Source organism: Suncus etruscus, chromosome 9, assembly GCF_024139225.1.
Source record: "Suncus etruscus isolate mSunEtr1 chromosome 9, mSunEtr1.pri.cur, whole genome shotgun sequence".
NCBI lineage: Eukaryota > Metazoa > Chordata > Mammalia > Eulipotyphla > Soricidae > Suncus > Suncus etruscus.
In genome coordinates, this window is record NC_064856.1 from 99689074 (window position 1) to 99761162 (window position 72089).

A 72089-nucleotide genomic window follows, 5' to 3' on the forward strand; every position below is an offset into this window, starting at 1 on the left:
GCATGCAGCTGACCTGAAATGAACCAGGGTTTCATTTTCAGCATTCAGTGTGGTACCCTGAGCCTGTCAGGAGTTATTTCTGAGCGCAGAAGCAGGAAGAACTTCTGAGCACTGATGGATATGGCTTCAAAACAAACAAATTTCTATATTTCCATAGAGAGACTCAAAATAAATATAAGTTAAAGTTATAGATTTTTATGTTAGTCATGGCAGGAAGTAAAGAAAATTAGTAAAACATTGAATCCAAGATTTTTTAGATGAGCAAATAAATAAATGTAACAACATAATTAGAAAACCTATGCACACAGCTAAACAGATTTAGATCTACTGTAACCCATATGTATTCCCAAATCCATCAGGAATAAACCTGCCTGAACACAGAGATAGGATTAAATAAATCAAGATCACTATTGCTCATGCTCCAAAAATTTAAACAAGAAATAAAAATTATATTATATAGTATGTTTTTACTTGCACATCAATGTGCATATGTGTATGTGTATATGTCTGTATGTAGAAATATACGTGTGTATTTTTCAAGAACATTCATACTTACAAAGTTGAATAAGAAAGCGAATTAAAGGTCTTTCCGTTGTCTGTCTGTCTGTCTGTCTCCTTCTCTATATAAAACGTATATACATATATATAAAGATGGTGTATTCTAAAGCTACCGAAGTGTAGATTATGCTTAAGTATGGTAAAGCAAAAGTGTTTTACCTACAGAAAGTCAAATTGAGCCAAAGAAATAACCAGAGGAACATCAGATGAGGCACCAGCCTTGCATGTAGTTGATGTAACTTTGATCTTCGCACCACATATGATCCCAAAGTCCTATCAGGAATAATCCTTGACCAAGGCCAGTTCTAAATAAAAGGTATGGACAAGCTAAGGGAAGAGTATCAAAAATGCAAAGAGAAGCTCTAATTGAATTTCAATATAAGTCATTATGTAGAGTATTAATTTGCTGCCGTTATATATTACAGCATAATTTCAGTTGAAACATTGTTTACCACATCACAAATTATAAAACAGTATTGCCTATATTACTTCAGCAACTATTACTACTTATTACAAGTTTGTGTTCTTTAACACTGCCAATTAGTATAAACTTTTGATGCTGTACTAAGCAATACAAATATTACAAATGACAACCCACTACAAAGAGTATCTACAAAGACACTATTTCAGATCTACAAAGATCACCCATTGACATCTCTAAGGAAAAATAATAGTGGGACTTCAAGTAGATAATATTTGGTGCTCTAATATATCAGTCTTCTTTCTGCTATTAAAGCTTCTCTTCAAGGTAGGCCTGGTTCAATTCTCACATGATAAATTGCATTATATAGACATAGGTTTCATACAACAGGAGATGAAGGAGATGGGGTATGTAGCATCTCTTAGAAACTTATATAGACCACAGAAATAAAGTTTATTATTCTTGTTCTTGGAGAGTAGCTAATAACTCAGAACTTTTGTCATAATTTCAATCCTCTTGAAAACCAGGCAAAATGATCTTCAATATTCTTCCAAGCATAAGGATATTCAGAATCTTGAGATTCGGACTTAACTGAAATGACTGTGAAATCTCTTTTACTATCAAAGTTCTGGGTTTATAAATTACTTTGGTGAGGCTGGCATTTACCACAGGCCACCACAAGGGCAATGAGACATATGCTGTGATTTGAAAATGATAGACATTTTAGGAAAATGCTATATTCACTCTCCAAAGCAGTTTTTTTTTTAAATTAATTTTATATAGCGGTTCATGTGTGGGTTGAGGAAAGGAAAGGAGGGAGGAATAAGTCTTATACAGTAAGCTGGGGGACTAGGTGATGAGGTTCCTTAGCAGGAATTATCGAGATGTAGTATGAAGAAAACACTTAGTATACAACCTAGAGATGTCTATAAGCATAACAGTGGGAAATCCATTGATATGCAAAAATGAATATCAGATAAAATTCTAAATGATTCTAGCACTGGCCCATTCACTCCTAGAAGAGAAGCTCCAACAACAGTGGCAGAAAAGCCTGTGATATGATCATAGACCACTAAATAGCTCAAGTTTTTCCTTGAGAATAACCTAGAAACACACTTAATCTACTTAGAAAGCCCTAAATGGTGAGGAAATATTATGGGAAAACTATATAAAAATAACTGCAAAGGCAAGTGGAGTGCATTTACTCTTTTGGGATTCACCCTTATCTCAGGTTCAAATCTTGTGATTTTTGCCCTCAAGCTCTCTTCCCTCTGAAGAAGCTAATATTCTTTATTAAACATTTTTTTCTATTTTGGGGTCACACTCAGCAGTGTCCAGGGTATACTCCTGATTTTTGTGCTCAGAAGTCACTCCTGGCAGGCTCAGGGAACCATATGGGATGCCTGCATTGGAACCTGGGTCAGTCCTATTTTGGCTGTGTGCAAGGAAAACACCTTTCCTCTGTGCTACCACTCCAGCCCTCTTAAAGATTCTTTTTCACTTCTTTCTCTTCAAGTTTTCTAAATAATTATATTTTTTGAGCCACCATCCAGCCTCATTTTTTTCAAACAACTATATTCTTTTTTAATTAATATCTTTATGTATACACCTTGATTACAAATATAATTGCAGTTGGGTTACAGTCATATAATGAACACCCCCCTTCACCAGCATTCTCATCACCAATGTCACAAATCTCCCCTCCTGCCCACCCTCACCCCCACTCACACCTGTACTCAAGACAGGCTTTCTACTTTCCTCATTCACTCACATATTTATAATAGTTCTCTGACTCTGCTGTGTCTCTGAAGCATGGCATTCATCTTGGGCCTTCTCTCTGCTGGCTTCGGCCTGGCCTGAAAATTTTGATCCTCTTATGCATTCTTCCCTGTGGGCTCGCTTTCTCCTAAGGTGAGTCTTCCCACCTACAAAGGGTGGAGACAGAGTAGCTCCACTTGCTTTGTGGCCGTGCACTCCACCTAGTTGATGAATACCACAAAACACATAGAGAAGTCCACAATACAAGTGTGACAATGAGGAAACAATGCATGATGACACCAGGCATAGAGAATAAATTAGCAGCTAAAAGAGACCCCCCGGAAAAGCACCCCAAGACATCCTAGCCACAATGATGAATGCCACAGATAGAGACAGAATACTGAAAGCAGCAAAATAAAAAAGAAAAATTATATTCAAGAAAGCATCCTTGAGATTTATAGAAAACCTGTCACAAGAAACACTCAAAACCAGAAGGCAGTGGTGGGACATAGTGACAAAACTCATTGAAATAAATGCTTCCCTAGAATACTGAACCCAGCAAAACTCATTTTCAGGTTTGAAGGAATTATACATAACTTCATGGATAAACAGCCACTCAGAAACTTTACAGACTCAAAACCAGCCTTAAAAGAAAAACTGAAAGGTCTTCTTTAAGACAAGAATAAGCAACAGACACACCAAACTTCTACACAAAGATGGCACTAAATCCCATAACAATTATTTCTCTAAATGTCAATGGACTAAATGCTCCAGTTAAGAGACACAGAGTGACTAAATGAATCAAATCTTCTGCTGCCTATAAGAAATACACCTGAGGGCCCGGAGAGATAGCACAGTTGCATTTGCCTTGCAAGCAGCCGATCCAGGACCAAAGGTGGTTGATTTGAATCCCGGTGTCCCATATGGTCCCCCCTGATTGCCAGGAGGTATTTCTGAGCAGACAACCAGGAGTAACCCCTGAGCACCACCGGGTGTGGCCCAAAAACCAAAAAAAAAAAAAAAAAGAAAGAAAGAAAGAAATACACCTGAATAGTCAGAACAAACAAAGACTCAAAATCAAAGGCTGGAGGAAAATCATTCAAACAAACAACACCCTTAAAAAAGCTGGAATGGCCATTCTAATATCAGATGACACAAACTTTACACTCAGAAAAGTTGTAAGAGACAAAGATGGACATTTTGTACTAATCAAAGTATATGTACAGCAGAAAAATCAGTTTCCTAAACATATATGCACCCAATGAAGGACCAACAATGTATTTAATATAATTGTTGACAAATCTGAAAATAGATATCAATAACGAAACAATATTGTGGGAGACTTTAACACTGCACTGTCACCACTTAATAGGTCAAACAGACTGACACCCAACAAAAATAAACTAGCTTTGAAAAGAGAAATGGAAGATAATAGGCTAGTAAATATATATAGGGCACTCCTCGCATTAAATCTGTACAATGCTTTGGAGAGTATTGCCATTTTAATGATGTTAATCCTGCCTCTTCAAGGTAGGCCTGGTTCAATTCTCACATGATAAATTGCAATATATAAACATAGGTTTCATACAACAGGAGATGAATGAGATGGCATATGTAGCATCTCTTAGAAAATTATATAGACCATAGAAATGAAGTTTATTATTCTTGTTCTTGGAGAGCACCTAATGTCTCAGAACCTTTGCCAGAATTTAAATCCTCTTGAAAACCAGGCACAATAATCTTCAATATTCTTCCAAAGCATAAAGATATTCAGATTCTAAAGATTCAGACATAACTGAAATGACTGTGAAATCTCCTTTACTATCGAGATGCAGGGTTTATAAACTTCTTTGGTGAGGCTGGCATTTACCACAAGGCCACCACAAGGCCAGTGGATTCAATGAGACATTTTTGTTACTATTTGAAAATAATAGATATTTTAAGCAAAGGGCTATATTCACTCTCCAAAGGATTTTTAAAAAATGAATTTTATGCAATGGTTCATGTGTGGGTTGAGAAAAGGAAAGGAGATAGGAAGAAGCTTATACAGTCATACAAGCTGGGGGGCTAGGTGATAAGTTTCTTTAGCAGGAATTATCAAGATGTGGAATAAACATCCAGACATATCTAAAAGTATGACAACCCAGACATATCTAAAAGTATGACAGTGGGAAAACTATTGATATTCAGAAATGAATGCCAGATAAAATTTTAACTGATTCTAGCACTGGCCCATTCACTCTGAGAAGAAAATTTCCAACAACAGGGGCGAAATAGCCTGTGATATTATTATAAACCACTAAAATAGCTCAGTTTTTTCCTTGGGAATATCCTAGAAACACATTTAATCTACTTAATAAGCCCTGAATGGTGAGGAGATATTATGGGAAAACTATATAAAAAAACTTCAAAGGCAAGTGGAGTGCATTTACACGTTTAGAATTCACCCACATCTCAGGTTCAAATCTTGTGACAGATGCCCTCAAGCTCTCTCCCCTCTGGAGAAGCTAATATTCTTTCTTAAAGTTTCATTTTATTATTATTATTTTTGGGTCACACTCAACAACACTCAGGGGTTATTCCTGGCTCTGTGCTCAGAAATCGCTCCTCACAGGCTCAGAGGATCATATGGGATGCCTGCATTAGAACTGGAGTCTGTCTTGTGTTGGCTGCATGCAAGGCAAACGTCTTACCTCTGTGCTACCATTCTAGCCCTTTTAGACATTCTTTTTCACCTCTTTTTCAAGTTTCTTTAATAATGATACTATTCTTCACTATTGTCTTTTTTTTAAAAAAATTTATTTCCCCATGAGGGCACGAGCCCATACAGAAGTCTAGTAACATCTTGGATGTCTGATTTTATTTTCCTCTTCCTTTCTAGCCTGACTCTATGGCTCCTTGAGAATTCCCTGTTATAGCTAGCTCCTTCATTATGGTGATCACATGAACTTCAGATTCAGTCAGATGAATGTCCAGACTGCTGGAATGTTGGCATCGACACTTGAAAGTTGATAATGGTAGCCTTTACCAGTATGAAACTTAAGCCTTATTTTTTATCCATATACAAGTCCCATAACCATTATTAGGGCATATCATACTGAACAAATGCTAATGAAAGATATTACTAGTATAAACACTGAGTCTATAATCCTCTGTCACACATAAACATATCTACAGGAAGATTAAGGTGGATTGAGCAGAAAAGCGATAGTGCTCTCTCTCTCTCTCTCTCTCTCTCTCTCTCTCTCTCTCTCTCTCTCTCTCTCTCTCTCTAACCAAGAGTCAGTTGACCTGTAACATTTTCTGATTCACCAGGAAACCATTAGTAGGTTATTTCATACAAAAACATCTTTGCAAAATGTTTTGGCATATCTCTAATGACAACACATATCTCTCTAGTGTGACAAAAACTGGGAAAAGTGATTTAATAAGTATAAAGTTCCAGCTTGCAAAATGTAGACCTTATAAAAATCAACAGTAAATAGTGCTTTCGTGGAGAACAATATTGCATTGAATATATAAACATTTTAGATGATGAGTTTTGTATTAAATGTTTCTACAAGAATATGCAAAAGGCAAAAAGAAAATTAGACATAATTAGACATACATATGGCCCTGTGGAAGATATTGGTAGGTTCACAGATATATGTATCAATGTGTTCTAAATTATTAAACTGAATATATCATTTTTGTATCTTCTGATATATCAACTATATCTCAATAAACTATTTATCATAATCTCTGATTAAATTTTGTTCTTTCTCAAGCCACATAAAATATAACTAGTTGGAAAGAAAATGTAGAGCATAAAATACATCATTTAATGACCTATGACTGAAAAAGTTCAGATGGTGCTAATAATTGGTTAATGAACTCATGTTTGTGCATTATATCATAGCAAAGTTAACTGGAATCATATAAATTATAAATCAAAGTGGAATTTAATATAAAAGATGTGACAATGAATAGTTTTATAAATTATAATTATTTAAATAAAAAATTAAAATGACAAAAATGTCAACTGACATATATATATAAAAAAAGTCAAATTATTAAATGAAGATTGTAATGTATACTTGTAATTAATAAAATGCAATTTATGGTTTACCTATAGTGATGTTAGGAGTCTTCATGCCCATTTTTGCAGTGCTGGAGTATCAGAGCAGGAGTTAAACTCTGAATTTTGTATATGTATGACATAACTCTACCACTTAGATCTATCTCACTGGCCCCCAATTAATAGCTATTATATTGTAAGGCAAAATATTTATCATTAATTTTATGGGTTTATATTAAATATATGCTTTAAAATAAGTTAGCATATTTTAAAGTAAAATATATTAATATAGTGTAAATATTCAATTTAGAAAATAAAATATAATTTGAATATATTTTGAACATTTTTATATAATATGAGAGATGTGGCTAAGTATCTGACTCAAGTGGTACAATTATATGTGCAAGAAACTAGGCTTGATTCCCAAAACTCTGTAATCCTTCAAGACCCCATTAAAGTTAAATAAAAAAATTGATAGGTAACCCATATAAATAAGTCCAAGAATGCTTGATGTTATAGAGAAAATAATAAATTTAATTATATTTATTTTGAAAATTTTGATTTAGAGTGAAAATATAATACAAAGTCTCTGAAAATATTTTATTTCTATATATCCATGTGTGTAAATGCAAAAATATAAAGCCACATTAAAATATACATCTTGTGAAATAATAAAGTCAGAACTAAACAGAAATAAGAAAAATTGGCATATAACAATAAATAACAAAATATTTCAAACCAAAGATTTAAAAAGTTAAAAGTTCATCAATTTCATCAATAATCAGGTAAAAGAAAATAAAGTCTACAAAACACCATTAAAATCTAATGAGAGATTAAATGGTAAAAACATTAAAATTAATCAAGTATAAGGTCCAAACCAATAGCAAAGCAGCAAGGGTATTTGCCTTGCATTGTATATGGTCCCCAAGCACTGTCAGGAATAAAACGTGAGTGGAGTGCCAGGAGTATTTCCTGAGCATAGTTAGGTATATCCCTCCCCACAAATAAAAGAAAAATATCATGTTCCATTGAAGTAGTTTTTACTCCTTGCTTTGTGTGTAGGGATCACTCTTGCCAGACATTGCATATCAGATATATGGAATATAGTAAATAAAATCAGTGTTAGCCATATGTAAGGCATGCACTGTATCCAATGAATATTTCTCTAATTCCAGAAATGATCTTTAGATAACCAGCATTGAACAGATATTGTCATAAACCGTTACAACTAAATATACAAAATATAGGTCTCTGTGGTGTCCTATATATTACAAGATATACAAAGGAATAAAACGATTTATCCTTAGGTGCATGAAAAAAAATCAGCCATCAGATACTCTCTGAGGGACTGGATTGAATAGCACAGTAGTAGGATATTTGCCTTGCTTATTGCCAACCAGGGATGGACCCAGGTTCCATCCCTGGCTTCCTATATGGTCTCCTGAGCCTGCCAGGTGCAATTTCTGAGATCAGAGTAGAGTAATCCCAAAGCACAGGTGGGTGTGACTCCAAACCTAAGTAAATAAATAAATAAAAATAAATAAATAAAAATAAGTAACCTCTGAGTAATATAAAATGCTGAGGAAAAGTTAAAAAAAAACTTTAAAAACACAGTATGAGAGAAGAGTATCAAATAACTAAAAATTAAATAAAATAAATAAATTAAATAAAAATAATAAATTAAATAAAATAATGGCAATAAATGCTAAAGAAACTTTAACTAGTTGAATAAAATAAATGATTAAAAATAACATATGGGGTGTGTCTTTCTGGCCAGAGTTGTGGATAAGACAGACTCTGCTGGGCCCCTTAAGCTCGGCAGACATTTTGGGCCTTCCCTGGACTTGCATCAACCTGGAAACTTCTCTGGCATTCATCCTGTGAAGGCTTGCCTCGGCTAAGGTGAGTGTTTCTGGGCTGGAGTTGCAGATAAAGCTGACTCTGCTGGTCCCCTTAAGCCCACCTATAAGGGATAGAAGCAGAGAAGCATGGCTGCTCCGCTTTGCTTCATGGCCACGCACTCTACCTAGCCAATGAATACCACCACAACATGTAGAAAAACCCAGAGCATAAGCGTGACGCAGACCAACTTCAGCTATAGAGAATGAAGATGGAAACTCTGATGACCCAACAATGGCCAACCACCTAAACAGTTTTTCAGAAATGGAGTTTAGAGAAGAAATATGGAGGTTGCTCACAAAACTCAAAGAAAGTATAAATCAGAACACTAATAAATATCGAGAATATAAATATAGAAATCAAAAAAACTCCAAACTGAAATATCAGGTCAAATACCAGGTCTGAAAAACTCAGTAGACGAATTGAAGAACATAATGGATGAGCTTTCCAATAGGTTAAAAGCAGCTGAGGATAGAATTAGTGCGCTGGAAGATGAGATGCAAAACAACTTTACACAGCAGAAGAGCTTGGAAAAAAAAGCCTTAAATCAAAGGATCAGACAATGGAAAAGTTACTCAAAGAATATGAGCAGATGAAAATAGAAGTCTATGATAAGCTCAACAGAAACAACTTTAGAATCGTTGGAGTCCCAGAGACCCAGGAAGAAAATCTCCAGGAAGAATCAATAGTCAAGAACATCATCACAGAGAAACTACCAGAGCTAAAGAAAACATGTAACCAAATCCTGCATGCCCGAAGAGTACCAGCTAAAAAAGACCCAGGAGAAACACCCCAAGACACATCCTAGTCACAATGATAAATCCCACAGACAGAGATAGAATACTGCAAGCAGCAAGATCGAAAAGGGAAATTACGGGGCCGGAGAGATAGCATGGAGGTAAGGCGTTTGCCTTTCATGCAGGAGGTCATCAGTTCGAATCCTGGCATCCCATATGGTCCCCTGTGCCTGCCAGGAGCAATTTCTGAGCCTGGAGCCAGGAATAACCCCTGAGCACTGCTGGGTGTGACCCACAAAAAAAAAAAAAAAAAAAAAAAGAAAAGGGAAATTACATTCCAGGGAGCATCCTTGAAATTTACAGCAGACATGTTACCAGAAACACTCATGGTGGGATATAGTGACAAAACTCAATGAAATAAATGTTTTGCCAAGAATACTGCACCCAGGAAAACTCACTTTCAGGTTTGAAGGAAGTATACATGGCTTCACAGATAAACAACAACTCAAAAACTTTATAGACTCAAAACCAGCCTTAAAAGAAAAACTGAAAGATCTATTCTAAAGATAAGACAGAACAAAAAACATGCCAAACTTGTACACAAAGATGGCAATAAATCCCATGACAATTATTTCCCTCAATGTCAATGGACTAAATGCACCTGTTAAGAGGCACAGAGTGGCGAAATGGATCAAAAAACTGAAGCCAACCTTCTGCTGCCTACAAGAAACACACCTGAATAGTCAGAATAAACATAGACTCAAAATAAAAGGCTGAAGAAAAATCATTCAAGCAAACAACACTCTTAAAAAAGTGGGGGTGGCCACACTAATATCAGATGACACAAACTTTATACTCAGAAAAGTTGTAAGGGACAAAGATGGATATTATGTACTAATCAAGGGATTTGTACAGCAGGAAGAAATCACTCTCCTAAACATATATGCACCCAATGAGGGACCAGCAAAGTATTTAATACAATTGTTGACAAATCTGAAGAAGGATATCAATAATAACACAATAAGTGTGGGAGACCTCAACACAGGTTTGTCAACACTTGATAGGTCAACCAAATGGAAACCCAACAAAAATATACTAGACCTGAAAAGAGAAATGAAGAAAGAGGCCTAGTAGATATATATAGGACAATCCAGCCTCAGAAACCTGAATATGTGGGGAGCCTAGCTAATGAAACCTAGAACATAGGACACCTCAGTAATTCCTAATCTGGTCACCCACGTGACCAAAGGCGCCCATGCCTTGAGAACAAAGGAAATAGACAAATAATAAAGTAATTCAAAGCAGCTCAATACATCCAGCCAGAAAGAAAAATATAGAGCCACTTGTCTTTGTGTTAGCAAAAGGTTACTAGGATTACAGCTGATGTTTTATTTGTGCTTGCTGAGTGGAATTTGTGGGACTCTGTTTGGATCTTGTGTTTTCTATATAAACTCTCTTAGTATAAACATGTGCTCAGGTCTACCTCTTTGCCCCTCCCTATTACCTGCCCCCAGCTTATGCTAATGAGTGCTCACAGTTGTAATTGGTGGAAAACTTGTAACACCCTCTGACGTATTTCAGCCCTTAAAAGCTGATTCTCCCCGACAATAAATCCTTTTTTCAACAGCATGCGTTGTCTTGAAGGCTTCTTTTACTAATTTCTCTAGTTCTTCTTTACAGGTCGGTTCTGCTCGAATGAACCCACTAATAACTAGCAACCTTCATTTTCACACCCCCGCGGGTCGGGGGGTCTCCCACAGGAGGTTGCATGGATACACATTTTTTTCCAATGTACATGGGTCATTCTCCAGGATAGACCACATACTGACACATAAAACATACCTCCATAAAATCAAAAAGATAGAAATTTTGCAGGCTACCTTTGCTGACCACAAGGCTCTGAAGTTAGATGTAAATTACAAAGGGACACAGAAAAAAAATTTAACACCTGGAAATTAAACAGCCTACTACTGAACAACCAGTGGGTCCTAGATGAAATCAAAAAAAAATCAAAAATTTCCTGGAAAAAAATGACAATGAAAACACAAACTATCAGAACTTATGGGATACAGCAAAAGCAGTACTGAGAGGAAAATTTATAGCTTTGCAAACACATCAGGAAGGAAGAAGGAGCATACATGAATAGCTTAATGACTCAGCTTATAGAATTAGAAAATGATCAACAAAAGAAACTAAAAATAGGGAGACAGAAGGAAATAACAAAGCTGAGAGCAGAAATCAATAAAATGGAAACCCAAAAAACAATCCGAAAGATCATCGAAAGCAGAAGTTGGTTCTTTGAAAAAAATAAACAAGATTGATAGACAATTGGCAAAATTCAAAGCAAAAGGGAGAGAGAAAATTGATAATGCGTATTAGAAATGAAAAGGGGGAGATCACTACAGATACTGCAGAGATTCAAAGGGTATTCAGAGAATACTTTGAGAAACTATGCCACTAAATATGAGAACCTGGAAGAAATGGATAAATTTTTGAATTCATATAAACTTCCATGGTTGAATAAAAAAGATATAGCATATCTAAACACCCCCATCACTACTGAGGAAATTAAAACCGTAATCAAAAATTTGCCCAAAAACAAAAGCCTAGGCCCTGGTGTATTCACGAATGAATTCTTTCAAACCTTTCAAGAGGAACTACTACCAATCCTGGCCAGGCTCTTTTATGAAATTGAAAAAACAGAAACACTTCCAAATAGCTTTTATGAAGCCAACATCACCTTAATACCAAAACCCGATAGAGATGCTGCCAAAAAAGCAAATTACAGACCAATATCCCTGATGAACACAGATGCAAATATCCTCAACAAAATCCTGGCGAACAGGATCCAGTGCCTCATCAAGAAGATCATTCACTTTGATCAAGTAGGTTTCATCCCAGGAATGCAAGGCTGGTTTAACATTTGTAAAACTATCAACATAATACACAACATCAACAACAAGAAAAATAAAAACCACATGGTCATATCAATAAATGCAGATAAAACATTTTATACGGTTCAACACCCATTCTTGATGAAAACTCTCAGCAAGATAGGAATAAAAGTAACCATTAGCAATATAGTTAAAGCCATCTACCAGAAGCCAGTGGCAAATATTATCCTCAATGGAGATAAACTAAAATCCTTCCCTCTAAATTCTGGTACAAGACAAGCTGTCCTCTCTCACTACTCCTATTCAACATAGTACTGGAATTACTGGCTATAGTGATTAGGCAAGAAAAAGATATCAAGGGAATACAGATAGGAAAGGAAGAAGTCAAGCTCTCACTGTTTTCAGATGACATGATACTCTGCTTAGAAACCCTAAAGACTCTACCAAAAAAGCTTCTAGAAATAATAGATTTATATAGCAAAGCTACAAAATTAACACACAAAAATCAATGGCCTTTTTATACACTAATAATAATAGGGAAGAAATGGACATTACGAGAACAATCTCATTCACATTAGTGCCACACAAACTCAAATATCTTGGAGTCAACCTGACTAAAGATGTGAATGATCTATACGAAAACAACTATAAAACACTGCTCCAAGAAATAAGAGAGGACACGCGAAAATGGAAACACATACCTTGCTCATGGATTGGCAGGATCAACATCATTATAATGGCAATACTTCCAAAAGCATTGTACAGATTTAACTCGATTCCTCTAAAGATACCCATGACATTCTTCAAAGAAGTGGATCAGGCACTTTTGAAATTCATTTGGAACAATAAACAACCTCAAATAGCTAAAGCACTCCTTGGGAAAAGGAATATGGGAAGCATTACTTTCCCCAAGTTTAAGCTGTATTACAAGGCAGTAGTTATAAAAACAGCATGGTATTGGAATAAACACAGACCCTCAGATCAGTGGAATAGGCTTGAGTACTCAGAGAAGGTTCCTCAGACATACAACCACCTAGTTTTTGATAAAGGAGCAATAAATCCTAAATGGAGCAAGGAAAGCCTATTCAACAAGTGGTGTTAGCACAACTGGTTAGCCACTTGCAAAAAAGCAAACTCAGACCCCCAGCTAACACCATGTACAAAGGTAAAATCCAAATGGATTAAAGACCTTGATATCAGATCTGAAACTATAAGGTATATAGAACAACATGTAGGTGAAACACTCCAGGACATTGAGACTAAAGGCATCTTTAAGGAGGAGATAGCATTTTCCAAACAAGTGGAAGCAGAGATAAACAGATGGGACTATATTCAGCTGAGAAGTTTCTGCATCTCAAAGGAAATAGTGCTCAGAATACAAAGGCCACCCACTGAGTGAGAGAAATTATTCACCCAATACTCATCAGATAAAAGACTAATATCCAAAATTTACAAGGTACTGTCAGAACTATACAAGAAAAAAACAACTAACCCCATCAAAAAATGGGGAGAAGAAATAAACAGATATTTTGAAAAAGAAGAAAGGCAAATGGCCAAAAGGCAAATGAAAAGATGCTCAACATCACTAATCATCAGTGATATGCAAATCAAAACTACTATGAGGTACCACCTCACGCCACTGAGATTGGCACACATCACAAAAAAGGAAAACAAGCAGTGCTGGCGGGGATGTGGAGAGAAAGAAACTCTTTTTCACTTCTGATGGGAATGCCGTCTAGTACAACCTTTATGGAAAGCGATATGGAGATTCCTTCACAAACTAGAAATTGAGCTTCCATACGATCCAGCTATACCACTCCTAGGAATATACCCTAAGAACACAAAAATACAATACAAAAATCCCTTCCTTACACCTATATTCATTGCAATGCTATTTACAATAGCCAGACTCTGGAAACAACCAAGATGCCCTTCAACAGATGAGTGGCTAAAGAAACTGTGGTACATATACACAATGGAATACTATGCAGCCGTCAGAAGAGATGAAGTCATGAAATTTTCCTATACATGGATGTACATGGAATCTATTATGCTGAGTGAAGTAAGTCAGAGGGAGAGAGAAAGACACAGAATGGTTTCACTCATCTATGCACTTTAAGAAAAATGAAGACATTTTTAACAGTATCTCAGAGACAAGAGAGATGTGGGCTGGTCGGTGCAGCTCATGACATGAAGCTCATCACATAGAGTGATGAGTGCAGTTGGAGAGATGACTACACTGAGAACTATCATAACAATGTTAATGAATGAGGGAAGTAGAAAGCCTGTCTCGAGTACAGGTGTGGGGGTGGGGAAGAGGAAGATCTGGGAAATTGGTGGTGGGAATGTTGCACTGGTGAAGAAGGGTGTTCTTTACATGACTGTAATCATACAACTATAATCATATTTGTAATCACAGTGTTTAAATAAAGATAATTATAAAAAAGAACAGAAATAAAAAAATAACATATGGATAATCTTGTAATTTAAAATGTTTAACAATTAGAAATAATCCCAAAACACACTTGGATGATGGAAGAAATAGTAAATTTGGGACAAGAAAGAAACAGTAGAGTGCTTGCCTTGCACTTAACAACTAGACTTTAATTCTTGATATCCAATATTGTCTCTTTAGCCCTCCAGAAATGATCCCCGAGCACATAGCCAGTTATATCTCTGAACACTATTATCTATGGCTCCAAAAATAATTTTAAAAAGGAAATTTAAGGATGACTACATAGAAATAATTCCACTGAACAAAAAAAGAAGTAATTTTTTTCAATAGCATCTCCATGAACACTATGATGAACAACATGAAGATATGAACAGATGCCCAGTAGAAGTTCAGAGAAAAGAATAAAAAGAAATAAAATAAAATAAAATACAACCCCAAATCCTAATGAATGAAATATTCTGAATTTGGTGAAAAAAAAAAACATTCTAGTCAGCATTTTATTGGCTATAGCTGTTTTATGATATACAATATACATGTATAAATTTTAGATGTGTAGGTCAAAAAGTAAAAGAAAAATTTGAAACTGAGTCAAAATCACATAATTTTATGCCTGACGATTGAAAGTACATAAAAATAGATTCTTACAATATCAGCTGTTTTCTCTATTTCAGTAGCAATTATGCTACTGAAAATAAAGAAATTAAAATATAAGATTCACTTAACTAAATATAAGAATTTAAAAATATTTAGAAATAACATCAGCAATGGAAGTCAATACACTTTTAAGAACTAAAAATTGTAATTCATTGCTGAAATAAATTAGACAAGATAAAAATAAAAAAAACAATAAAACAAAAAAAAAAGAGAGAGAAGGACTGGAAGTTACAGCTCACCTCATGAAGCTCACCACAAAGAGTGTTGAGTTTATTTAGAGAAATAACTACATTTTGAACTATCCTAATAATGAGAATGTACAAGGGAAATAGAAAGCCTGTCTAGAGTACATACAGGGGTTGGGTGGGGAGGAGGGAGATTTGGGACATTGGTGATGGGAATGTTGCACTGGTGATGGTGGTGTTCTTTACATGACTGAAACCCAAACTCAATCATGTATGTAATCAAGGTGTTTAAATAAAATATAAAAAAAAATAGGAGCTGAAGCAAAAGCACCCTGGATAGAGCATTTTGCCTTGCACATGACCAGCCCAGGTTCAATCCCTGGTATCCAATATAGTCCCCTGAGACTGACAGGAGTGATTTCTGACTGCAGAGCCATGAGTAATCCCTGAGTGCTATGAGGTGTGCCTTCCCAAAAAAAGAAAAATAACAATTAATTGAAATATATACTATATTAATGGATTAGACATTTCCACAAATAATCTAAGAGAACTAAAAATTATGTCCATAAATATTTGTTGTAATATTTATGGTTCAATTGAGTACTAAAACACCCCAACTTTTAATACACAAATAAATGTAATACTACCCAGAAATTTCAAATGAACAAACTAGTGGTTTATGTTACAATATTGGACTTTTCCAAAATATTATTCTGAAATTTAAGACAGTCCAAATAATTATCCATAAATATTGCCAATTGTATCAAATTCTTGTATAGAGATATAAACCTGAACAATTGAACTTATATGCAAGAATTAGGATTTCTTAAAAAGATAACACTAAGAACTTAGATGATTATGGGAAATTTTATATTTGGTTATATTTTGGTTACTCAAAATCCTTAAATAGACATTTAAAATGACTAGTTTATTTCATTCACAGTGAAGAATAAATATTCTTACTTTAGCATATCATAGAGGAAAGTATAAACTGATATTATAATAATCCATCCTAATTTATTTGAGGATGAAGGCAAAATTTCAATATTTTTTGTTATTGATTCATACCTGACAGGAGAAATTAGCATGAAAGGAAGGGAGATCAGGTTCATTTTAAGGACATTAAGAATCATCTTGTCTTAATAAAAATCTTTGACTCTTACAAATCAAGAAAGCAAAATAACAAAACCAGTTTTTTGTCACATCTTAAATTCCACTGATATTTCAATATCACTTGCATGTGCAAATGTGCATGTGCTTGTTGAATGTGTGTGTGTGTAAATTTCTGAAAATCGGGCTCAAGTTATGTATATATGAGAACATCTCTTACTAACTTACAAATAAGGTGCCTTTATCAGTTCTGTTGCCTTTTTTTCAATAAACACACACATACACACAAACATATATATATACATATATATATATATATATTTGTTTCTCCCAAATTGTCCTACATTTCCTCTATTTACTGTTGCATTGGGAAATAAATGCCCAAGGGAGCCATTAAGTTCCTGGGAGTTTCCTAATTTCCTCAAGGTACAGAGAAAAACTTTTAATATGTTTATTACATTTCTTATATTAGGAGGCTTACTCCGGGGACTCTATTTCTGTTTGAACTAAAGCAAATATATAATAAAACTTTTAATCTTCACCTGACTTCTAACCTGAGTGGTTTTTGTTCCTCTAGTTGTTTCTTTCACTTCATGAAGACGTCAGTTGATTCTCATAGATTAAAGGATAAGTTTGAATTTCGATTCTATTATTTCTTACTTTTATCATTGCTTAATTTAGGCCTTACTAGAAACATCAGTTAAAGTTAATTACCTTTTGTGGTGTGTTTACATTTTATTGGGGAATTGAAACATTTTGCAATTTCTAAATGAGCTGAAGAGTGAACATTTTTTTCCTTTGGTAAGTCAAATTTATTTATTTTAAGTAGTCCCTGTATATACAATTTGCAAGTCAGTTAAAATACAATAAATAACAATACAGAAGATAAAACGATTGTTCACCTCTTAATCTGATTTTCGCTTTCAATCACAAAAGTGGTTTTTTGGTAGTTTGAACATTTAGTCCCACCTCTTATCTCTACATATCAATCTCTTATTTCTAAAGTAACAGCAAAAGTGTTGCGTACTCTCAATGAACTAATGAAAACTTAGTAAAACAAAGTCCAAAATAAACACAGCACAACTAGATGTGGTCCCAAACACATGAACAAAAATGTCATGTGGAATTAATGAAACATTTGTGTTTCTTATATATATGTAGGTAGGTACATATATACATAGACTCAATTATGAATACATAAAGTAAATTATTCATTTCTTTATAGAAATGTGAGCGGAGAGTTCAACTCTTCAAGCACAATATAGTTATAACCAATGTAGATTGACTATAAGGAAATATACATATATTCCAAGCAATGTGCTTTTTAATCCTAAAAAATTACTATGGGTTTTATAGGCTTGCTTTAATTTATAGACTTTGTTTGTTTTACTCAGAATAAATGTATAAGGACTGTTTCTTCAACCTCCTGTTTGTTTATTTACACTGAAAATCAAAGGAGAATTAAAATTGGTGTTGACCATGATTCAAGCTGCAACTGAATGCCAACCCCAAACCCAAACCCCCACCCCAGTCTATGAGAACTTCTGAGCAGTCAATGCCTTTCTTTTCTAAGGAACATTCTAGAGGTTTTAGATGTTAGGGCTCACCTTTCACTTTCAAGTTTATTATTTTTTAATTAGAGTATGTCCAAGACACTAGAGATAAGAGTCAGGAGGACAGTTCATGGTAGGAAAGTTGCCACAAAGACAGTAAGGGGGGAATGCAGTTAAGGCACAGAAGGAACCACTAGGACAATAATATTTGTAAATAATCACCATGGACAAGTATTGAAAGGTACTGAAAGGGTATAAATTGATATGCACAATACACCTTCAGCAGCAATACTGCTAACCGCATTGCTTATAAATAAGGGAAGTGAGAGAGAGGGAAATAGAAAAAAGAAAAATCTGTCAGAGGCCAACTGAGGCAGCAAGATGGGAGGGAAACTGGGGACTTTAGTGGAGGAAAAGTGCACTTGTGAAGGTGTTGGAACATTACATGACTGAAACGCAATCATGAATAACTGTGCAACTGTGTATATCACAGTGACTCAATTAAAAAATAATAAACAGCATGTGCTGAACAGGAAGGTATATAATTGCAAAATGCCAGGCTTTTATATGCTACAGTATTGAACAGGAAAATAGTTCAATTCCCGGGCACATGTGTTAGCTCCTTAGATCAGTTCAGTTCCACAGTACTGAATGGCCTCTTTCACAGCCAGATATAGCCCTGAAGCACTCCATCACTGTTAATGTGGTCCTTGTCATCTGAAACACCCCGGAATCCAGCAGAAATGTATCATCAACCCGAGCATTGAATAGGACTCCTTTAGTACTACTTCCCAATTACCCAATATACAAATATGCTAAAGATGACAATTTTATGTTAATATATTAATCATAACCAACCATTAAATGCAGAATAAGACACTAAGAAGAAAACTATAAGGTCCACATGTCAAATTTTCAATGGCAGTTATTATACTGCAAAAAGCAAGATATTATTTTAGATTGGATTGAATTTTAATTACTTTTTCACATTAAGATGAGCACTGTTTTCTGAAGCTAAAACCCTAATATTTCATTTTTTATTTTTCTATTTTACTCATAGAATGGCTTAATGGAAGAGACAAATGATTAGTGTTTGAGGAGATGAGACTTTCTAGTTAATTTTTTCTGATTTAATAGCTGAGGATCTTGAAAGATATTTCAATAACTCAATCACCTCACTAATAAAAAGGCCAAACCATCCTAATTGTATAGCAGTGTTGTATTTAACTTATATTTTCTCATTTTTGCTAACAGGTTATCAAGAAAAATTTCATGGCTACTGATAATTTTACAGTGGTCACAGAGTTCATTCTTTTAGGACTCACGGACAATCCAGAACTGAAAGTTTTCCTCTTTGTGCTGTTCCTTCTCATCTATGCTGTTTCCTTGGTGGGGAATCTAGGAATGCTCTTTCTAATCCAAATAACTCCCAAACTCCAGACTCCTATGTACCATTTCCTTAGTTGTCTGTCCTTTGTTGATGCCTGCTATTCATCAGTCTTTGCACCCAAAATGCTACTCAACTTCTTCGTGGAACTAGAGACCATCTCATTCTCTGCTTGCATTGTGCAATACTTTTTCTTTGTAGCCCTTCTTACCACGGAAGGTTTCTTGCTGGCTGCAATGGCTTATGACCGCTACATGGCCATTGCCAACCCTTTACTTTACACAGTAGCTATGACGAAAATGGTTTGTGTGGTCTTGGTCATTGGCTCATGTGTAGGCGGCTTCATCAACTCATTGACACACACAATAGGTTTGGTGAAACTTTCTTTCTGTGGGCCAAATGTCATCAGTCATTTCTTCTGTGACCTCCCTCCTCTACTGAAGCTGTCATGTTCTGACACATCCTTGAATGAACTGTTGCTTTTGATCTTTTCTGGCGTCATTGCCATGATCACCTTTTTGACTGTGATGGTCTCCTATGTCTTCATTGTTGCTGCTATCCTGAGGATTCGCTCAGCTTCAGGGAGACATAAAGCCTTTTCCACCTGCGCATCTCATCTGACAGCTGTGACTTTATTCTATGGCTCTATAAGTTTTAGTTATATTCAACCCAGCTCCCAATATTCCTTAGAACAAGAAAAGGTTGTTTCGGTGTTTTATACCTTGGTGATCCCTATGTTAAACCCTTTGATTTACAGCCTGAGGAACAATGAAGTTAAGGAGGCTGTGAAACGGGCAATAGAAATGAAATATTTCCCTTGTTAATTTTCTGCACTACGTATTCGACAATAGTTTCCAAAAAGTGTTTTAGATAACGAAATTTATTTGCACTTACTAAAATTTTTACCCAGAAGGAGTCTTAAGAGTTTATTTAATTAAAAACGTATGCTTTTCAGTGAAAAAAAGAACAGAGGCTATTAATACAAGCTATAGGATGGATTCCTTATTATGTAAACGATTATGAAATAAATATGAAGAGCTAGCTAAAATTAGGGCAATGAGACTATTTATTCTCCTACATATGGTTAGAAATTAATAGATACATATTTGTAAATCTATGTTCAGAAACAAACATGCAAATGCAGAGATAAGATAAAATTCACACAAAAAATAATATACCCGTTGGGGCCAGAGTACAGAGTAAGTCCTGGCATGTGGTCCATTCAGATTTAATCTTTAGCATCCTATGTTGTCCTGTGAGCATCACCATGAGTGATTCCTGAGTGTAGAGCTAAAGAAAAAAATGTGAACATCACCGGTGTAGCCACAAATCAAACAAAACAAAAATAGATTACCTGTAACTAGGTCTCTTTACTGAATGCAATAAAAAGTAAAACATTTCAAAATAAAATAATTTAGTACTGGAATTTTCCATCGAAGAGCAAGGTATACGTTCCTGAAATTACTCAAGTCATCTATATTCATTCTTTATTTTTTTTATTGTTTTTGCTTGTTTGTCTGTTTTGGGGCCACACCTGGTGACGCTCAGGGGTTACTCCTGGCTATGCGCTCAGAAATCACTCCTGCCTTGGAGACCATCTGAGACCCTGGGGGATTGAACTGCAGTCAGTTCTACTCTAGCACTGGCAAGGCAGACACTTTACAGCTCCACACCACAACTCCAGCCCCTCATTCTTACAAATAAACAAAGAAATGGGGCCGGAGAGATGGCGCAGCAGTAGGGTATTTGCCATGCACAAGGCTGATCCAGAACAGACCACTGTTCAATGCCCCAGCATCCAATATGGTCCCCCAAGTTAAGAGCAATTTTTGAGCACAGAGCCAAGAGTACCCCCTTGAGCGTCACTGGGTTTGGCCCAAAAAAACTAAAACAAAAAAAAAATAGCATAAATAGCATATTTGTTGTACGTACATTCACTCAAGTTGATTGATTTCCAGACCTTCTTTATAGGTCCCTTTTCATAAAACAACAACATCAACAACAACAAAACCTAGCTACTTTTTTTAAGTAGCCAGAATGAGCCTGCCATTTGTATCTCAGGCTGCTGTATTTCCATTTGATCTTTATAATAAATGAAGGTAAATGGGATGGACACCACAATTTTAGTATTTTCTTTATGGAAAGAACCTTAAGATTCTGAACGTTTATTCCTCTGAAAAATTTCACCTTATGTTTGAAAAAGGAACCTCTACAATTATCTATGAGCCCTTAATGTTAAGACTCACTTCTTACCTTTAAGATGTAGAAGCTTTAGCTACCAAGTAGGGAAAAAAGTATCCTCCATAAGAATCCAAGGCAAAAGAAATATTTTGAATAAGAAAGTTTTTTTATGATTAAAATTTATATTTACATATAGTATATATCTACAAAATGATAAGACCATATCTCACAAATGTGGCATTTGCCATAGTGATACTATAACTATACATACATATATATAAAGTGCTATAAACTACCCTATCTGTAAATAGAAACAGTGTTTTAGAGAATAGCTTCCTTTAAAAAAATAATATCAAGATTAAGCTGTAATAGACAACATGATATACTATTTAAATCAATTCAGGTTTTATTTGGAAGACTAAATTAAGCTACCAGTTTTTTTTCATTCCAGTGACAGCTACATTCTTATAAGTAAAGAGTTCTACTAACTGAGACTATAACTGATTAAAAGATAAAAAAGAAAGTAATTAGATTGAAATACTTTTACATAAGACATTCCTATAAAGAAATTAAAGTGATTAATATTAATATTTTAATACAAATACCAATATCAGCAATATAACCGGGAACAGCATATTACTTTGTACAATAGTTTATGAATTGTCAAGAATATCTAATGTATTATTGAAAGTTGAATCCCATAATGCCACATATATGGGATATTTATTTTGAAGAGTCATTTATGTAAATGTATTTGTATGAGGATGAAAAATTAGAATACAATAAAATTAGTAATCATAATATTCTATACTTTACAATTACTTAAGAATCTCATTAGCTCATGTTGAACTACTAAGCACAAGACATTTTAGGCCAGACTTAGCCATGCTGGGGGCTACTCTTGATAATTATGTGACCATATGGGGTGAAAACCCAGGTCTCCTAATTGCAAATTATGTGCTCAATTTGTTGTGCTATCTTACTATTTTCTTTTTTTTTTAATTGCTTTACTTAAGCACTTTGGTTACAAAATTGTTAAGTTTCAGTCATACAATGAACACCACCCTTCACCAGTACACTCTCACTGTCATAGTCTTCTGTTTCACTTCAATATTCCAACCCCCCTCCCAATCACAAGTGTCTTTCTTTAGGACAGACAAATTGGTTCTCTCTCTCTCTCTCTCTCTCTCTCTCTCTCTCTCTCTCTCTCATTCTTTCTCTCTCTTTCTGTCTTTCTTTGTCTCTGTCTCTATCTTTTTTGACACTGTGATTTGCACTATTGTTAATGGAGAGGTGCCTTGCCTGTTAGTTTTACCATTTTAAGTGCCGAGTTCTTGTCCAGAACGATCAGTTCCAACTATCATTGTCCTAAAAGACTCTTCTCTACTCTGCCTAAACTCACCCCTCTTTGTGGTAAGCTTTCTACCCTGGACTGGACTTCCTGACCTTTGCCTCTATTAGCTCTGGGTATTTTAACCAAACTATCTCTTGTTTTTTTGTTTGTTTGTTTGTTTCTTTTTATATCCCACAAATGAGTGTTTTTCTATGGATACACTTAAATTATGCTATAAAAGGCAGTCACAAATAAAGACTGTTCTCTTGGATGCAGACAACATAAAAGATTTTTAGAAAATATTTATATGTAGTAATGAGTTATTTTATGGGATATTTAATTTTTGTCTCTTTTTAGTTATGCCCTTCATCACATATAGCTACTAAAATTTACATCAAAAAGAAAATAAATAGTTACTTTAAATTCTGTAGCAAGGCAATTGGTAGACAAATTGAAGACAGATTAAAAAGTGAGCAAAATATATATACAAATATATGTGATATTTATATACACATCTATATATAATGTTTCAAATATTCTTAAATGGAAGTCAATAGTAAAGAAATAGTAAAGAAGGAGCCGGAGAGATAGCATGGAGGTAAGGTGTTTGCCTTGCATTCAAAAGGACAGTGGTTCGAATCCCAACATTCCATATGATCCCCGAGCCTGCCAGGAGCAATTTCTGAGCGTAAAGCCAGGAGTAACCCCTGAGTGCTGCCTGGTATCATCCAAATACCAACAATAAAATAAAATAAAATAATAATAAAAGAAATAGTAAATAAATGAAAATTTGGTCAACAAAGAATTTAAGGGAGGGCCCCAGAACTGTAGTGGGTAGGGTGTTCATATTGAACAAAGCAGACCTAGGTTTGATCCCTGAGAATTACCATGCTCTCTCCCAATTTGCCATAAATTATCCTTTAACACAAAGTTACAAGTAAACCCTAAGTACTGTGGGATGTGGCCCATAAAATTACAAAATATATTGGGGTCTGAGCAGTGGCACAGCGGTAAATTGTTTGCTTTGTATTTGGCTGACCTAGGACAGACCTCAATTAGATCCCCCAATGCCCCATATGATCCCCTGAGCCAGGAGTGATTTCTGAGCACATAGCCAGGAATAACCTCTGAGCATCACTGGGTGTGGCACATAAAACAAATATATATATTTGGTATATATAGGAGAAAAATGCCATCCCACTCAGGGATTACTCCTGGCACTGCACTCAGAAATTGCTCCTGGCAGGCTCGAGGACCATATGGGATGCGAGGCTTCAAACCTAGGTCCGTCCCATCTCAGCAGCATGCAAGGCAAATGCCCTACCACTGTGCTATCTCCCCATGCCCAGAAAATGCCGTAAATTTTATGTAAAATATCAAAGGGAAAAAAAGAAGAATGGATTCTTATCACTAAAAGCCTTTCACTTTCCTGAAAATTTGCTTATTTTTCAATATCAACACTTGAAAAAAATAAGTGCTCAGTATATTTTACCTCATAAAATTTTATTTCTTAGAAAATATCTCTTAGATATGTCCTAACATTTTTTGCTACAATTTAACTTGACAACTAACTTACTTATTAACAACAGCTAACTAACACTTTTGATTTTGGTGTAGAGAATTATTTCATCTCAACAGCACTAAAGTATCTAAGAACCTCAACAACAAATTCATTATCCCCTGTACATCCTATGTCTGCTTCTGGCTCACACCTTCTCACTGTTTTAGTTTTGTCACTCAAATCCAAGTTATATTTTTAAGATTTTTGACACTTATTATTTTACTTGTTTTAAATTTAATGATAAAAAGGGCAAAACTTTAAAACTAGTATTTATTTTAGTATCTCAAATGGTTTCAGTTATTTTGCAGTACTCTGAAAAATTTGTTTTTGGCTAAAGAAACTGTGGTACATATTCACAATGGAATATTATGCAGCTGTCAGGAGAAATGAAGTCATGAAATTTTCCTATACATGGATGTACATGGAATCTATTATGCTGAGTGAAATAAGTCAGAGAGAGAGAGAGAAAGACACAGAATGGTAGAATGGTCTCACTCATCTATGAGTTTTAAGAAAAATGAAAGACATTCTTGCAATAATAACTTTCAGACACAAAAGAGAAAAGAGCTGGAAGTTAAGCTCACCTCATGAAGCTCACAGCAAACAGGGATGAGTTTAGTTAGAGAAATAACTACGTTTTGAACTATCCTAATAATGAGAATGTACGAAGGAAATAGAAAGCCTGTCTAGAGTACAGGCGGGGGTTGGGTGGGGAGGAAGGAGATTTGGGATATTGGTGATGGGAATGTTGCATTGGTAATGGGTGGTGTTCTTTACATGACTGAAACCCAAACACAATCATGTATGTAATAAAGTTGTTTAAATAATAAAAAAAAAAGATTCTTAAAAAAAGAAAATTTGTTTTACTCAAAGATACACATGCACATACAATAAATTCCATTTAGTAATTATTTTCATTTTTTTAATATCCTCACATTGAACCATGTATATTTTAAGTACTATGTTAGCATGTTACTATAACAACACATGGTTGTCAACGAATAAAACTCTCTGAAGTTAAAATTTCTGTATTTATGTAAAAATTATTTTATATTAACTACTAAATAATAATTATGAACCCCGGTATAGGTTATTTTTGAACTCATATATTTTTAAATCGTTTCCTATGTGCAAAAAAAAAACATTTTTCTACAAATAAAAATGAAAAATGAGCAAGTATTTGGAGAGTACTGGGACCTTGTTTTCCCCAAGACTCTCTTCAACCGGCTTAATGAAACTAGTGTTCAGAGAATCACTGGGGATTCCATCCTCCATAGACTTTAAGACAAATATAAACACCAGTCAGGAAAAGGAGAAAGGAACCAGTTTTTAATATCAGGTAGGTGTTATGCCTATGTCTCTAGCAAAGGAATTATATCCTTTCTCTAATTTTAAAATACAGCTATTCTCATTACATACTGTAAATGAACTTTTTTAAATCTGATTCAAATCTATTTCAATTACTCGGCAGTGTTACTATTAGTTCCTTATGAACTCTACTGGCTCTTCAGAAAATAAACAGTAAATCCATATTTCTTCAAATATCTTTACTTAAAACTTCAATAAAAATGTCCATATAGTTAGTTCAGTTGCCAGAAGTAATTTATTTCAGAAAACTCTTTAAAATAAAATATTTATTATAAGAAACTGCCTTTCTTGTTTATCCTAAGAAAAAGAGAATGGTATATTCAACCAGTTAGAGAAAACATTTAGATGAAACATTAGCTTCTACCATACAACTGACTTTATAGAAAAAACAAAAACAATTAAAATGAAAATGATTTCTTTAAATAGTAGAGAAAATAAAATCTATGAAAATTAAGAAATTCAAATTTACAAAGTAAACACTAGATTTTAAAAACAAAATCAATAAGGAAAGCTGAACTAAATAAAACTAAGCATAAAAAAGAAACAAATTTTACTGTCAAAGTTTGTTTTTCCATTTGTTAAGAAATACAGGATATGTATGCTCAATTTTATTTGAATTGACAGCAATCAGTAGAATATGTAAGATGTACTTGACAACTTTCCTTTGTTTTCAAATTTGACTTAGAACTATCTATAAAATCTCTCATAAATGATGCAAATAGTTTATTTTATTTTATTTTAGTTCTATCAGGGTATTCATTAAATCTAGTCTTTATAAAATGGGAAAAATAATAGCCAACATCTGGATCATAAAACAACGTAATAAAAAATTGTCAGTGAAAATAGATTTATTAGTCAAGTTAATGTGAAATTTTATCTCTGTGTCATCTCTTTTTAAAATTGTTCCCAATACATAATAAAACACTATGATAAACATTAGGAAAAAATTTTTCAGCAAAGTCATAATTTTTATTTATTATTTTTTTAATTTATTTATTTTAATTATCAAGTAACTCATAATATACATGAAAATATTGTTAAAAGTTGAATGATAAGCCTGAAAGATAATTTAGTTAGGAAGGTTGTTTTTCATGCAGTTGACATGGATTTAATCCACAGTAAAACATGTAGTTTCCCGATCCTTGTCAGAAGTGATCAAAAAGCACAATCAAGATTAAAAGCTAACAAAAGCTGATGTAAATTTTCTTAGGTTAACTTATACCTACCTATCATCTAATGTCTTTACAAAGCATTTATATTATCTTTAATTATGATTTGATAATTTTGACTGAAATAATTCAAGTTCTTAAAAACATTGTTAAATATTTATGAAAAAATGTAATTGGGACTAAGCCAAGCATTGGGCAAAATATACAATAGTAATAGTAATTGTTAAAGTATCAATAATAATCTATTGGAATATGTGAGTTTTAAAAATAAATTTATTTAAAAATAAATAACATTATGATATAAAATGTTACTTTTAGTCTTACTGCCTTACATCTATTTATAATTTTTATTTCATGAATGATCTATAAGTTGACCATTATTATTATACATGTATATATATGAAGTTTATAGGAATATTTGTGTTGAGTTAAAATATTTCATACTTAAAATAAGGGCTTTTCCTTCTGTGTGTTTTCATAATTTTTATCTTTGACTTTTTTTGTGAGAGCAATTATGCCTAAAAAGGATATGACTAAAATTCCATAATGCTTATACTTTTTTGTTGCTATATAGAGCCTCTACTGGAGCTAAAGCCTAGTTTCTGATACATTTCTAAATATCTACTTAGATATTGGAAGTTGTTAAATTTCTTAGCTTAAGTGTCATGTGTGCCAGTGGCTAGATTAAAGAGTTAAAACAGTCTCTGAGAATAATCTTCATAGCTGTTTCCAAATTTCCTTGTTAAATATTGAATTGATTTGCCTCTCGGCTAGAGTACATTCCTGAAAATATGAAATCCTTTGCCAGTATGTTTAAGCGAGGAATATGCTATTATCAACTATCAACTACCTGAATGCTCTTTGTTAAATAAACATTTTTAATAATTCTCTCTGAGGGGATTTTCATTTCTCCAGAGGATTTTTATGGGTGTATAATTCCAGTTTATGCACCATGGTGAGATGAGATATTGGCCAAACTAATGTTTTTACATCAGGAAAACATTTCCTATGTGTGAGAAATGAATTTACTGAGCATAGACAGTACCAAGAACTAAGCCAGGCAGTTTTTCTAAAGATGCAGTAGATTCCTATATTGGATTTTATTCTTTGGTTCTTTTCTTTCTCTTGTATTCCCTGCAGATGTCACCTAAATGGCTGACCGGAATGTCACTCTGATAACTGAATTCCTTCTCCTGGGGCTCACTGATAATCCTGAACTGAATGTTGTCCTTTTTGTATTGCTTCTCTTGATCTATTTTATTAATGTGGTGGGCAACGCGTGGATTATCACAATCATTCTGGTTAGTGTCCAGCTCCATTATCCCAAGTACTTTTTCCTGAGTCATTTAGCTTTCTTGGATTTCTGCTATTCTTCAGTCTTTATTCCTAAAATGCTGGCAAGCTATTTAACGGGACAGAAGGCCATCTCCTATCATGGCTGCCTCATTCAATATTCCTTTGTCAGCTTGTTCCTGACCACCGAGTGCTTCCTTCTGGCAGCCATGGCCTATGACCGCTATTTTGCTATCTGTCGGCCACTACACTACAGAGGTCTCATGACCCCCACAGTCTGCATTCACCTGGTAACAGCTTCTTACTTACTAGGGTGTGTCAACTCAGTCACCCACCTGAGCAGCCTGCTCAGTTTGTCTTTCTGTGGACCCAATGTCATCAACCACTATTTCTGTGATATCCCATTGCTCTTTCAGCTTTCCTGCTCTGATACCCGATATAGCAAAGCTTTATTTATTGTTCTCTCCACTACAACCACTGCGACTACCTTTCTGATAGTGCTTAGTTCCTATCTGGGAATCCTCTGCACAGTCGTAAAAATACACTCTACAAGGGGCAGATATAAAGCTTTCTCCACATGTGCTTCCCACCTAACAGTAGTGACTCTTTTCTATGGAACAGTGACATTTACGTATCTGGGAACCAGCTCTAGCTACCCTCAGGACAGAGCCAAAGTTCTGTCTGTGTTTTATACCCTTTTGCTACCAGTGCTAAACCTTCTGATATACAGTGTGAGGAACCAAGAGGCCAAAGAAGCAATGAAAAGGATTATTAGGAGAAAAGTATTTGCCCAGTAATCATGAATGTTAGAAATATAGTTGTTCATGATATACTGTTGTAAAGATTTCATCTTTATTGATTTCTGGAGACACCATGACACTTCATATATAATATACATATTAAATGCATTTATATACCTGTACATATGAATAACATTCTGTAGGGCACCTAAATCAAACTAACAAAAGATGAATTGACTGTACAAATGACCAAATTCTCTCTTATGTTTATGAGAATACAACAAAGTAGTTGGTCAAAGGTTAAAAAAGAATAGTTTTAAGTTTTTTTGTAATAAGCAATAATAGAAATAAATTGGTTGAAATAAATAGATTGGGGCCGGAAAGATAGCATAGAGGTAAGGTGTCTGCCTTGCCTGCAGAAGGTCAGTGGTTTAACTTAGGGAGACTGTGTTATAAAGAATTAAGTCTTACTTACAACTCTAGAAGATATAAATATTGTGTTGGTTAAAAAATAATAATTTTAAGGTTTATAGAGGGCCAAGAACATTCAAATTTCAAACACACATAGTTTATTATCTATAATCCAGTAAATATTTTTCTGTTTTCTCTCTATTGTATATTGTAGTTCATGAAGAACTGTTTTTAATTATATAATATTTTAATGTTCTTTATGTAAAGTATTAATTAATCTAACTTTTTGAAATGTTAGTGGATATGATTTTTATCAGGTATATAGCCAAGCTAAGAACATGCACTCATATTAAAAGATTGTATTGTTTGGCAATATTTATAATATTTATATTGCTTTCTCCTTCTATTTCTCTATATCAATTTTGTCTTTAACTCTCAATATATACCTTTTTCTACTATTTTATGAAAATATTAAGTAATGAATTCCACTTCAATTTATAATAGTTATGTCATAAATTAATATGAATAGTTTTGGAAATCACATACTTTGTAAGTTTCAAGTTATAGAATGATTTTCAAATCAAACCAAATCATTTCTTTAACAAGAAATTGCTTCATTAAACAGTTTTAAAAAACCTCTCTAACTTGTAGTGAGGTATTCACTTCAGAGTGTATGAAATAAAACTAAAACTAGTCCTTAGTACAAAATATTTAACTTATTGATAAAAACCAAAAGGATATATGACATAAATGACTTTAAAATGTTATAATAAAAATGTTTTGAGTAATGTGCTTTCAAAGAATTATGCTTATTTATATTATTGTAATATGACTCCATCCATCATATATCCAACCCCAGGTGAACGAGTTGGAATCAATCAGGGTTGTGGATGAAATAATCTAAACCAGGCTGATGATGAAACATGCGTAGTCTAGTAGTCATCTACCTCTAATGGAGAGCAAGTGCCTGCCAGAATTAGTTTTTATTAGGTACAGAGATCACCCGCAGGTAGGGCAGCTATCCTGAGCCTGTCCCACCCAGGTTTACATATAAGACAATCTTTGTTTTAGGTGAAACCAAGTTGTAAACAAACAGATTCAACAAAGAAAACAGGGATGATCTTTGTTTGGGGTAAAATAAAGTATAATGGAAAAAATGTCCCTTCTTTGTTCAAAAAATTGAGAGGAGTTCATAAATATTGTAGTATTGTTATGGTTAAGAGGCGGGAACCCCAGATCAGAATGTACAAACGTGGTAATTATTTTGCATAGGCACAGTAAAATTTGGCTGTAATAGCATCAAAGTTTAAACTGTATAGATCATTCTCAAAACAATCAGCTTTTTCATATCTCTGTCTTATATACAGCACAAATTTTTCCATAGATTTCTCTGAACATTAGAACCTTTCTGCAGATACACTTAATTTGAAAATTTTTAAACATTCTTATACAGAGCACTGTAATACAAGTCTAGAACCTCCAAGTTCCTTTTCATAAACTTCATTTAAAAATTACAAGAGCATTTCTGCAGATATATATGTGTGTATATATTATAATATATATACAGTTTGAAAATAAGTTTGCTAAAACATTCTGATAATGAGCACTGAAATAAGAGTCTATAGCAGAGGTGGTGAACAAGTTCGACACAAAGAGCCAAAATTTTAAACTGTGAGACTCAGAGAGCCACACCACGCAGTGACCTGCCAAAACAGACAAACACTCACACAAAAGCATATAATTTCAACAATAATATATTAAACACATATTGCATTTTGCCATTTTGAGTGAGGGTCAAAATCCTGCAGTGATGGTGAGGGTGTGCTGCGTCCTCCACACTAAGAACTAACTGCAAGATGTGACCCAACATGTACCACACGGGTCGCACCGGTTCGCTGGCCTGTGCAGTTGTTTCCGAGGGATGGGAGACGGACTATGCCCTCGGAGATCTCTTCTTAGAGGTCCCTCCTCAGAAGCAACATAGCAAAATACAAAATTGGCAAAGAGCCACAGTATAAAAAATAATGATAAGAGGCACAGCCGCATTCATTTTGGCAGGGAGCAGCATGCAGCATCCAAGTTCCTTTTCCATCGACATCTGTGAGCAAAGATATTAAAACATTTTTTGCAGACATAATTTGAGAGTAATTTGATAAATAATATACACAATAAACATTAGAGAAATTGAGAAACATTCACTAGGATAGCTGAGAACTTAAAAAAAAAAAATCTAACAAGGGCCCGGAGAGATAGCACAGCGGCGTTTGCCTTGCAAGCAGCTGATCCAGGACCAAAGGTGGTTGGTTCGAATCCCGGTGTCCCATATGGTCCCCCGTGCCTGCCAGGAGCTATTTCTGAGCAGACAGCCAGGAGTGACCCCTGATCACTGCCGGGTGTGGCCCAGAAACCAAAAAAAAAAAAAAAAATCTAACCAAAGTATGCATTTCCCTGGAATTTGGGTCACACAGAGCAGCGGTTATGCCTGGGGGTTACTCCTGGCTCTTCACTCAGAAATCGCTCCTGGCAGGTACGGGGGACCATATGGGATGCCAGGATTTGAACCACTGTTCTTCCTGAATCGGCTGCGTGCAAGCCAGATGACCTACTGCTGTGCTATCTCTGGCTCCTGTGCATACTAATATTGAACTATTAAAGTTGGATACAAAAATTTCTGTTTGCAGTGGGTCATAGAACAAAACAGTAGCTCTAAAATCTAATACAGGTAGAACACAAATTTACCCAGTAATATAGTGACCGATGCAAATAGGGTCAAGAGATTAGCCTAGAAGAGAGTTAATTTTTTGGAAGTAACCCAAGTGCAGAAAATTCTAAAAGCAGCTTCTCCTGGTCTTCAGCTGGTCTTGGATCCTCCATCTTCTCCATCTTTACCTTCTAAGTTAGGCTTTCGGGGTCTCCTCGATAAGCTCTTTCAGGTTAGGGGTCCAAGATCCTGGCACTTCTGGTAGAGGAAATATGGTAGACATCAGTGCCTGGGACACTTTAGCTCTCTCCTCTTTAATGCCTGCTTCTGTTCTGCCTGAAGGGCCTCTTACACCATAAGCGGTGGAGCATCTGAGTGAGACAGTGGGATGAATTTACAGAACTTACGTTGATTGGAAGCATATTTGTTATTTTTTACTGGTATGCCACCAGGTCCAGATACAATAATAACTTTTGAACCTCTCTCCTTTCATGACATTAAACTCCAGTTTCCCCATCGCCAATGCTACACAGAAAATTCCTGGGATGGTTTATCTTAATAGCTGTCCAGTGAACAAAACATCTTGGTGTCATTTCCGTTGATAAATTCATAACCATTCAGGACATTGAACCATTTGACAGTGCCCAGGACTTGAATTGCCTGAACCAGCTTGCCTACCTGACTCAGTGCTTAGAGTGCAAGGGTATCTCTGAGCCATTTTAAGTCACTGAGTCTGCAGAAACAATACCTGGCTCATCATTCTTGAGATGAAGGTCACTCTGATTTAGTAACAGCAGTAAACAATAAATTATCAGCCTTGGGAAGGCACATTACCACTGGGAAGGCATCCTTCTCCTCTTGGGTCATGTATGCAGGAGAATTTCTAGGGAGTCTGACACATACTGTCCAGAGTGAGACATTCAGGTAGATGGCAGAGTAACATGAAGCCATTCAGAACAGGGGTGCCACATTCACCAATGATCCAGTGAAAGACGCAGCACATTCAGTCCAGCCTTAGGGGGATGTCATGGTCAAATCACTCACCATTGTTCACCAGCAGGTCATATCACTCACCATTGGTGCAGTCTTCTCAGGTCCCTGGGTCCTAGGTCACTGCTCAGGCACCAGTTGTAATATAACCCCACATACCTTGTTTCCAACCCAGGTGAACAAGTCTGAATCATGGTCACAGATTAAATAATCCAGACCAGGCTGATGATGAAACATGTAGTATGGCAGTCTTCTACCTCATATGGAGAGTAAGTTGCCTACCAGAACTGCCATTTTTATTGAGTGCAGAGATGCCCTCCAGGTGGGGCAGCTATTCTAAACCTGTCCCACCCAGGTTTGCATATAAGACAATCTTTGTTTTAGGTGAAACCAAGTTGTAAACAAACAGATACAACAAAGAAACCAGGGATAATCTTTGTTTTGTATAAAATAAGGTGTAACCTAACACATTATATGGAACTTCTTATTAATTGCAAAATGTAAACTGCAAACAGTCCAAGGCAATAAGAGAGAATCTTGTATCAACTACTGCTATTTAAACCTGGGCAACTGAGACCAAGTGATAGTACAGAGGATGCCTTACATGCAACTAACCAGCATTAGATCCCCAGCATCTCATATGGTCTTGTGCACAGAATGACTATTGCATGAAGAGGCACAAGTAAGCTTTGTGCACAGATGGGTGTGGCCCCCAAATCAAAATATAAACAAAACAAAACAAAATTTTGGCAATTAATCATGGGAAAAATAGAAATGGATGAAATTGTAAAAAATTGTCCTTTGAATGTACTGTCTCTAATATACTTTATAAAATTAGAAATGCCGGTAATCATGTTCACAAATGCAGTTGGCATATTCAAGCTGGGCCAACCCTTTTCTAGAATGAGATGTAAACCGAGCCATGAAAGATTATGGATTTTCTAGTTCACACAGCACAAAGCTGGCCATCTCTGGAGGAGAAAGTGGGTCATGCACCCAACCTTCTGAAGCCATTTATGCTTGCTGCCTCTATCACCCAGAATCACAATTCCCTGATGGTCCTGACTCATCACTGACTTTCAATGATTCCCTGTGGGGACATTAATCTGAGCACACTTCAGATACACTAGCCCATTAGGACATTTTATGAAGCAAGTGTGGGTAATCTCCTTATATCTTCCTTCTCCTGGAAATCCTGGCAGCTGTAACCATGCCCACAAACATAGTCACCCTGTTTGAACTGGTTCTTCTTCCAGGAGGTCCTGCAACTGATTATATGCTTCTATAATTATAGTATTATAGTTTTGAATTTCTACATAACTTCATTTGTTTGATGTTGTCATCCCTAAAGGAATACCCAATCTAACAGACTGGATATATTGCAAGAGTTTAATAACACTTCTGCCATTGTATTAATGACTTCATTGATGTTATACTGATTTTCAAAAATGAGTTTGCTACTGTTATTTTTCTTTTTTCTTTATTCTCTTATAGTTTATTTTATTTTTTATTTCATTTTTTTCAATTGCTTTCACTTATCTGGAAAAAATGTTTTATGATCAACTATGTTAACTATGTAATACATTTTCTTTAATAAAAAACTAAAAATACAAATAAAATTAGTTATGCAATTATTACCAGGTTGGGGTTTTTTCCTTTTCTTTTTTTCTTCAGTTTTTGGGCCACACCTAGTGAAACTCAGGGGTTACTCCTGGCATGTGCTTAGAAATCACTCCTGGCTTGAGGGACCAGGATGCCAGGGACCCCAGGGATCAAACTGTGGTCTGTCTTAGGCTAGCATTTGCAATTCAGAAGCTTTACAGCTTGTGCCACTACTCTGGCCCCCTAGTTACCAGTTTTAAGGGTTTCTCAGGTTTTGCAATTCTTTTAAATGAGCAATTATTGTTACTAACTTGGAACAGTTGTTATTTTATATAAAGCATTCATATAGAAAGCATACACAAAAAATTATGCTTACTTGCCTTTTGGAATGGTACAAAGAGGGCAAGACATATATCCTAAAATAAATAATTTTTTGATAAAAATCAATGAAAGTTTGCAATGGAAAAAATTAAATGGTATCTGTATAGAAAGAAGTGGAGCAGCAATGGGAATATAGCGTTTTCAACAAAATTGGAAGCTGGTATCCAGAAGCATATTACTTTTACTCACTGTGGAATCCACTGGGAGTCACTACCAAATATACTTAGATATTCTACATCTCACCTCTAAAATTTCCCATTCGGGGCCAGAGCTATAGTACAGTGGTAGGGCCTTTGCCTAGTGCATGACTGACATAGGATGGACCTCGGTTCAATCCCAGGTGTCCCATATGGTCCCCCGGTCAAGAAGTGATTTCTGAGCACACAGTCAGGAGAAAACCCTGAGCAGCACCAGTTGTGGCCCAAAAAATGTAAACAAAAATAAAACAAATAAAATTTCCCATTCAGTTCTCTTCAAGTTCCTCAAACCAATCATTCTAGTCTCATCTCACTATTTCCTATGCACTGTATCTTTTTCTTTCTTTTCATGATTCATCCTAATAAAAATAGAAAAATAGAATGTACATCTTCATTCTTACATTTCAGTGTTTTTTTACATTCAGAATTTTGAGTTATTCACATGATAGTGTTATGAATGATTAAAATAAACTTAAGAACAAAATAAAATGTTATCTTATTCAAAGGGTTTTGAGTGATAGTATAAAAGATGTGCACAGAGCCTACCCAGGCTTAATCCCTAGAATCTCATATATTCGCTCAAACAATATCAAGAGTAATTCATAAACTTAGAGCTATGAGTAACCCTGACCACAAATGTATACGGCTCAAAACAGAACAACAATACTAATGGTAATAAATGACACTTTATTAAAAATAATTTTTAAAAATAAATTATTATTTGTAGAGACACAGGATGCTACCTGAGAGGCCTCAGGGTGAGGTGGATGGAGGGTAGAAGGAAGAGAGAGAGAGAAGGAGAGAGTGAGAGAGAGAGAGAGAGAGAGAGAGAGAGAGAGATAAAGGCAGAGAGGGAGGGAGAGAGAGGAAGAGAGGAAGAGGGAGGGGAGGAGGGAGGGAGGGAAAAAGGAGCCAGAGAGTGGGGTAGAAACAAGAAACCCAATAACTGCCTGATAACTGCCTGACTCTCCTTTTTATACGTCTCAGGCAACTGTCAGTTACAGGTGTGTGTCCCAGTCCAACTGTCATTACAGGGGTCCCAGTCCAATTGCCATTACCTGGGGGAGTGTCATTACCACTTAAAGGTACATTAACTAATTGCTTTAAATACATAAATTACCCTTAAATAATACAATTATCATGAACAAGTTTAGATGATGAAAAATGATATCTAAATACAAAGGTAACTGAGTTATGTTGAAATAAATCTTAATGCACTTTTTCTTTTTTTTTTTTTTTTTTTTTTGGTTTTTTTGGGTCACACCCGGCAGTGCTCAGGGGTTATTCCTGGCTCCAGGCTCAGAAATTGCTCCTGGCAGGCACGGGGGACCATATGGGGCGCCGGGATTTGAACCGATGACCTCCTGCATGAAAGGCAAACGCCTTACCTCCATGCTATCTCTCCGGCCCCAATGCACTTTTTCTTATTTTACATAATGATTAATAGAAGTAACATTGGTAAATGACAGAAAATAAAAATTAAATGTACTAAATATGTATAATCCTGTCTACCATTATATACATTTTTCATGTTATAATAGATGAATATATATTATACATTTGAATTATAACTATATAGTGAAGAAATCTGGCAAAATTTTGTAATTCTTTCCCTTCTTTCATTATGTTGAAATAAGATAAGAAAGAAGCTCTGGAAAGCCCTGTTCATTATTTCATTGCTGTGGTCATTCTAAATGGGAAAATATAGTGGGCAAATAAATATTTAAGGGCTTATATATCTATGATGAGAAATGGAACCAATTCACTCTATTGATCTATACATAAAATCCACCTAACTGTAAAAGAGTTGAAGAATAATCTTGATAAAATTCAAATTAAAAGGAAAACTTTTTAACATGTATATGACTATTATTTTTTATTTTGGATGTAACACCAAAAACACAACTCTCAAAAGTGAGGTTCTAAAAGTAAGACTACATTGAGTGAAGTAAAACAATGAATAAATGTTAAAACAATCCTTGGAATACAATGAAAGAGTTGCCATTTGTACTTTCAATAAGAACTCAAAACAATAGTGTTAGGCTTAGGGTTAGTTTAGGGTTAAGGTTAGGGTTAGTAAACAACAGATTAACACATTGTGAATACAAGATGCAAAAATGAGTTAAGTATAGATATGCCTAAATAACATGACACTAACTGAAAGTATATATATTTCTGCTCTAAAATTTAAAAGTTCCTTCTTCCTTCCTATTGTTTGTTCATATTGTTGATCATTTTCTAACTATTTAAGCTGTGCAATTTAGATATGTATGGGGCCCCTTTCTTTCCCCCAGCTTTTTTTTTTTTTTTATGGTTTGTCATTATACTTAATTTTGTACCAAGTGAGAAAGGGAAAAGATGAACTCACATGAAGTTAGTCTAGCTGTCATCCATAATATTTGAATCACTTCTTTTCTGTTTGGACATGTTTTTGTCTCTCCCACACCCATTGGATTCTCCTTCTGTTGCATCAGAGATCCATGCTCCTACTGATAAGATTAAAGTATGTATGTGGACCCTTTTTCCTGGCTGATAAATGAATGCTTGCAAAGCTAAACAATTTTCCTCTTAATATTTCTTAGTTTTGTCTCACAAGGTCTGATAATTTGTGTCTTCATTCTCAGTTATATCCAGGACTCCTTTCATTTTCTCTCTGACCCACTGGATGTTCAGTAATGTGCTGTTGAATTTCCAGGTTTCAGGTTATGTCTCTGTTTCTATTTGCAATTCACTTCTACTTTCAATGCATCATGATCTAAGAAGAGAGCTGATACAATGTCTTTTTTACTTTTTTTTTTTTACAGATCTATTTTATGGGCTACCATGTGGTTTATCTTGGATAATGTTCTATGTGCACTGGTGAAGAAAGTTTATTCATAATTTAGGGATAAGTGCCATATACTTTGTCACTCTCTTCCTTTATATCATTCAAAGCCAGTTTATTACTGTTGAATTTTAGCCTGGTTGGTCTATCAAGTCATTAAAGAGAGGTATTGAAGTCTCCCATTACAATGTTTTTGTTGTCATCATTCTGCATATCTATTTGCAGTTGTCTATAAAGTATTTTATGAGTCCATCGTTTGGTGTTTATATGTTTAGGAGATTTATTTTTTCCTGAGGCAAATATGCCTTGATTAATAAGAATGACCCTGTCTGTTTTTTATAACCTTTTTCTTTGTATTTATAATTAGGTTTTATAGGTTTTTATTTTTGTATAATTTTTATTTTACTTTTTTATTTTTTGATCTTTATTTAAACACTGTGATTGCAAATATGATTGTAATTGTATGATTTCAGTCATGTAAAGAATATCCCCCTTCACCAGTGCAACATTCCCACCACCAATGTCCCAAATATCCCTCCTCTCCACCCCACCCTCACCTGAACTGGAGACTATAACCTTTTAAGCCTAAAATCTAGGTTAGTAGGCCATCCCAGTCTTTTGGAGAGAGTTCTTTGATTGAGGGATTGCATTCTTACCTTTTTGACTTTGAGACTCTCTTTGCTCTGACTACTCAGATGTCTTTTATTCAGGCCGCATAAAGTAGGATTCAGTGTTCTGATCAGTTTGACACTCTGTGTCTCTTAATTAGTACATTTAGTCCACTTATATTGAGAGAGATTACTGACATAGAATTTTTTTCCCCACCTTTTTGTAAAAATTGGATGTGTTTGTGGAGTTTGTCTTGCCTTCAAGGCAACCATTTAGATTGTAATTTCAGGTTAGTTTTGTTTCTGTGAAGTTCCTCAGGTGCTGTTCATCCAGAAATCAGTGTATCTTTCTTCAAAACTGAATGAACTTCCACTGGATGAATTACTCTGGTGAGGTGTTTATTTGAGTCTTTTGGACTATATTCCACCACTGTACTAAGAAATTCCCAGAAAAGAAGAGTTCTTGCATTAATATCTTGGATATCTGAAGATTACTAGCTCCAAGATATCTGAACAAAAGCACACTGAGCAACATCCTAGTCACCATGATGATAAAAAACTGAAAGGACCAAGAAGATATCCTGAAGAATTACAGCAAATAGATAACAAAAAAAATGGATATCTCTATTATATAATTATCTTCATTGAACTTGGTCCTTTCAGTTTTTTATCATCATGGTGACTAGGATGTTGCTCAGTGTGCTTTTGTTCAGATATCTTGGAGCTAGTAATCTTCAGATATCCAAGATATTAATGCAAGAACTCTTCTTTTCTGGGAATTTCTTAGTACAGTTTTTGTCTTAAACTCAATATGCAAGATAATATTTTTTGGAGGGCAACACTTGGTGGTGTTCAGGGATTATTCCTGGCTCTATGCTCTAAATTGCTCATGGCAGGCTCGGGAAAGCATACAGTATTTCAGGAATCAAACCCAGGTCTTTCTGGGTAGTTCATGTGCAAAGAAAACACCATACAGCTGTGCTACAATGTTGACTCCTCAATATACATATTTAAAAGATACAAATAAACTATATTCAGCCTGAACATTTAACAATAAAATTGCATTATAATTAAAATTGTCGTTGAAGCATAGATTTTTAAAAAATTATAATGATTCTATATAATCATCACAAGAGAATTAATATGACACAAATATAAAGGTAAAGTGAATAGTGTTAATTCTGATTTCTCTATCACAATCAAGTAACATAAATTAATAAATCAAAGCAGTCATCAGGTTACTGAGAAATAACTTAATTTTATAAATTAGAAGAAATTAAATTATAGGAATAAAAGGAATTTAATATATCATAGTGTAAATTATAATCATCCATTGTTAGTTTAGGAATATCATAAGAGGACATCAGATTTATTTTACACATTTAAATTTTTTTAAACTTTCATTTTCTAAAATATTTATATTTTTAATTTTTTAAAATATTTTAAATCTTTAAATTTTGAAGTAGATGCTTTTAAAAATTCGACTATTATGTTATCTATATAAATTAAAAATTTAGATGTCATATTAACCAGAATTTTTTTTTTGAGGGGGTCACACCTGGCAGTGCTCAGGGGTTACTCCTGGCTCTAAGCTCAGAAATCGCTCCAGGCAGGCTCAGGTGAACATATGGGATGCCAAGATTCAAACCACCATCCTTCCACATGCAAGGCAAATGACCTACCTCCATGCTATCTCTCTGGCCCCTAAGTGAAATTTTTTAATTTAAAAAATATTTAAGGGCTGTAAAGGTAACACAGCAGTAGGGAATTTGCCTTGCATATGGCTGACCTGGAAGGAACCTGGTTTGATTCTGGTATCCCCTATGGGGAAAATAATGGAAGATACCAAAACCAGACAGTCATATGAACATTAAGTAGAAATAAATGATCAAACTTAAACACCAAATTTAAAGCCAATAAAGCAGAATCGACACCCAATCTACAACATGATAGAAACAGAGGGGACCACTTATACTAGCAACAGGAGGGAGTAATGAAGGGGGATAAGGGATGCATGCTGGGAACAGGGGTGGAAGGAGGACAACATTGGTGGTGGGAATGTCTCTGATTCAATGTCACTATGTGCCTAAAAGAATTACTGTGAAAGATTTGTAATTCACATTGGTCAAAATAAAAATTAAAAAAAGAATGTCATTCAATAAAAAATAAAATTTAAATACACACACACACACACACACACACACACACACACACACACACATACACACAAATTGCTCCTGGCTTGCGGGACCATATGGGACTCCTGGCGTCCTAGGCTAGCGTGTTCAAGGCAGACACCTTACTGCTTGTGCCACTGCTTCAGCCCCCATATTTTAGTTTTATAATGCATATGATTATTTGTTTTGATTCACACTCAATTGTACATAGGGGTCACTTTTGATTCTGTGCTCAGGGATAATTCTTGGCATAGAAGGGGGACCTAGGTAGTGCTGGGACTGATCCTGGTTGCTTTCACACAAATCAAGTGACCTAACAACTATTATTTCTCCATCTCCATCACCGTTGAAACACATTTTTTGGGGGGTCACAGTTGGCAGCACTCAGGGGTTACTCCTGGCTATGTACTAAGAAATCACCCCTGGCAGGCACGGGGGACCATATGGGATGCCGAGATATGAACCACCGTCCTTCTGCATGGAAGGTAAACGCCTTACCTCCATGCTATCTCAAAGGCCCCCATTGAAACAAATTTTAATGGAATGTAGCATCATGTGGGAAAAAATTCAAAAGTGACAGGAAAAATTAATTTCATCTCTATGTAAAATTACTTATGGATATCAATTATGGATAAATTCCTTGACCATAGAATTCTGAGAATCCTCTAAAACTAATTTTTGGCTGAATTTGTCAATGGCCATAGATAAAATGAATAATAAAAATATATTTTACTAGATCAATGCAAGACCTACAAAGGAAATGATATATAAGGCAAGTGTATTTTTAATATCTTTATTTAAGCATCATTATTACAAACATGTTTGTAGTTGGGTTTTAGTTATAAAAAGGAACACCCTCTTTCACCAGTGCAACATTCCCACCACCAATGCCTCCCAACTCACTTCTGTAAGGGGAAGTGTTTAGAAGCTTCTTAATAAAATCAACAAAGAACTGAATAATAACATGAGCGGAATTTTTACAAGTACTAATCATTTGATAATCAAAAAACTGGAGCATGAGTTTTATTTTCTTCTATTACCTCTATTCTTCCTGATAGCATACTTATTTTTAATGATTTTGTGTATGTAAAACTGGGTAGTGTCAAAAATTACTGAATACTTACATAACAATATAGATTAATTCTTGACATGAACAGTAACCTAAATTTATATATTATATATTGACACCACTAAGTAAGCATATAAAACTTTGTTATTTTTGCTGTGGTGTTCAGTCATGCCAAAGGTTCTCTGATATTTTATGACACCAACTATCTCATACTTCATATTTTCAATATGATGATACATGTGTATATATTATATCAAAACAAACGCAATCTTTATGTTCTGTTTTAGAAGATAAATTATGCTTACAGATGTGTATAATGTTTAAATTGCTATTTACAAAATTAAGCAAAAATTAAAAGTAATTTTTATTGTCAAATTTTTTAGTCATTATCAGAACCTAGCTGCATGAATTACCAACCTTATTCAAGGAATATATATTCAAGAAAAATTTATAAATGAACCTTTGGTATAATTAAAGTTCAGATCTCCTGAGATCAAAGTTATTAATTGACCGAACTTTTCATAACATAGGATGAGTTTGAGGAATAGATTTTGGTATAAAACTCTGCCTTACCACACCAGATTCCAGAAGGACATACTTGCTCAGAGGACAACTGTTGAAAAAGATTGAGAGTAGAACTAAACATAAATTCAAATAGACTTTTTAATAAAAAATTAGATTTTTAATTCTCAAATAGGCATCAAAAAGAAGTGATTTTTTATTTGAAAGGTATATTATATATTTAAAATACATTAATGGGTGGTAGCATATGCATCATCCAGAATTGTCACCAAAGATCTCTATCTGCTTATCATTAACATAATAACCTTAATAAGAGCAATTGTATAGGAAATAATGCTCTGTACAAAGCGGCAACAGAAGTTTAACCTAAAGAGTAGAGATAAACTTAATTTTAAGCCCTTATTTTCTAATTTCATGATGTTTACTCATATTGATGAGACAAATAGATATAAATGCAATTATAAAGGTGAATTTTCTGTATATTGCAGTGTTTTTCTTATTTTATAATCATAATGTATGTTATTATCAAAAAGATAATTGAAATAGAAGGACATTTTATTTTGATTCTGAATTACAGGTAAGTCTAATTTTACATTCCTAATATTTTATACACATGTTTCTGTCTGTTTGTACTTTATAAAGAGAAAAGTGCTTTTATATTTCTGCATATTCTTTTAAGCACTAAAATAGTGCCTCAAATGGCAAGCATGAAAAAATGTCTTCATTGAGCAAATACTTATAAAAAAACAAATAGGTAAAGAGGAACAATTGTGATTGTGAGTATAGAAAAATTAGTTGTCTATAAAATATGCATATTATCTGAAGCCTGTTTAAATTTCTAATGTAGTGATAAATATTTGCATCATAGCTGCATTAATTATAATCTGTTTTACATCAATTATTTGTATCATACTTAGCAAATAAGTTTTTAATTGATAATGGGATAACTGTATATGGGTTTCTTTTTTAATATAAAAATTCTACTTTTTAAATTTTGTTCATTGAACAATCTATAATAAATTGATATTTTTATTATGTCAAGATCATCATGGATATCAATATGCTGCCACAGCACTTTTTAAGAAATAATTTCCCTTTTCTACAGTTTAATCTCCCTCTTGGACTTCTCACAATTGAGGTTGCATTTTAGGAAAAATAGGTCTAAGCACTTTAATCCTTAATTAAATGATTAAATTAAAGTTTCTAAGTTTTCTTTCAGTTGATATACATTGTATAGAGCTATATTTTTTTTTTTGGTTTTTGGGCCACACCCAGTAACGCTCAGGGGTTACTCCTGGCTATGTGCTCAGAAGTTGCTCCCGGCTTGGGGGACCATATGGGACACCGGGGGATCGAACCGCGGTCCGTCCAAGGCTAGCGCAGGCAAGGCAGGCACCTTACCTTTAGCGCCACCGCCCGGCCCCTAGAGCTATATTTTTAACACAGCTAAGCACTGCTCTGTCTAAGGAACTATCACAATGCATCTATATAAATTATTTTAAGCTCATCAAAAAATCCATTAAGTTTGCTGTTAGATGCTAAAAAATAATTTTAATAAAAATAATAAATTAAACTTGAAATAGGAATCTATATTTTATTAAAGTGATAAATAATTATTTGTTAACATTTATTTATTATTTATTATTAAAGTGATAAATAATTATTTAAAGTTTATTTGGATCACAATACAATGGATCAGTGTAAGAGAAGGCATATCTCATCAGAAATCACTGAAATATATCATTCTATTCCCCTATTATTGTGAGTACTATCTTACACAAAATTGTGAACCTGGAAAGCCTAACATTTCCTTAAAAAATTAAAAGTATTCGGGGCTGGGAAGGTGGCGCTAGAGATAAGGTGTCTGCCTTGCAAGCGCTAGTGTAGGATGGACCGCAGTTTGATCCCCGGGCGTCCCATATGGTCCCCCCAAGCCAGGGGCGATTTCTGAGCGCATAGCCAGGAGTAACCCCTGAGCGTTAAACGGGTGTGACCCAAAAACCAAAAAAAAAAAAAATTTAAAGTATTCATAATTTTATTCTAGTTCGTAGTAATTCAAGATTGGTCTTAATCTCTTAATCTTAATCTTAATCTTAATTTGAATGACATGAGGGTGAATAATAATAGGTCTATAGACATGAATCCTTGCTAACTCTTGTTGTTACTCAGCAGCTGTGTTAAAGTTCTGTGTTGACAACAATGGCTGAAAACAATATCACTCAGGTGACCTTCTTCATTCTCTCTGGATTTTCAAATCATCCTGAACTAACAGTCTGTCTGTTTTTGATATTTCTCTTTATCTACCTATTTACTGTTTTGGGGAACCTCGGTCTCATCGTGTTAATCAGCATGGACTCTCAGCTTCATACTCCAATGTACTTTTTCCTGAGCCATTTAGCTTTTATTGACGTATGTTATTCTTCCACAATAACACCCAAAGCTCTGATCAATTTCCAGTCCAGCCAGAAAAGCATCTCTTTTGTGGGCTGCTTCGCTCAAATGTGTTTTTTTGTGGGTTTGGCAAGTAGTGAATGTTTTCTTCTTGGCTCCATGGCCTATGACCGCTATGTAGCCATCTGCAATCCCTTACTGTATTCAGTAGTTATGTCACAGACGGTTTGTAACTGGTTGGCAGTGATGCCATATCTGATTGCTTTCACTGATTCAGTGATAATTGCCTGCGTGATCAGTACCTTGCCCTACTGTGATTCCAATGTCAACCATTTTTTCTGTGATACCACAGCTCTGATGGCTCTGTCCTGTGGCGATATTTCCAGCACAGCACTCATGATCTTTTTTTTAGCTGGCTTCACTATTACTTTTCCACTCTTCATTATCACTGTCACTTACATTGCCATCATCTCATCAATCCTGAGAATCCAGTCTGCAGCAGGTAGGAAGAAGGCTTTCTCCACTTGTGCATCTCACCTCATGGGGGTAACTATTTTCTATGGCTCCCTGACTTTTACCTATTTGCAGCCTGATGACTCCTTATCCCTAACTCAGGCACAGGTGGCCTCTGTGTTCTATACCGTTGTCATCCCAATGCTCAATCCATTGATCTATAGTCTCAGGAACAAAGATGTAAAAAATGCTCTCCTGAAAGTCATACAGAGAAAAGAATTTTTCATGAAGAATCTAGGATGTTTTAAATAAAAATGTACTTGGGTCAATGAAAGCATTCAACAGCTCTCCATCATTAGAGCAATCCTAATAGCAGAATGGTACTAATTGATCATTTAATTGTAAATTTTGGGAGACACCAACCATTTGGTTCACTTTTTATGTAATTACGAATCTGAAACCATAATTTTTTTTTAGAAATTATTTAGGTAGGAATGTGCTAAGATTTAAAGAGATATCTGAGTAGTCTCTGTATTTATTCCTGAATATTCTTTCAAGAATATTCTTTACGAGCTTATAGTGTATGAAAAATGTTCAGTTATTATTAAATTACTTGTTCACATCATGTGTGAGTTTGCTTCCTCTGCGACTAATAAACATATGCAGAAAATTTGTACAATAGTAGGGAATGGTCAAAGTCTGATGAACAATGTGCAATGACAGTTGCTAGGTTGAGAATGAAGGCAAAAGAAGAAAACTAACAAAAGTCATCATAAATCAGGGGAGGGTCAAGGGGCAAATGAGGTAATTAGAGAGATAAGAATATTCAAGGAAACACATAAACTGGCTAATGGACAGGAATTAATTGATTTTCAAGATGTATTTTCTTATAAAGCATATACTAATTAATTATATGTGATCTTTTATTCTCTTGGGTTATACTAAAAAGCTACATGTACAAAGTAAAAATGTTGATTTCTGGCTGAATCTCTATGTAATCATAATGTCCCTCTCTAAATACAAAGACTACATATTGTAGATATAAATGTGTGTGGGACTGATGAAAACTATGGGTATAGGAGTTGCAGCATATTTCTGAGATTTTAACCATATAGATGGAGTTTCTAATTTCCCTAAATCAGTCAGAAGGTCTCTCTTAGTCATGTAGCAGTGAAAATATATTCTGGATTTGAGGGTAAATTTCTTTTGAAAAAAAAAAAGTTTATTTTAAAATTTATTGAGTTCTTCGGGCATTGTAATATCAATCCTGTCAATAGTATATTCCTAAATACTATCTGTATTCAACATAAATAATTCACTGGTTTTCAAAGGTACAGACACTAATATTTGAAAATCATATTTAAAGGAAATAAAAATTAATTTGTTAAACCATTTTGAAATGAAGATATACATTTTGTAGTATTTCTAATATTCTGAACTCTCTATGAGAAGCATTTTTGTTTTTCATGTTTGTTCTTATACCTACTAAACATACACTCAGTATTTCCTTAAATATTTTCTATTTACATATTAAAATAGTGATGAATTGATATATTAATATCTGTATAGTACTTTTCTTTTTAAATAGTAGGTACAATAAGCATTTGGAGGATTGCACTTTATGTAACTATATGGAACATTAGCTGTGTTTAAATTTATCTATAATCCTCTTTCTGTAAAGAAAAAACACTGGTTATCATTCTTACAAATGGTTGAAGGTAATTCTTGTGAATGAATCTTTACATTTCTATAGATCTATTTGCTTAAATGAGAAGAGCATTCCCTTTTCCTGTTACATTCTATGGTCTATTAACATAATTGATGTAAAACAGCTTAACAAAATAAAAACAAATCAAAATTCAAAGAATAGTGAGATTGGGTCAGAGATACTGTTGATGTGTCCATCAATGCTAAGAGAAGAGGTGAGGTCCAGAAACATATAAGGATAAAGTATTTACTATAGGTGGAAAAGAGAATATTTGAATAAACAAACATTTTAGTGTCACAAAGCTAACTTTCTCTTAACTAATTTTAATCGATGGCAGTAGTTTTTTTCAATTATAGATACATCCCTTTTATATATTAATATAGATAACTATGGAAAAAAAAACTGTTCTCCAGTCTAGTAATTGAAAATTACTCACAGTTCATCACAATACACATTTTAATTGACCTATTAAGAGGTCATAGATTCTATTAACCTCATCAACCCACAGAAATATTACAGTCCATAAGATTATAACTAGGTAAACTTAGGGAATTTTTAATTAGATTTAACGGAAGGAAAATAAACATGTCATAAAAATATATGAAAAATAACTGTTACTTTAGTTATGTGTGAAACAAGAATAAAAATTAACCATTTAAGCTCATTCAATATACTTGATGGACAATTTAATAGGAAATAAACATTTTGAACATTTAAAACTTTCTTTCAACGTGGAAGGTGAAGATCTACATATCTAGGGGTCTGAGAGATAGTACAAAGTAAGGCGATTGCTTTACTTTGGGAGGTTTGATTCTCAGCATCCCATTTGGTCCCCCAGCCTGCCAGAGGAGATTTCTGAGTGCAATGCCAAGAGTGGCTCCTGAGTACAGCTGGGTGTGGCCCAAGAACCAATCAATCAATCAATCAGTAAAGTTTAGGGAAAAAGATCATATATTTAGGCAAGCATATCTCTTCTCAAGTGTTTTTCAAAAACTCTTTTAGATTCTTAAGGTTAGAATTTTTATATTCCTTAATTTTCTGCTCAAGTTTCTAGAAAACCTACAAGCAATGTCCTAAACTACATTTTGAACGGGCTGTTTGTTCCCCAAGTCACCCTTAATCTCTTAAAACTAGTTGGTCATATCCTATTCAATGTGTATGATACTTGAAGATGATTTTCTAGTCAGGCATAGTATTTCTAATACATACAATGCTTAGAATTTATTTTAAATTCTGCAATTAACAAGCTCATTATAAAAAAACGTATCTGACACCGAGAGATAGAACACACAGCGGTTAAGTTATTTGTGTTGCATGCAGCCTACCAGGCTTCTATCTTTGGCATCCTATATAGTCCCCTGAGTACTGCCAGGAGTAACCCCTGAATGCAGAACCGGAGAAATCATTGAAATTCAAAGGGTGTGCCCCCCCAAAAAATACAGGCATCAAAATACATTGTCAAAATAAAATCTATGGAGAATGTCCTACAAAGTTGGAGTTTCTGTAAGGTTGCTTTTTGGGGGGCTCACTCTACAGAAGTTGTCCTGAAGTTGATAGGTGAGCTGGAGGCAAATTAACTTATTCAATTTATCCCAAAACAAGAGTCTTTGAGTTAGGGCCAGTGCAAAAGCATAGCGGGTACAAACCCATATTGGATTTCTGGCACTGCGTATCGTTCCCTGAGCCTGCCAGGAGTAATTTCTGAGCACCACCAGGTGTAGCGCAAAACAATCAAAAATAATCTCTGATTTCAATGTTAAGTATTCCAAATGCTTTTAGATTTCAGTGTGAGGCTTCCAATTGTGATTTAGCTGCTAATAATTATGTCTAAAAAGAGTATTTTTCTCCTTGTGTGCACACAAAGCTGAGGTTTGTAGATTGGTATTGATGAGAAAGCTGAGTGGATAGTTTGACTCGCAGTTTAAATAAATCACAGGGTTATGTGTGTGTGTGTCTGTGTGTGTTTTGTGTATGTATGTGTGTTCCTTTTACCTTACAGAATATTTAACAAAAGAGAATACAAACTATATTCATTGCAAAGATCATTCAAATTGTTTCTCCTATTAATCTCATGATAAACAATGAAATAAATAGTATTACTCTTGCTTTTAACAGACATAGCAGGCATAGATGAGTGACTTTATAAGAATTGTCACTTTCATGGAACTGAAAGATTAAATAGGTGGTTAAGACCTTGTCTTGCATACTACTACCCAAGTTTAGTCCATCGACACCCCCAGGAAATATTTAGCTTTATACTGTAGGAACAAAACCTTGCAAAAACATGAGAGAATCAAAAATAAATAGGTAATTAAGTCTTATATGTCATTCTTATTTTTTATTTTTATGCCTTTATTTATTTTTTTAATATTTTTATTTAAACACCTTATTTACAAACAGGATTGTAGTTGGGTTTCAGTCATATCAGATGACACCCCACCATCACCAGTGCAACATTCCCATTACCAATGACCCAAATATTACTATTTGGGTCACTATATGTCATTCTTAACTAAGGAAATGGAACAGAAATCTGGAAATTAAGTTGTGAGGAACATAATTAACAAGAAATTGAGAAAAGCTAATGTTTAATAAATGAGTTTGGGTTATGCCTTAAAGATAACCCTTTATATATAAAAGTTGTCTGCTGGGGCCGGAGACGTGGCACAAGTGGTAGAGCATTTGCCTTGCAAGCACTAACCTAGGATGGGCCATGGTTCGATCCCCCGGCATCCCACATGGTCATCCAAGACAAGGGCTATTTCTGAGCACATAGCCAGGAGTAACCCCTGAGTGTCACAGGGTATGCCCCCCCCCAAAAAAAAAGTTGTTTGATAATAGTTTTATGGTTGTTAACGTTTTCCTTTCTAATCTCTTTTAGCAGTTTGATTTCTTTTAGAGAGATCAAAAGACATGATCTTCTTGGGTCCCGAGAATTAGTACATGTCATTTTAATAAAAAATATGATTTCTACTTATATATCATGAATCAATGTTCAATGCTTTATAATTGTAAGATATATTACCACTTTATTTCTTATTGATAATGACCCTGGTTGTAATATCTTAATATATATATTTTATTTAAACACCTTGATTACATACATGATTGTGTTTGGGTTTTGGTCATGTAAAGACCACCACCCATCACCAGTGCAACATTCCCATCACCAATGTCCCAAATCTCCCTCCTCCCCACCCAACTCCTGCCTGTACTCTAGACAGGCTTTCTATTTCCCTCATACATTCTCATTGTTAGGATAGTTCACAATGAAGTTATTTCTCTAACTTAACTCATCCCTGTTTGTGGTGAGCTTCATGAGGAGAGCTGTAACTTCCAGCCCTCCTCTCTTTTGTGTCTAAAAATTATTATTGCAAGAATGTCTTTCATTTTTCTTAAAACCCATAGATGAGTGAGACAATACTGCGTCTCTCTCTCTCTCTCTCTCTCTCTCTCTCTCTCTCTCTCTCTCTCTCTAACTTATTTCACTCAACATAAAAGATTTCATGTACATCCATGTATAGGAAAATTTCATGACTTCATCTCTCCTGACAGCTACATAATATTCCATTGTGTCTATGCACCACAATTTCTTTAGCCATTCATCTGTTGAAAGGTATCTTGGTTGTTTCCACGGAGTCTTGCTTTGGTAAATAGTGCTGCAATGAAAATAGGTGTAAGGAAGGGATTTTTGCATTGTATTTTTTTAATATAATTTTTATTTTGATCATAGTGTCTTACATATTGTTGACAATAACATTTTAGGTACATATTTACATAAAATCAGGGGGGATTCCCATCCCCAAATTGTCCTCCCTACCCCTCCGTTGTTGTCCTACCTCCCATTTCCTCTTCCCTCACCCCCAGGGTGGCTAGAATATGTGGTCCCCTCTGTATCCAACCCACTACTTAGTAGTCTTGCACCTGTTTGGTCTTGATGCCTCCCTTATCTCCCCCTCTAACTGTAGGCAGGACTAGCTAGTTCAAGTTGCGTGGTTTTGCCTGAGAAGGAGAAGATAAATAAACTGGGGTAAGAGTCTAATACTCCCAAAATGGGTGGAATCCTTCTAGAGGTTCTCATCATCGATTTGGGAGATGAAGGAGAGAAAGAAGGTGAAACACTCCACCAGTACCAAAAAAAGTGTCAATTATCCAGTGAGGACTCCAGCTATATCGATAAGCACCACAGAAAAACAGCCTAAAAACAAAGCAAAACAGACAGACAAACAAACAAACAAAAAACAGAACAAAAACAAACAAACAAACCAAAAACACGCCATGGTCTTGAAATAAGAAACATGGCATAGCACATAACGAGGGAAAAGAAAAGAATAGAAAAAAATAAGTATAATTGGGGACGACGATTTCAATAATCACACCCAAACAGAGAAATCGACCAAAATAGATAGGTAAATAAAAATAATAATAACAATAATAAATGAAGGTAAAAGATATATATGTATATATATATATATACACACACACACATATATATACATATATATAAAATACTAAGTTTTTGTGCTTTTTGTATTTTTGTTTTTTCCCCTCCTGCCCTGGCACAGTAAATATTGGGGTCATTCGAAAAGGAATTCACATGGCTTAAGAAATATGGGGTTTCTCCGTCCTTGGAGTATACTGTCATGGGATCAGCTCCAGACTTTGCTCAGGATCATTTATTCTCCTGGTGGTGTTTTTTGGCGTGTGGAAGACTTCTGTTCTGTCCAGGGTGATACACTCAGAGCTCTGTGTTTAGAGGTCTCAGTATCTGCACAGATCCTGAGGTAGGATTTATGGTGAGGTCAGTCTTTGTGGTTCTAGAGGTTCTGTTACCTCAGTGTCGTTTTAGTCCATCTTCTGTGGTTGGTGACCTTGGTCTTTGCACTGAACCTAGGATGGCACCTAGGTTAGCGTCTTTCTTTGTGCTTCCAGAAGGCCCATTCTGTTGCAGTTGTCTCTGTCAGACCTTTGGGACTGGGGGTCATTTGCATTGTATTTTTGTGTTCCTAAGGTATATTCCTAGGAGTAGTATAGCTGGATCGTATGGGAGCTTGATTTACAGTTTTGGAGGCATCTCCATATCGTTTTCCATAAAATTTGAACTAGATGGCATTCCCACCATCATTCCCACATCCCCGCCAACACTGCTTGTTCTCATTCTTTGTGATGTGTGGTACCTCATATTTTTTTTTGATTTGCATCTCCCTTATGATTAGTGATCTGGAGCATTTTTTATGTGTCTTTTGGCCATTTGTATTACTTCTTTGTCAAAGTGTCTTTCCATTTCTTCTCCCCATTTTTTGATAGGATTAGATGTTTTTGTAAAGTTCTGTCAGTGCCTTGTATATTTTGGAGATTAGTCCTTTTTTTATTTTATTTGCATTAAATATAGTTTACTCTTAGCAGAGTTTTAATTAATATGTAGCTTGAATTAATACAATTTCATATTCAATATACAAATTAATTTGATTAACAATTTTTGACTGATCTCTAGTCATATGCCTCTGTTCTTACATTGCAAAAAGTAGGGGCTGGAGTGATGGCACAGATGGTAGGGCATTTTCCTTGCATGAGTTAAACTAGGACAGACTTCGTTCAAACAAGCAAAAAATCTGGAGGAGTCCTAGAGACTATAAATATCAGTTTAAGAAAAGAAACGGAAAAAGAAAGAAAAATATAAAAATAATACAAGAAAAATCAACCCCCCCCAAAAAAAAAACCCCAAAACCAAGCAAACAAACAAAAGACCTAAAAAACCCACAGCAATAAAGACAACAACCAAACACTAACCATGGTCCTGAAATAAAGATGATGCTTCAAGGGCAGAAAAACCTTGTATCTCTTAGGCCAGGGAAATTCCCTTTCTAATCTCCCAAATTTTTACTGTGCCTATCACCCCCCCCAAAAAAAAATTAGAAACTGCCTCTTAAAATTGCCAAGAGACCACATGAATGCCATGGATTTAACTTGGGTCTGTAGCAGGCAAGACTAGTGTCATATCCATTGTACTATCTATCCAGCCACAAATTACAGAGTTTTAAATATGCATCAGGAGATTACCTCATTGTTAGAAAGGAATAAGGCATTAGGCCAACAAATATATCTATCATGTGATACTTTATAAAGCCTCACAAGTTTGTTACCTATATTTGACTAAATGTTTCAAGATCCTTTTCTCTTCTTTGACTCTATGTTGATTTTTTAAAAAAATTTATCTAATTTTGTTTGAGGGACACATTTGTCAGTGCTCAGGGTTTTCTCCTGGTTTTGTGCCCAGGGATTATTTTGTCAGGGCTCAGGTGACCAAATGAGATGCCACAGATCAACCCTAAATTGACAGAGGACAAGGCAAGTGTCATGCTCATTGTATTAACATTCTGGCTTTCCATTTTATATTGAAATAGTATATACTGTAAAATGTTAGTTTCTTTAGCCCTTTTTCCCAAAATAATGTAAAGGACAAGAAACAAGTAAAATATATAATTTTTATAACTACTCATGTTAATAAATGATTATTTTAGTTTGTACTATTTACCTTTTGATACATCAATTATTTATATTGTACAATTTTAATTATCTACTGGATTAGGTTGATTTTATATTATTTAATTATATTTTTCTTTTTGATATTCTGCTTGTTTGTGAGAAATTTATGTTTGAATCATTTATAAGAAAGATAGGAATGTTATTATTCCTATTGTGATAAATATATAGATGTGATGTTAAAATGCTTTAATTTCTTTATAGACTATAATAATTTTAAGTGTATACTAATTTTAGGTTTTCAATTTTTAACTTAGAATATATTTTATTTTGGAGTGGGAGTGATAGTACAGCAGGAAGGGTGCTGGTCTTGCAGATGACCAAGGATTCACCCCAGATACCATGCTCCTTCAAGACCTACCAAAAATGATCCCTGAGCTAGAAAATTTCAAGAGTTTTAGAGTTCTCTACTAAAATGTGACTTATTACACAAATCACAGCCTCATTAAATTATATATACACCAAAAGTAATTAAATTATTGTAAAAACAATTTACCAACACAAATGTAAGAAACACTTAAAAATTAATTACATGAACATTTCTAACATTTATGGCGCACTTTAGTAAAACTTTCTGTGAATGGTGCTTTTAAATGTTGCATTTTGTAGTGTGATCGCCTTTGTCTTTTGAGAGAATTTTTTATGCCTTACTGAATTTGCAGCCATATTTTTTCAAATATATTTATATGTTACAATCTTACCCTATCTACAGTCTATTATTCTAAAAATCAGTTTGTTGGTTTTCTCTTGTTTCTCTATACTCTACAAACCTTCATTACTACCAAATACTTTAAAACATAAATACCTTGTATAAAATCCCAACTTATTCTGGGTCTGGAGAGATACCTGTGCTTCCCTTGCATTCAAAGAACACAAGTTCTATTCCTAACACCCTTCTACCCATCTACTTCCCACCCCCACCACACGCTCCTATAGCACCTCTAGGAGTAACTTCTAAATGCAGAGCCAGCAGAAAGCCCTGATTATCTCTATGTGTGGCCCTTGAAAAATACTACCAAAACAAAATCATAATGTAGTCTATTTAACTATCAGATGAAGATTACTATTTATTTTTAAACAATGTTCTACCTTAGTGAATGCATTTAATCTGTAAACAAGCAATATAGTATATATTGTTTTATGTCTACAAAGGGGATAGGCTTGGGAATGGTTTGGGATCTAGGGAAATGGTAGAAGGAATTATACATTGGTAGGGGATTTGTCTCTGAACAAATGTATTCTTATTTTATTTTATTTTTGGTTTTTAGGTCACATCCTGTGATGCTCAGGGGTTACTGCTGCCTATGCACTCAGAAATTGCTCCTGGCTTGAGTAAAGATATGGGACACCTGAGGATCAAACTACAGTTCATCCTAGGTCAGCCTCCTGCAAGGCAAACTCCCTACTTCTCTGCCACCACTCAGGCCCTTGAACAAATGTATTCTAAGCAACTATGCAATACATGGTCTTTAAATAAACCAATGTATATGTAAAGTAATTTATATATAAATTATATATAAATATAAATATATAAGGGTTTTGAAATTGTAGTACAGTGGATAGCTCTTTTGCCTTGCACACCACCAAATCCTGACCTGAGTTCTTTCTCTGGTAGCCCATATGGTCCCTAGAACCTGCCAGGATTGATCTTTAAATTCAGTCAGGAGTCAGACCTTAGCACCGTCAGGATTTTTAACCCCTAAAAACAAGGAAGAAAATAAACAAAAAGAAAAAAACAAAAATTGTTACCCCTAAATAATAAACAAAAAAACTCCCCAAAAGTGAATCTGAATCTACTTGACAACAAAACTTTTGTTCCACTAAAAACATTATTTCAAAGTAGTTGCTCTGAAAATACTATAAATTTCTTAAAGTAGAGTAAGTTAAAATTATACTTTAAAGGGGGATAGAGCAATAATACAGAGAGTAGACTTGTTACCTTGTATGCCACTGACCTGAGCTTTATCCCTAAGTTTTCAACATGGTACCCCAAGCCTCTCCAGGTTTAATTTTTTATAACTGCCAAATGTGGCCCAGTCAACCATTCCACTGTAAAATTTAATCCAGTAAAGCTGGATTAAAGTTGCTAAATAAGAATACAACAAACATAATTCAGTGGTAATCATTACATCATGACTTTAACAGACTGGAACAAAAATTAACATAACATAACATAACATAACATAACATAACATAACAAACATAACATAACATAACATAACATAACATAACATAACATAACATAACATAACATAAAATAGAACAAAAATTGCTGTCTTTTATTCAAAAGTTGGTACAAAATATTTTAAATTATTTTTTGACATATAATAAAAATGAAATTCTGAAATACTTGACAGACAACAATATTTTGAGTGGGGAGGAAGCAGAGGTACACCCTGTGATGTTTAGGACTTCCTTCTTGCTCTGTGCTTAGGGATCACTCTAAGCAGCCTCAGGAACCATAAAGTATTAAGGATCAGACCTTAATACACACAGTTTAAATCACAGTTTCTGGAATTATGAAGATTATACTTTGGATAAGTGACAGGTTAGCATAAAGTAATATTAAAGAGAAGGCATATATATATATATATATTATCCAACCACTCTAATGGATGTGTATTGCCAAAGGAAAATTATATAAAGAGTGCTTAAAAGATATAAACTGATGAGTTCAAAATAGGGGCCCTGAGTGGTAGAACAACAGCAGAGTATTTGCCTTGCACATTGCTGACCCAGGACAGACCTGGATTTTATCCCTGGCATCCCATATGGTCCCCCGAGCCATATATAATATATGTATTCCCCCCTTTTTTCTTACCTTCAAACAGAACCACATAGCTTAAACCATCTTGTTCTGCCTCACAAATTGAGGGGGAAATAATGGAGGGCACCAAGACCAAACAGTCATATGAACATTGAGTAGAAATAAAAAATGTTCAGACTTGAACACTAAATCCAAAGCCAACTACAACAGAATTGATACCCAATCTACAACATGCTAGATACAGAAGGGGCCACTTATACTAGCAGCCTGGGGGGTAAAGGAGGGCAATATGGGATGCATGCTAGGAACAGGGGTGGTGGGAGGACAACATAGGTTGTGGGAATTTTTTATATACACACAAAAAAAATCCTTCACCAGTGCAACATTCCCATGACCAATATCCCAAGTGTCCTTCCTCCCCGCCCCACCCAGGCTTGTACTATAGACAGGCTTTCTACTTCCCTCAATGAACAAAGTACTCAAGGAATGTGAACAGATGAATAGAGAAGTCTTTGATAAACTCAACAGAAACAACATAAGAATCATTGGAGTCCCAGAGACCCAGGTAGGAGATCTCCAGGAAGAATTAACTGTCAAATACATCATCAAAGAGATACTCCCAGAGTTAAAGACCACATGCAATCAAATCCTGCATGCCTGAAGAGTACCAGCTAAAAGAAACCCAAAGAAAAACACCCCAGAAACTTCTCCTGGGCCTGTCTTCCTGTGTTTCTGAATCCCTGAAGGTCTCAGAGACCTTGGGAGAGCACCCCCAAACAAACTGCATCTTGAAGCTGCCCAGTGAGTAACTTCTGGCTGTGGCAGTCGCTGTCCAATAAGCTGAGCTCTCTGGCCTACAGGGGCTCTGCCCTGCTATGCCTTTGTTCACTCTGAGGACTTCAAGGGAAATGTCTCCTGCGCCTGTCTGTCTGTGTTTCTGAATCCCTGAAGGTCTTCTCAGAGGCCTAGGGAGTGCACCCCAAAAAAACTGCATTTTGAAGTTGCCCAGTGAGTAAATTCTGGTTGTGGGGGTCGCTGTCCAATAAGCTGAGCTCTCTGGCCTGCAGAGCCTCCACCCTGCTTTGCCTTTGTTCACTCTGAGGACTTCAAGGGAAACTTCTCCTATGCCTGTCTGCCTGTGTTTCTGAATCCCTGAAGGTCTCCTCAGAGGTTTAGGGAGTACACCCCCAAAAAACTGTCAAAGAGAGGCAGCAGAAGAGCGCTTCATGGCCGGGCACTTTTTATAACCAATGAACCCCACCACAACATGCAGGAAAAACCACACGACAAGCGTGACAATGGAGAAACCTCACAGGCAAACACCATACACAGAGAATGAAAACAAAGGCTCGGATGACCTAATAAATTCCAACCACCTGATTAACCTCTCAGATAAGGAACTTAAAATAGCAATATGGAAGATGTTTGAAGAACTCAAAGAAAGCATAGATGGATCAGAACAGAACACAAAGACAGAAATCAAAAAACTCCAAACTGAAATAACATATCTGAAAATCACGGTAGCTCAACTGAAAACCTTAATGGATGGTCTTGCCAGCACGGTATCAGCAGCTGAGGAAAGAATCGTAGTACTGGAAGATGTGATGCAGAAAAACTCAACACAACAGAAGAAATTGGAAAAGAACCTTAAGACAAATGAACCGGCAATGGAAAAACTACTCAAGTAATGCGAACAGATGTAAAGAGAAGTCTTTGATAAACTCAACAAAAACAACATAAAACTCAATGGAGTCCCAGAGATCCAGGTAAGAGATCTTCAGGAAGAATCAACTGTCAAAGACATTATCAAAGAGATACTCCCAGAGTTAAAGACTACATGCAATCAAATCCTGCATGTCCAAAGAGTACAGCTAAAAGAGATCCCCCCCCAAAAAAAAAAACACCTCAAGACACATCCTTGTTACAATGACAAATCCCACAGTTAGAGATAGAATACCGAAAGCAGCAAGATCAAAAAGGGAAATTACATTTAAAGCAGCATCCCTAAGACTTACAGCAGGCATGTCACAAGAAACTCTCAAGGGCAAAAGACAGTGGTGGGATATTGTGACAAGACTAAATGAAATGAATGCCTCACCGAGAATACAGCACCCAGCTGACTCACGTTCAGGTTTGAAGGAAAAATACATAGCTTCACGGATAAACAACAGCTCAGAAACTTCACAGATGAAAAACCAGCCTTAAAGGAAAAACTGACAGGTCTACTCAAAGACAAGAGAGAAAAACAAACACAGCAAACTTATCTACAAAGATGACATTAAATCCTATGACAATCATCTCCCTCAATGTCAGTGGACTAAATTCACCAATTAAAAGACACAGAGTGGCAAAATGGGTCAAAAAGATGAATCCAACCTTCTGCTGCCTACAAGAAACACATCTGAATAATCAGAACAAACATAAACTCAAAACCAAAGCCTGGAGAAAAATTATCCAAGCAAACAACACACTCAAAAAAACTGGGGTGGCCATATTAATATCTGATGATACAAACTTTATACTCAGAAAAGTGGTAAGAGACAAAGATGGACACTATGTACTAATTAAGGGATATGTGCAACAGGAATAAATCAGACTATTAAACATATATGCACCCAATGAGAGATCAGAAAATTATGTAATACAGTTACTGACAAATCTGAAAGAAATCAATGACACAATAGTTGTGGGAGACCTCAACATGGCCCTATGAACACTTGATAGGGCAACCAAACTGAAACCCAACAAAAACATACTAGCCCTGAAAAGAGTTATGGAAGAAAGAGGACTAGTAGATATATACAGGACACTCCAGCCCCAAAAATCTGGATACACATTCTTCTTCAATGTACATGTGTCATTCTCCAGGGTAGACTACATGCTGACATATAAAACATACCTCCATAAAATCAAGAGGATAGAAATCTTGCAGGCCACCTTTGCTGACCACAAGGCTCTGAAATTAGATGTGAACTACAAAGTCACACAGAAGAAAAACTTTAACAATTGGAAATTAAATACCCTGATACTGAAAACCAGTGGGTCTGAGATGAAATCAAAAAGGAAATCAAAACTTTCCTGGAAACAAATGATAATAAAGACACAAACTGCCAGAATCTATGGGACACAGCAAAATCAGTACTGAGGAAAATTTACAGCTCTACAAGCACACATCAGGAAGAAAGAAGGGGTATAACTGAATAACTTAATGATGCAGCTCAAAAAATTAGAAAATGACCAACAAAAGGAACCAAAAATAGGGAGAAAGAAGGAAATAAAGGAAATAACAAAGCTGAAAGCAGAATTCAATGAAGTGGAAAACCAAAAAACAATCCGAAAGATCAACAAAATCAGAAGTTGGTTCTTTGAAAAAATAAACAAGATTGATAGACCATTGGCAAAACTCACAAAGAGAGAGACAGAGAAACCTTATAAACCATATTAGAAATGAAAAGGGGGGCCCTGGAGAGATAGCACAGCAGCATTTGCCTTGCAAGCAGCTGATCCAGGACCAAAGGTGGTTGGTTCGAATCCCAGTGTCCCATATGGTCCCCCGTGCCTGCCAGGAGCTATTTCTGAGCAGACAGCCAGGAGTAACCCCTGAGCACCGCCGGGTGTGGCCCCCCCCAAAAAAAACAAAAAAAGAAATGAAAAGGGGGAGATCACGACAGATATTCCAGAGATACAAAGGGTAATCAGAGACTACTTTGAGAAATTTTATGCTACTAAACATGAAAACCTAAAAGAAATGGAAAAATTCTTGGACACTTATAACCTTCCACAGTTAAGTAAGGAGGATGTAGCATATCTAAACATCCCCATCACTACTGAGGAAATTGAAACTGGAATCAAATATTTTCCCAAAAAGAAAAGCCCAGGCCCAGATGGTTTTCCTAATGAATTTTTTCAAATGTTTCAAGAGGAGCTACTACCAATCCTAGCCAGGCTCTTCCATAAATTAAAAAAATGGGAACACTCCCAAACAGGTTTTATGAAGCCAACATCACCAGACAGAGATGCTGCCAAAAAAGAAAATTACAGACCAATAGCCCGGATGAATGCTGATGCAAAAATCTTCAACAAAGTCCTGGCAAATAGGATCGAATGCATTATCAATAAGATCATACACTACGACCAAGTAGGTTTTATACCAAAAATGCAAGGATGGTTTAACATCCTTAAATCTATCAACATCATACACAACATCAACAAGAAGAAAAATTCAAAATCATATGATCATATCAATAGACACAGAGAAAGCATTTGATAAGTTCCAACACCCATTCATGATCAAAACTCTCAGCAATATGGGAATGGAATGAACCTTTCTCAATCTAGTTGAAGCCATCTACCACAAGCCAATGGCAAATATTATCCTCAATGGAGAAAAACTAAAAGCCTTCCCTCTAAATTCTGGTACAAGACAAGGCTGTCCACTCTCACCACTCCTCTTCAACATAGTACTGGAAGTTCTTGCTATAGTGATCAGGAAGAAAAAGATATCAAGGGAATCCAGATAGGAACGGAAGCAGTCAAGGTCTCACTGTTTCCAGATGACATGAAAATCTACTTAGAAAACCCTAAAGACTCTACCCAAAAGCTTCTAGAAACAATAGACTCATATAGCAAGGTGGCAGGCTACAAAATTAACACACATAAATCAATGGCCTTTTTATACACCAATAATGACAGGGAAGAGAAAGAAGTCAAGAAGGAAATCCAATTCACATTAGTGCCACACAAACTCAAATATCTTGGAGTCAACTTGACCAAAGATGTGAAGGACCTGTACAAAGAAAACTATAAAGCCCTGCTCTAAGAAATAAGAGAGGACACACGGAAATGGAAACACATACCCTGCTCATGGATTGGCAGGATTAACATCAATATAATGGCAATACTCCCCAAAACATTATACAGATTTAATGTGATCCCCTTAAAATATTCATGACATTCTTCAAAGAAGTGGATCAAACACCTATGAAGTTCATCTGGAACAATAAACACCCTCGAATAGCTAAAGCACTTTGAGGGAAAAGGAAAATGGGAGGCATTACTTTCTCTGTCAGAGACAGCCAGAAATCAAACCCTGATATTGAATTCAGCAGAACAAACCAGTCTGTGTGGCAAGAATACATAACCTAAGGCATTGACTAGCCCAGAGCCCTAAGAAATATCACAGTTCCATATCATGCATATATTCCAGGAAGCTTGAGATATCTTTGAAGCTTTACTACCTTAAGGTAAAAATTGGTTCCTGTGTAAAGATAACATGTAAAGTTTAATTACAGGGATGCACCCTATAAAGACTGCCTGCAATGCTGGCTGTTCCATTTGGTTCCTCTCCACCCCCTGTTTTAATTGTGCTTAAAAGAGCCTGTACCCATCAATAAAGCGAGACCTTGATAAGACACTTTACTTGGTCTCCATCTCTTCTCCCCCCCCCCCATTCTTTTTACAGACTGGAACCCCTCTATATACCCATGAGTAACGGAGTCCTGCAAGATGGAACATTTCCCCAACTTTTAATATACTACAAGGCAATAGTTATCAAAACAGCATGGTATTGGAATAAAGACAGACCCTCAGATAAGTGGAATAGGCTTGAGTTCTCAGACATTGTTCCCCAGACATACAATTACCTAATTTTTGACAAAGGAGCAAGAAATCCTAAGTTGAGCAGGGAAAACCTCTTCAACAAGTGGTGCTGGCAGAACTGGTTAGCCACTTGCAAAAAAGCGAACATAGACCCCAAGTTAACATCATGTATGAAGGTAAAATCCAAACGGATTAAATCCAAACCTTAATATCAGACCTGATACCATAAGGTATATAGAACAACATGTCGGTAAAACACTCCATGACATTGAGACTAAAGGCATCTTCAAGGAGGAAACTGCACTTTTCAAACAAGTGGAAGCAGAGATAAACAGATGGGAATACATTAAGCTGAGAACTTCTGCACCTCAAAACAAATAGTGCCCAGGATACAAGAATCACCCACCGAGTGGGAGAAACTTCACCCAACATCCATCAAATAAGGGGCTAATATCCAAAATATACAGGGCACTGACAGAACTTTACAAGAAAAAACATCTAATCCCATCAAAATATGGGGAGAAGAAATGAACATATGCTTTGATAAAGAAGAAATACAAATGGCCAAAAGACACATGAAAAAATGCTCCTCATCACTAATCATTAGGGAGATGCAAATCAAAACAACGGTGAGATAGCATCTCACTTCACAGAGATTGGCATACATCACAAAGAATGAGAACAATCAGTGGTGGCGGGGATGTGGAGAGAAAGGAACTCTTATCCACTGCTGGTGGGAATGCCATCTAGTCCAACCTCTATGGAAAGCGATATGGATATTCCTCCAAAATCTGGAAATTGATCTCCCATTTGACCCAGCTATTCCACTCCTAGGGATATACCCTAAGAACACAAGAATACAATATAAAAACCCCTCCTCACACCTATATTTATTGCAGCACTATTCCCAATAGCCAGACTCTGGAAACAATCAAGATCCTTCAACAGACGAATGACTAAAGAAACTGTGGAACATATACAGAATGAAATATTATGCAGCTGTCTTGAGAGATGAAGTCATGAAATTTTCCTATACATGGATGTACATGAATTTTATCATGCTGAGTGAAATAAGTCAGAGGGAGAGAGAGATACAGAATAGTCTCACTCACCTATGGGTTTTAAGAAAAATAAAAGTCATTTTTGCAACAATCCTCAGAGACAAAGAGAGGAGAGCTGGAACTTCCAGTTCACTACATGAAGCTCACCACAAAGAGTGCTGAGTGCAGTTATAGAAATAACTACACAGAGAACAACCATAATCATGTAAATGAATGAGGGAACTGGAAAGCCTGTCTGGAGTACAGGTAGGAGTGTGGTGGGATGGAGGGAGATTGGGGACATTGGTGGTGGGAATGTTGCACTGGTGAAGAGGGTGTTCTTTACATGACTGAAACCTAATCACGATCATATATGTAATCAAGATGTTTAAATAAAGGAAAAAATAAATAAAAAAAGAAATATATACTTTTACAAAACACTTGGGTTATTTTCTTTCTCATTCTCTCACATTTGTTTTTATATTTGTTTGTTTTTCAAGTTTCTCAAATGCAACATTTTAAGCTAGTGTAACTACTATTTCTAGATGAGATTTCATCCTTTTTATATACTTACTAGTACAAAGCTGAAACTATAATATATGCCTTTATTCTTTTAATTCAATATTTTCCAAATTGTAATATATAGGTATAATTATATTTTTCTAGATAAAATATTCAATGTGATTTCATTATTGAGGTTTCAAAAAATTGAAGAGGTAAATAAATTCCCTAATTATTTAAATTTAATAAACATCTACAAAATAAAGTCTTAAATGAATCTATTGGATCATTTAAAATAATATATAAAAAATCAAGTAACTTGGGGTTGATAAGATAGATGAGAAGCAACAGGGGGAAATGGATTAAGGTATGTTAGTAGTATTAAAGAATGACAGAATTATATATTTATATATATATTAAATAGTCAACAGCACTAAAATCAATGAGAACCAAATTATATCAAGCTAATGTAAAGCTCAGAGGGAGTGGCTATGTCCAAAAAATATTATACTAAGAATTTCAATGACTAATTAACAAGTTAGAAATTAAAAAGGGAACTGAGAGATAGCATGGATGTAGAATGTTTGCCTTGAATGCAGAAGGACAGTGGTTCAAAATCTGGCATTGCATATGGTCCCAGAGCCTGCCAGGAGCAATTTCTGAGAATAGAGCTAGAAGTGACTCCTGAGGACTGCCAGGTGTTACCCAAAAGCTTAAAAAAATTTATAAGTAAGCATTAGAATATTAATAAGTATAAGCTATCTATAAATTGTATAATGTAATCATAGTCTTTAAGCACTCTTTTTTGCATTATAAACATTAGATTATTACATAAAAATTGGAATGTAAATTGTGAAGGACCAATTTTACAAGGTGAAAGACCATGTAATTTTCCCCTTTTATTCTCCCATACTATAGAATCTCTGTCACCTAATGACTGTTAAATAATTCTCCTAAGTAATGCATTAGATTTTTTAAATGAAATTTAAATGTGTAACTAAGCATACTAAAATCAATACTGGATGTATAGATGTACTCATATTTATCAAAATATGAATCTCATTTTTAACTTATCTATAAAGACCATCTATAACCAATTTGAAACTTTTGTAAAATTATATTAATTAGGAATGTGTTTTCTAATTTCCCAATGAATAATTACTTGTCCTTTTATTGTATTACTGAAGTCCTTCTACAGTAAGAGAGTATACTATTTACTGTAGAGAAATATCTTTGATAAGTCTAAGGATTCAAAGCTAGTGTTTAGCAGAAAGTGTCAATAGCCTTACATATGAAGAATGAAACAATTGAACTTTTATGGACCAATTAAAAACTACTAAGTTAGGGGCCGGAGCTATAGCACAGCATTAGCCTTGTACACGGCTGACCCAGGACGAACCTCTGTTCTATCCCCAGTGTCCCACATGTACCCCCAAGTCAGGAGTGATTCCTGAGTGCATAGCCAGGAGTAACCCCTGAATATCAACGAGTGTGGCCCCAAAACAAAACAAAGTAAAACAAAAAACATTACTAAGCCAGAATGATTCTAGTTGCTTAAAAACTACAGAATAAAATAATAATGCAAACTAAACTTTTAAGAAGCACTGTCCCATTTGATGATATTCAAACTGAAGGCATTATTTAGTTTCACTTCATTTTGTTAAAAGCTAGAAAAGAATGTTAAAGTTTGAAACTAACTGCTATTTGCTGCTGTAAACCCTGACTTTATTTTATACATAAAGACTGCCATGACAGGCCTCAGATATGTGGCATAAAGGACTAGGCAGGAATAGCCAATTTTATGAACTCCAAATGCTGTTCCAAAACAGATAAAGTAGCAACACCTGGGGGCCTGTGGATAGACAAGATCATGGATGCCCAGTGGGCACCTGAGAGCACTTCCTCTATTATTTCAGCTAGATAAACTAGAAACTCCTGGGAGCCTGAGGGTAAACAAGGTCACAGGTGCCCAGTGGGTGCTCAAACCCCTCCTCTACTACTTCTGCTAATGCAGAACCTGAGACTACATAAACCACAATATACCACAATATACAAGAATATATATAGATATGTTATATTCTATATATAATATAGAATATATTTATTATACCTATAATTATACATTACATAACTATAATTATAATTATACATACAATAGATATATAGATATTTATCCATAAAAGGAAACACCCTAGACAACATCCAATCAAATTAAGTTTAACTATGATGGTTTGAAGTCTCTGTAACCATATTAAAGGGGCCTCAGAACTCAATAAGGGATTGTTGTCTTATAGCAATGCTTCTCGGTTATTTTTTGTCATGCCAAAAGGCACATGAAAAATTGCTCCACTAATCAACAGGGAGATGCAAATCAAAACAACTATGAGGTACTATCTCAAGCCACAGAGATTGGTGTACATTAGAAAGAATGAGAACAAACAGTATTGGCAGGGATATGGAGAGAAAGAAACTCTTATCCACTGCTGGTGGGAATGCCAACCTTTATGAAAAGCAAGATGGAGATTCCTCCAAAACCTGGAAATTGAGGTCCCATACAATCCAGCTATACCAGTCCTAGGGATATACCCTAGGAACACAAAAAATACAATAAAAAATCCCTTCCTCACACCTATATTCATTGCCATGCTTTTCACAATAGCCAGACTCTGGAAACAACCAAGATGTCCTTCAACAGATGAATGGCTAAAGAAACTATGGTACATATACACAATGGACTATTATGCAGGAGAGATGAAGTCATGACATTTTCCTATAAATGGATGTACATGGAATCTATTATGCTGAGTGAAATAAGTCAGAGGGAGAGAGATAGACACAGAATATTCTCACTCATCTACGTGTTTTAAGAAAAATAAAAGACATCTGTGCAATGATTCTCAGAGACAAAAGAGAGGAGGGCTGGAAGGTCCAACTCATGACATGAAGCTTACCACAAAGAGTGGTATGTGCAGTTAGAGAAATAACTACACTGAGAGCTATCATAACAATGTGAATGAATGAGAGAAGTGGAAAGCCTGTCTAGATTATAGGTGGGGATGGGGTGTGGAGGAGGGAGATTTGGAACATTGGTGGTGGGAATGTTGCACAAGTAATGGGGGGGGTGTTCTTTACATGACTGAAACCCAACTGCAATCATATTTGTAATCAAGATGTTTTGATAAAGATATTAATATAAAATGTGTCAAGCCATAAATTCTAATGTTTTATATTTTATGTATAATACATAGAAGTATTTAGAATATTTAATTCACTAAAAATGAATTACCACTCTGGATTAAAGGAAAACTGCATTTGTCAACACTTTTTTTTTTTGGAAAAAAAAAAAAGGTGAAAATTTTCAGTCCTTTGAGGACTGAAGAAAAAAAAAAAAGGTGGGCATACTTTCAAATGTTCTCATGTAAATTCTAGTCTAAATAGCATTGTAAAAGGTTGAGTATTTCCAATAGAGGGTAAAGTGCCTTAAATTTACAGTTAAAAATACAAAGCGTTTGTGTTTGAAGGATATATGGTAATTTCTCACATTCTGGATGATCAAGAAAAATACATTCTGGACTTTGAGGTCATTACCTGAAGCAACAAGCATTTCAGGTGAGAGCAAAAGCATTTAAGAATTCAGAATAAAGTATTTTGAATAGATAAACAGTAGGTGGTTCAGTCTATGCAGCCACTGTGGTCATCCTATCCTTACAGGTAGGTGATCTTAGCAATAAATGCAGATAAGGTATCACAGCATGAAAGGGAAGGACTTATTTCCTCTTTCTAGTTGAAAGTAACCTCTGCAATTCCATTTTTATCACTAAATTTTATTCTACAAGTCTTAGACTTCTTTTTTTTGCGGGGGGGGGGCACACCCGTTTGATGCTCAGGGGTTACTCCTGGTAAGCACTCAGAAATTGCCCCTGGCTTGGGGGGACCACATGGGACGCTGGGGGATCGAACCATGGTCATTCCTTGGCTAGCGCTTGCAAGGCAGATGCCTTACCTCTAGCACCACCTCACTGGCCCCCTTAGACTCATTTTTACTAAGCCATGCATTTATTTTCATTTTATCAAACCCACTTTTCAAGTTATACATATTTCTGTAGTTATTTTGTTCACTTCTCAATACCTTTAACCAAGAAATATTGATCACTCATATAAACACTTCTTTTTTGTATCATTCCCATTAAGTACTAACTTCAATTTTTTTCAACAGCTAAAAGTCACCAATTATAAAAGAAATGGATAAAAGGAATAATACAAATATTTCTGATTTTATCATGATGGGATTAACAGGTTCGGCTGAGATCAGGCTGGTCCTATTTCTGCTCTTTCTGCTGATATATCTGATCACCATGCTGGGAAATTCAGGGATGATTTTGATGATCCACCTGGATCTTCAACTTCACACTCCCATGTATTTTTTCCTCAGCCATCTCTCATTTCTTGACCTTAGTTACTCAACTGTTATCATACCTAAAAGCTTAGAGAACTTAATAGCATCCACCACGAATATGTTCTATGTGAGATGCTTCACACATTTGTACTTTTTTTTTTTTTTGTCTTTTTGGGAGCTGCTGAATGTTTTCTTCTCTTCTCAATGGCCTATGATAGCTATGTCGCTATCTGCAATCCTTTACAGTACCCGGTTATTATGTCCTCAAAATTCTGCTACTCACTCACCCTTGGGTCCTATTTGATTGGTTTTACAGTCTCTTCTGTCAATGCCCTTTGCATGAGTAGACTGCATTTCTGTGACTCCAATATAATCCATCATTTTTTTCTGTGACACATCACCCAGATTAGCTGTCTTACACAGACACACACAAAGAAACAGTGATTTTTGTTTATGCAGGTTCCACCTCATGGTGTCCCTGATTACCATCTCTTTTTCTTATGCATCCATTCTCTCTACTATTTTGAAAATTAATTCCTCCTCAGGAAGGCAAAAAGCCTTCTATTCTTGTGCTGATTTTCAAAGTCTTTTTTATGGTGCTTAAAAATAAACTCTCAAATTAAATATTTGTCGTATTTATTTATTTTTATTATATTAACAACTTATTGGTGATAAAATTTTCATGAATATAACTGCTAAAGAACTCTCTTCTTCATTTTCCAATTCTTATTTTAAGATTTTTATCATTTCTTTCTATTTTTTTGGTTTCTTTCTGTGTGTGTGTGAAAGTGGGGAAAAGATAATTGTTAGTCTTGAGAAGGGAGTTTACCATCGTTCTTTCTATCCACCTTGACCAGCTGAAAATAATAATTATATTATTATTATTATTATTATAAGAAAGTCTGTCATAAGCATCTGCATGGTGTTGATGGCTACAGTCCATCACCTCAATTCAGCACTCATAAGATTGTACTTGAGTCCAACTTGATCTACTTGGTTTGGAAATTAATCTCTACAACACATTTCTAGAAGAGCTTTGGAACTCAGAAAAGAAGTAAATCAGTCTTCATTCACATCCAAGTCTTTTACAAGTTCAATGCTATCACAGACTAAAGAGAAGTTCAGGAGTTATATTGGTCCCACAAACTCCAAAGAATTTCAAGAAGGAAATAAATAGTGAAGTAAAATAATTTTATTTAGTGATAATTAGAAAGGAAATAAAGAGAGAATTCAATTCTTTCAAAAGTGATGTGATCTTCAGTGGAGGGAAGAGAACCCTATTTGGTTTAGGATTGGAGACACATATAGTTATTCTTTAAATTATTTTGACCTGACATTGTCAGATAGGAACATGTTTATATTAAGTTGAAAATTTATACTATATTCACTTTTTCTTTTTTATTATTTATTTGTATTATTGTGTCCACATTGCTTTATAACAAAAGAAAACTTTTACAATGTTATACCTCTTCAATTTCATGATACTGCACCATATCATCACCAGTATTCTAATTAATTTGCACTAGCATGTTACAAAGAAAAACATGTAAATATGTGGCACAGTAAGTGCATAACATAATATATACATCTATGTATAATATAAACTAATATGTAAAAATATCAAATTCCATGCCATAAAACATAACTATAATTGGAGATAAAGTCCTTGTGAGGCAAATAAGTTAGAATGAGGAATCCAAAACTGGCCCTATTTAATACAGTTAATATCAATATGCAAATAATATATTAGGACACGGAGATTCCAGAAAAAAGACATCATCTATAATTGGGGAAAAAAGATACCAAAGAAATTATACCACTCCCTTTATCTGGAACTCACACTTCATTCTATGGCATAACAGTGAGAGATTAGTTTTTACTATTGAAATTTTAGTCAGTGGTAGTTTGATATGATTGTTTTCTTTACTACATTTTGTAAATAGTTTATATACATATATGGGTATGTATGAAGAAACAAATGCATGACTATTTCTTTTGCATATTTGAAAATGCTAAAAAAATATATATGAAGAAAATTCTGTCACATTTTCTACAAAGCAAAGAAAAAAGTACAACACAAAGAAAACCTTTTTATTTAAAGTTGAAGCCTATAGAGATGATTTATATAATTCTTAATTTTTTAATTTTTATTTTCTGTGTGAAAAAATACTTTATTGATAAACCAAATTTTCCCAAAGACTCTTTTTGTGGCTTCTTTGACATCTTTGTTCCTTAAACTATAGATGATGGGATTCAGCATGGGGATCACAATGGTGTAAAATATTGACACTATCATGTCATGATCCAAGGCATAGCTGGAACTTGGTCTCACATACATGAAGAGGATTGTCCCATGATAGATTGACACTCCAGTGAGGTGAGAACCACATGTAGAAAAAACTTTTCGTCTCCCTTCAGCAGAATTAACTCTCAAAATTGCCAACAGAATGAAACCATAAGAGACCAGGACAATCAATATGGTGATTATCTCAATAGAACCCACAAAATAGAAGAGCAGTATCTGGTTGATATAAGTATCAGAACAAGAAATAGTGAGAAGTGGAGGGATGTCACAAAAAAAATGCTTAATTTCATTAGAATTACAAAAAGACAGGCTAAAGGTGGCCACTGTATGTACAGAAGCATTTAAAATGCCACCAATATATGAAGCAATAATGAGTGACACATAGACTCTAGGTGACATGGTTACTGAATACAAGAGGGGGTTGTAAATGGCTACATAACGGTCATAAGCCATTGCAGCCAGGAGAAAACATTCTGTGCTCCCAAAAGTAACAGCAAGAAACATCTGTGCTGCACATCCAAGAAATGTAATGACTTTATTCTTTGATATAAAATCTACTAACAGATTTGGTAAAATTACTGAAGAAAAACAGGCATCCACGGACGATAGCACACTCAGAAAATAGTACATAGGGTTATGAAGACGGGTGTCAGCAATAACCAATAGAACCAACCCCAAATTCCCCACCATAGTGAACAAGTAAATTGCTAAGAAGAGAAAGAATAAAATAATTTGTAGTTCCATTTTATCTGTGAAGCCCTTCAGTACAAATATCACAACTTCTGTAAAATTCTTCATGTTGATTCCTCAAGGATCAATCTTGGTATATTCAGAAAAAATTCATATTATTATGAGAGAAATGAGTAATCCTGTGACTCCAGGAAAGTATCCAATGCCACCATATTTATTTCTTGTCAATGCATAAGTACAATTCACAGGACAAAGGCCAGATGGTTGATTAAACATTGATGTCTTTAACTACAAAGTCAAATGGAAGATTTGGTTTATTACTCATGAATTCATTCTTGTCACTTCTAAAACAATCAGATGAAATATTTACTAACCACTAATTCTCATCTGTTCTATAGTGAGTTATATCAAAATATAGACTGACTCAATAAACAAATTTTCCATGTAACAATTAAAACATGATACCCATTAGTAAACATAGTAGTATAGAACATCAGCATCCTAACTCTCAGTATTGGACTTAAATGATATAAATGAATTAATCTATTTTATTCCTGAAAAAATAGGCTATGAGTGAACATAAAATTTTACAAAATTTGTATCCAACTCAATTTATAAACAATTAAAATTATACCATCCTCTAGCTTAAAATATGGTTATTTTTATTGTTATTGTAATACAATATTTGTTAATTTCTGCTTTATTATGCTCATAATTATATACCTAAATATGAAATTTTTAAGAAAATAAGAATAGGGGGTGGGGGAGAAGAAAAAAAGAAAATAAGAATAATAAATTTGCCTTATTATATTATTGATTTTGAATTTAGTGAAATAACAATTAGAAAACTACTAGGTAAAATGAGCAAATAAATTTATACCACGCTCAATATTTTATAATAC

The 72089-nt window shown here is 35.0% G+C and overlaps 5 protein-coding genes across 5 annotated transcripts; 4 read left to right on the plus strand and 1 right to left on the minus strand.

Moving 5' to 3' along the window:
• The first annotated feature begins 19553 nt into the window (after window positions 1-19553).
• LOC126017750 (olfactory receptor 1052-like) lies at window positions 19554-20492 on the plus strand. The gene has a single exon (XM_049779803.1). It carries the CDS (start codon window positions 19554-19556, stop codon window positions 20490-20492), a length of 939 nt encoding a protein of 312 aa, XP_049635760.1.
• A 7939-nt stretch (window positions 20493-28431) lies between these two features.
• On the plus strand, window positions 28432-29370 carry LOC126017753 (olfactory receptor 1052-like). The gene has a single exon (XM_049779806.1). It carries the CDS (start codon window positions 28432-28434, stop codon window positions 29368-29370), a length of 939 nt encoding a protein of 312 aa, XP_049635763.1.
• A 15624-nt stretch (window positions 29371-44994) lies between these two features.
• Window positions 44995-45951, plus strand: LOC126018676 (olfactory receptor 8I2-like). Its single transcript, XM_049780775.1, has one exon. It carries the CDS (start codon window positions 44995-44997, stop codon window positions 45949-45951), a length of 957 nt encoding a protein of 318 aa, XP_049636732.1.
• A 22086-nt stretch (window positions 45952-68037) lies between these two features.
• Window positions 68038-68796, plus strand: LOC126018677 (olfactory receptor 8H1-like). The gene is given in 3 exon segments (XM_049780776.1): window positions 68038-68343; window positions 68346-68573; window positions 68575-68796. Coding segments are annotated over 3 exon segments (756 nt in total).
• A 1567-nt stretch (window positions 68797-70363) lies between these two features.
• On the minus strand, window positions 70364-71295 carry LOC126018678 (olfactory receptor 5T2-like). The gene is given in 2 exon segments (XM_049780777.1): window positions 70364-70390; window positions 70393-71295. Coding segments are annotated over 2 exon segments (930 nt in total).
• Window positions 71296-72089: the final 794 nt, after the last annotated feature.

Bases quoted from the DNA above. Each gene is read 5' to 3' on its own strand.
- LOC126017753 (XM_049779806.1), top strand. From the start codon at position 28,432: ATGGCTGACCGGAATGTCACTCTGATAACTGAATTCCTTCTCCTGGGG.
- LOC126017750 (XM_049779803.1), top strand. From the start codon at position 19,554: ATGGCTACTGATAATTTTACAGTGGTCACAGAGTTCATTCTTTTAGGA.
- LOC126018676 (XM_049780775.1), top strand. From the start codon at position 44,995: ATGGCTGAAAACAATATCACTCAGGTGACCTTCTTCATTCTCTCTGGA.